The sequence below is a fragment of the Vipera ursinii genome (assembly GCF_947247035.1).
Source record: "Vipera ursinii genome assembly, chromosome: 4".
Lineage (NCBI taxonomy): Eukaryota > Metazoa > Chordata > Lepidosauria > Squamata > Viperidae > Vipera > Vipera ursinii.
Window position 1 is genome coordinate 44,931,226 of NC_139514.1, and position 72,089 is coordinate 45,003,314.

The 72,089-nt window shown below is 35.4% G+C and overlaps 1 long non-coding RNA gene across 1 annotated transcript; it reads left to right on the plus strand.

Annotated features, from left to right (window-relative positions):
- The first annotated feature begins 12,348 nt into the window (after positions 1-12,348).
- LOC310639999 lies at positions 12,349-35,423 on the plus strand. Its single transcript, XR_014492447.1, has 3 exons — positions 12,349-12,469; positions 33,070-33,147; positions 35,190-35,423. It is a non-coding gene; the product is annotated as an uncharacterized lncRNA (long non-coding RNA).
- Positions 35,424-72,089: the final 36,666 nt, after the last annotated feature.

The window sequence follows — 72,089 nt, forward strand, 5'->3', positions numbered from 1 at the left end:
GAGACAATACGAGCCTTGTGAAAGGAAACAGCAATATGGCTGAGGAAGCTAATTATCCCAAATGTACAATATCATCATCACAAACATGATGCCCGAGTTACTGCTAGTTAGCTTCAGGGAATTTTGCATAGAGTAGATTTTCTTGACCTGCTTTATTTAGACATAAAATATGAACTCTCTTGGTCACTCCATGACCTACATTGATTAGATAACAATATATAGCCTTTGAATTTACGAGGCTTTCCAATACTGCAATATATAACATTTCCTAAATATAGTGTTGATTTGTTCTTGGAAAGATTATGCTGTATATTTTGTCCACTTCTATCTTTGTCAGCTATTCCAAAATGAGAAGCAGAAGCACAATTATTTTCTATATAGTAACATCAATTTGTAGTTCATGTAACTACAAATTATGGCAACCAGTTTAATGCAATTGTTAAGGAATTGGGATAGAACTTGGGAGATGGTGATTTCTAATTCATAAAACTGACTGAGTGACCTTGGGCCAGTCTCTCTCTCTCCCTCTCCCCCCCCCTCTCAGGGTTATGAAGGAAGCAATGGCAAACCATTTCTTAAAAATTTGTGAAGATAACTGCAGGGACTTATCCAGGCAATCACCAGACTTAAAGGTGCACATACACAAACAAAATCCCTGCAATATGGAGATTCATTTAACTCCAATTTAACTTTTGTGCTTTGTTGACCAATTGTATTTATATTAATTGCTTCTCTGTAAGTTTAAGGTACATTTATGAGGTCATCCCCATTACACTACCATAACAAACCTGCTTCAGCAAGCTTAAATACTATGGAAGACTCCATAGACAGAAATTCCTATAGGACACAAAAGGAGCTGGTATTTTTTCAGAAATAGAACATAGAAATACAATATGGCATAGAATTTACACAGGGATATCTACAGGGACATCAAAGGTGTTAAATTGGATGGTGCAACTGCTACTGTTTAAAGTATATCCCACACATTCCACATAAGTAAAACAGATGGGACTTCAGTAAATGACTCTCATTTACCATTGCGACACCATTGACCCTTCCATGTAGATGCTCCTGTATTTTTAGTAAAAGGGGAAGGCAACCCAGGTTCCTATTTGTCTGAGCCTGAATGCTGGGAAGATCACTCATGTCACAGAAGCAGTTTGGTTATAGCTGAATTTATGGGGAGTGATTGTTAATTTTAAGTTCTCCTCTGGCATACACAAGCAAGATGCTAATAGTTTGAGACTAAAGTTAAGGGTTTTTTTTGTAAAAGTTTTATGGGTTTTTTACAATAACAACCTTAGTGCCTGGTGTACAGCGTGTAGTCTTGGTTCATAATTTTTTTTAGAAAAGAATATACAATTAATAATAGTTAATAAACAATCAATAACAATTAATTTTTATATTTCCATAATCAGTATATCAATTGATAATATATTTCCTTGATCTTCTCTTCACCCAGTAGTATTCTCCTTCTACAACATTAAACAAATATAATTTCTAATATCTGATATTTTCCATATTTAAGTGATTAAATAAAAACATTTTCTTCTATATTTATATTAACAATAGTAGCGTCCATATACAGTATAGCATTTTTTTCTTATCAGCTTATGTTATTTTTGTAAGAGTCATCTTATTGATTCACCATGAATCTTATTTTCATAAATCTTGTTTAACCTCAATTTCTCCATAATATTCAAACAATTCTTGTCAATCATATTTTTCCCAGTATTTAACATCTAAATATCCAAATTTTCCATTTAAATATATCATCCCAGTATTTCCATATTTCATATTATATATACTATACTCAGGGACGCGGTGGCTCAGTGGGTTAGGACGCTGAGCTTGTTGATTGGAAGGTCGGCAGTTTGGCGGGTCGAATCCCGAGTGCCACGTAGCAGAGTGAGCGCCTGTTACTCGTCCCAGCTTCTGCCCACCTAGCAGTTCGAAAGCACGTAAAAATGCAAGTAGAAAAATAGGGACCACTACGGTGGGAAGGTAACAGCGTTCCGTGCTAGTCATGCCGGCCACATGACCACGGAGATGTCCTCGGACAAGCGCTGGCTCTTCGGCTATGAAACGGAGATGAGCACCGGCCCCTAGAGTCGGAAACGACTAGCACGCATGTGCGGGGGAACCTTTACCTTTACCTTTATACTATACTACTTATCTATCATAACATCTATCTATAACATCTTTTTAGTCAATTTATATTTCACTTCTATTTGTAAAAATTAGTTAAATCACTATGTATCCTTTTTTTCAGAGTTCTTATTAACCCTAATTTCCCTTCAATATTTTAATCATTCCTTAATCCTAAATCTTTTCAAACTTAATTTTCCTTTAAAATTCAAACTTTTCCTTCACTTACAACATCCTAATATTTTTACATTTTGTATCCTATAAAAAATACTATATTACTTATATTTCTTATCCTACTTATTCTAAAGTTCCTTTATGGCCAAAATTATTTGTTTATTTAGCTATATTCAAACAGGTGTTTACTCATATAAAATTCCATCTGGTAGGGCAAATCCAATCTCTTCAGCCTGTCTCTAATCTTCTTCCTTTGCCAAATTGTTTTCTAAATTAATATTTTCAACTTGTCCAGTTCTTGTATTTTTGTTGTTATTGTAGAGGATACATAGTAGATAGGATGTATACTTTTTGTCTCCCAAACAATGATTCTCCTAGCAGTGTCCATTTTGTTAAGTCTTCTTTCTTCTCGGGTTTATTTTGACATTCTCATGCATAAAGTATCTTTTCCATATTTATTGTTGTATCCAAGTCTTGTAAGTTTTTTCTTGTTTGTATTAAGTTATAATTACGTCAATTGTAACTTCACCAGTTAAATCATCTTTTTCTAGTTCACATTCTGTTGTCTGGATTGTTTGTTCATTCTTTACCATCATTCTTTGAATGTTTTTTGTTTGTAGATTTAAGTTAGAAGAATATTCACCCTATAGTATCAAAGTGGTTTAAATCTACAGTATTGTAGTTTGTATCTGTCGTAGCATTGCATAAATTTCATCTTGGAAAGTATTTTTCTTATCTTGAACTATTTCTAAAGGTCTTTGATCTTTCAGGCTAAAATCTTTCAGGAGCAGATATTAAGTGTGGTTTTCTATCATTTTTTGATGAGTATGTCATATCCATGTTGTCTCCCCTTTTTGACTAGTCCATCGTAAATGCCATAGTCTCTGTAATTAGCCTTGTCAAGCTAACCAAAACTCAAAATCCATACAGTCCAATTCTGTATAGTTCTTGTTTTTAAATATAATTTTTGTAATCCACTGTAATTTTCAGTTGTCAAGGTTTCAGTAAAGTCAGTGTTTTATAACAATACTTTCTTTCAGGAGGCAATTGTCAATTCAATATAATTAGCCAGCTTAAATCCTTCCTGTAACTTCCCTTCTCAATACTTTATCATAGATCAAAGTTTTTAAACAGTTCATAAATTTAAACCACAATCAAAGTATTTCTTTTCCTTCAGACACTTTCCAATCTTATAGCTGGCCCAATATGCAATCTCTTCTCTGTTCCTTAGCAACTGTCTTCTTAAAGGTTATTAGAGTTCATGGGAACAGATTTTTTTTCTTTGTTTCTGGGCATTGTCTTCAATATGCTATATTCTCATTGTCTATTAGATGTCAGCAAATATTTATTTTCCAGCTCTTTCACACAAAAAAGTTCTTATTATTTTTCTTTTTTATGTAATTCAATCAAAATCCTTTAGAATATAATCTTAGCAGTTTGTTTTAGTTTCTCAGTTTGATCAGGTTGTAGTATTTTGAATTTAACTTCAATAAGTTTCTTTCCTCCTTAAAAGTTAATTCGCCACTTCCGTCTATGGGGGAATGAGAATGTTGTCTCCTCCCCTCACTTTCGGAGGTTGTTTGCTTTGGGGATCTTTCCCAGAGACTAGTTGTAAAATAAGGGAGAGAAGATCAAACAAGCTGTTCACCGTTTTTCTTGGTAGTGCTCTTGGACTTCGGCTGCAGTAGCTTGAGCTAGACGCTGGCATGCGACTAGCCTTTCTCCTGTCGAGCTCGCAGGGCTTTCCATGGGTCACATGAAGCGATTGCTGTCACTTCATGATCAATGGTCATCCCTCCTTTGCGGTCACCTCACTGGGGCGACTTCAGACCCATATAGGTTTAGGTTTAGGTTTTATTTAATTTATATACCGCCCTTCTCCCTGGGGACTCAGGGCGGTTCACAGGGCATATAGGGTCCCCCTGGTAGGGCAAAATTAGCCATGGGGAGTGGAGGTCTGCTCTTGCACAGCCATGTGCTATGAGTACAAATTGGAAGTCTCCGGGACTAAAGTTAAGTTATTCACCCTCTTGAGGCTGTTTCATTTATGAAGTAAGTGAACAGAATACTGCTTCTGCTAAGTTTCACTACAAAGCACAGCAAGGGAGCTTTTTTACTCATTCTTTTAGTGATGTTCACCACTGATAAACACAGCTCTATCTTTGTAAGACAAGAGGTCCCAGTTCCTTACACAAATATTCCTGACACACAGAAAAATTTATTTCTCCTTTCCAAACACAATGTAATTCCTGATTCAAGTACATGGTATTTGGAAGGGATAACTAAATCTTTTCACAACATACAGTATACTCAATAAACCTATACATCATCTATTGCCTCTCTGCAGCATACTTAGAAATTTCAAGGGTTTTTTTTTTTTAAAAAAAAATTCTTTAGCAAGAATGAAACCAGAATGCCACAGAAATGCCTCAATTAATATTAACTCATTAAAAATCTTTTGCAGTTACAAGAGAGCTATGAACATTTAATCTGTATTTCAAATTACATATTATAAACTAAATTAAATAAAATTTTGCAATATTTATTTATTTAGAGAATCAGTATGGCTATCCACTGCCTTCCACCCCAAATATTGTCATAAGGACTTTATCTTGAAAAATGTCCTTGTTTCTGACCTTCCAAAAGAAAGGAATATTTTCCCTTTTTAGTAAAGATGAACTTTATGTAAATCAGCAAACAAAATTTAAGGGACAAAGCCTTTTTTTAAAATGAAAGCCATTTTCCCTGTATATCACACATCACATAGGATGATCCAGAGTAAGCCTGACTAGAACACCTCAAGTTTATGCAGTGCTTTTTTTGTAAAAGAAAAAGGTGCCGGAACTCACACATGTCATACAACCTGCCTTGCCTACCCTACAAGGTTCCATCCAAAAAAGGTGCCGGAACTCCGTTCTGAGCGTTCTATGAGAAAAAAAGCCCTGAGTTTATGTATGAATTTCAAACAGTCAATTTAACAAAGGTTCTTATACATTAGTCAATACTGTCATTAATTATATTTATATAGCTCTCTTTGATTCCAATAGTACAGTGTTTTAACATTATAAATTGACCACGTGATCTGCACCTTGGAAGCTCCCTAAAGCGGTTTCGCCTCCCCCCACTCCATAAAGGACTTTTGACTGGAGTCGGAGCTGTGCGTGAGTTCCGACAGCTTTTTTTTTTTTTTTTTACAAAAAATCACTGCCAGAGAGTGATCACTTACCATTTAGTAAGGACTTATTGTGGAAATAACACAGCCAAAGAGAGTCACAGTATAGAGGGCAGTAGAATTAATAAGAAACAATTAAGGTGGACATCTCCCTTGGCCGAAACTGTAAAATTTATGCTAATGTACCTTGTTTAAAAATGTTATAGCACAGGCTCATTCAAAAAACTAGAAAATGAAAAGACCATATATAAGAATGTGGCCAGCAATATTAAACTCCTGGTGTTCTAAATCATGCCAGATGAAAAGGACTGCAACCAAAGTGTTTACGAGTTAACCATGAATGTAGACATGTAATAAAGGAACTTGTTAGAATAGTCAGTTAAATTATGAAGGATGATTGCTGAAGGCATCATACTGATAATAAGAAGGAAACAAGAACATTATAAAAGTCAGCAGCAGGAAGACTGCTATGCTTACAAAATAGATATATGACATTCTGGGAATTAGTTTCCCAACGCCAAAGAAAAATAAAGGTGCATGTTTCACCTAAATCTTGGATAGCTTTTTCAAGGATATTTTTTGAGGATATTAGAATATCAAACCAACAGCTAATGGTATGGATATATTAAAAACAGTACTAAAATGGTTTCCAGTTACTGTCACAGAAGTTAAAAAAATAGCCTCACAACAGATAGCTGGCAAAGCCCTGGGGGAGGACATATTACCACCAGAATTTTTTAAAGGCATTTCTGGATTGGTGGACAGTTTTGCTTGCCTTACTGTAAACTTATAAACTTATATTAATGCCTCTGGGTGAATCCCTCTAGGGTGGGAAAACAGTGTAATAATTCAAATTGTTGTGCCATAAATCTTAAGAGTGTAAATTATGTTCTATTCAATACTTTTAAGCAGAATGAATGACTAGGTATCTGCTGGGCAGATAATAGCAAAAAAACAGACTGGCTTCAGATGTTGAGAGCATTATAGACCAGGGCCCCCAGCCACTTTTGGGCACCAGTGACCAGTTCCATGGAGAAAGGTTTTTCTATGGACTGGAGGGAGCGTGGTTTCACATGCTGCCTGTATCCCATAGATGGCGTTTTGCTTGTTTGCATGGCCTGATTTTTGACATGCTGGGGCCCAGTGCTGGTCCACGGACTGGGAGTTGGGGACCCCTGCTGTAGACCATTGCTTCTTGTTATAATATCCAATCCACAGGTCAATGAATGGCCCCTCAAAACTATTATATTTGCTGAGGTAGATGCTATGAAACAAAATATAATAAAAATACATGAGTTTTTAGAAAAAAAATACTTTAAGTAGCAAATAATACAACTACAGGATTTAGTAACTGCCACCAAGTTGGATCACTTAAATAGAAATTAGATAAATTTGTGAGGATAAGAAAATTAGTGATTACAGTCATTAAACCATACAAATACAGTATACATGCCTTTCTAGAGTGCTTTCATCTGATTCATCATTCAAAGGTCAAAGGATTTTTTTTTTAGTTAAAATCTATGTACATGTACTCCTGTGCCAGAAATGTATCATTAGCAACTATCATGCGTGACACTTATTATTACCCATGGACAATAATGACTTTTAGTTTAATTAATATGCATGATTTCATTATGCTACAAAACAATGAAAGGGAGATCATACAAGTTCCTATGTTCATTAATTACTCAAGGTTATTTTTATACCCATTACATAAATGAATGTACAAGCCCCATTTCTAGGAATAATTTACATTACTAAGACTAAAATTCCCAACAGGATGTTGTCCAAATAAAATTCTACTCCTGAGAATACTAATGGAATAATGGAATAAATAATGGAATAAACGCACATTCTTATGCTGCACTTACAATATTAAAAGCTCAAAGACTGAACAGATAAATGAACATGATAGGACACTAGAAGCATAGTACACCACTACCAAATAGATCCATTTTGGGGAAACCTTTGAAAGCGTACAGTGGCAGCCTATAAAAGACCTTTAAGAAATCTGTTGGAGTTAATGAGTTACATAAGAAATACTATATGTGCCCATAGTTTTAACTAACATGTTTTGACAAGGTTAGTAACATAATGTAAGAATCTGGAGAAACATGAATGCAGAGAATGTATACAAGCAACCATCATCAGATTCTACTAGGCTAAAACTAAGATGATATTCAAGGTTCTAATTTTGATTAGAAAGTATAAGAAGGCTCAAGAAAGTATAAACAAAATGAAATTCAGACATATATCCCAGTCATAAAACAGCTCTGTTCTAACCATCATGCTCTCCAAATTAAAATGAGTCTAGTCTAAAATCACTGAAATGTATTCATTGTTTATATATTTACCTTCCTTAAGAGCAGAAATCATAAAACAATGTCTTGACAGGGTAAAATGTTTTCAGATAGAACTTAATTATGAAATTTCTTTTATGATGGCCCATTCTAAGAATAGAGATGGAAAGATTTATCACAGAGTACAAATTCAGGCAAATAGTACAATGGTAAAACTGAAGTGTTTACACTTTATGAACATTCCCTAATATATGATATTAAATCTGTATGAATAAGTATTGAACAGATTCAGCAACATGAATACAAAAAATATGTTTTCAAGCAAAAACAGAAAACAGAAAATATTTACTTTAGATTTTCAAGCTGCATACAAAATTTTAATAACATATTCCATGCTGACAATGTTTGTTGGATAAATAGCATGGTATGTATTAAGGTGTTTTTTTAAATTTAGAAAATTTGTAATTCATCTAACATTCAATACAGACGTTTGTTGAATTAAAACAAAGAGCTAGCTATGAATACAAAAAGGGATTGTTCTAAATTATTCATGTCATTGCATTTAAAACAGAGGTATGATTATGAAACCAAATTGTCATCTGTTTCTTGAGCTAGGTATGTGGAATATCTTGATTTTTTCATTCAAATTTTTTTCATGCCACAATGACCCTACATCTGCTTTGATTTTCTAAAGCAAACTAGCACTATGCCACATATTGAGAGGAAAATTTACTTAAAAAGATATAAAGAAACTATGACAAGGACTGGCTTGAACTACAAAAGACATTTGCTCAATGCTTTTGATTCCATTCAAACTCAAAGTAAATCTTGCATGTAGTTTCTTACTACCCATATACTGTAGGTCCCAAAACAGGCTATTTTAGCATAAATGTATAATAATACTGAAACAAAGAAAGTGGATTAGTGGCTAGAGTCAGCTTTAAAAAATTTCTTAGCTGTTCTTATTTGTACCCATCTTGAGAACCTTTTACATGAAAAATACACTCGCTTTATGAAATAATTTATTACTTTTATAAATACAATAAATAGAAAGAAAAACAAAGCAATAATATCTTTTATCTACAATAATATGAACCCAAGACTGGAAAACTAACACATAACATGCTTGGCGCACACATTAAATGACAAAATGAGAGAAAGATGACTCTTAATAAATGGGCAGTCATTGCCCATGATATAATCTTTCCATGCTTTATTAATATCCTGCTTCCTAGCTAATGAATCTTTTCAGCTTTATCAAGGTAAGGAAGAAGTTGCAGTAAATAACGTCATAGATAATATTAAGCTATAGTCGCCATTTGTTAGTAAAGCATCCAGTTTTTCTTTATTTGCCTTTTTGCATCCTTTTATGCTTACAATATTACTTCAGATCGATGTACACTAGTTCAGACAGAGTGTTATATCATGCTATAAATAAATGGCTGTTAAAGTCAAACTTTTATCTATAGTAATTAATGAAAGAATAAGGTCCTGAAGTTATACAAAAAAAATCTTCAATAAATAGATGTTAAAAAGATTTCAAAAATATATTTTACTCCTTAATGAACTCATAATTACGACATGAAAGATAGGCTAGATGAAAAGCATTTTTGTTTGTTTGTTTAACTTTCATAGATGATTTTAAACAATACACTGAATTATTCAGAGAGCAGTGTGCTCAAACTAGATCAGGGGTGTCAAACTCAATTTCATTGAGGGCCGCATCAGCATTGCAGTTGCCCTCAAGGGGCCGGGTGGGTATGGCCAGGGTGGGCGTGGCCTACTGGGTGGGCGTGACTAGAGTGCGTATGGCCTACTGGGTGGGCGTGGCCAGCTCTACATCGTTCGCATCAAGGGTGCCTATGGGGGCATGGGCAGGAGTGGGACAGATCTGGGGATCTCTGGCAGAAGGAGGGTCTCTGGGCCAGGGCCAAGGCAGTGGGGGCCATTCCCTCCCTGTTTCCAGGATGGCTTCGCGGGCCATATGAAACCACTTCGCGGGCCGGATCTGGCCCCCGGGCCTTGTGTTTGACATGTCTGAACTAGATAATCCTGTATTTTATAAATTAATATGGATTAACAATGTAGATGTTTTGCCAAAGGCCATAATTCTCCCAAAAGCCTGTTACCAAACCTGAAGATGACACTGACCTAGATAATAAACACAACTCAATTTTACAGTGCATTGGCCCTTTTATCTTCATATTTTGAGATTAAGTAAGGACAAACTATAAAGTAATATTGTGTCTGTGTATTTCTGTTTTCTCAGCTTGCCTATCTCCCATTTCTGCAAATAATATTGAATAGGAATAAATAATGCACATCATTATGTCACTTGATATTTTTATGCTACACATCAAAGAGAAGTCAGAGAGAAGTCAGCATACAATTCCCACTTTTGGAAGCAATCCATGATTATCATCAACAGTACTTTCTAGGATAAATGACTGGGATCTAATAAGCATTCGAAAATAATTCATCATGAACTACTTTTAATGCAAAATGGTATCATCTTTCAATAGAAATCTCCCATGACATGGATGGATACTTAATTCATGGGATCAACAAACCTCCATTTCAAAATCTTTCATGGCTCAAAATTTGCATATAAAATATATAGCATTTATTTAAAGGGGTTTTGAATGCACATGAAAAGGCTTTTGAATATATTTAGAAAAGCTACATAAAATGTGTATGTTTGAGATACAGGAATATATTTGATACACACACATACACAAAAAGAAAATTTAAGAATAAAAATTATACATTTACATTATTTTAAACTAACAATTTCTCAAATATTTGAGGGTATAAATTTGCATTTTCATGTGTGTCATACTGATAAAGAGTAGATTAAATCAGACATATATATTCTATCATATCATATGAGTCTCTTATCTAGCCATAGAACTAAACTGATCTGCATTGGTTCATTTGCTGGATAAAAATCTACCAGGAATGTCTGTGTACAATCATCTGAGTATCACACAGAAAGAAAAATATAATTAATACATATTCAATTTTTTAGAATGCCATTTGAGAGTACCTTGCTTCCCTACTGAATTCTGCAAATACAAACAAAGGTTTTCTATTTTTTTTATTTATTTGTGCTTCACTGGAGTGGGATAAATGCCCTCTTATACTTTTGTTTTATAAGTAATGTGATTGAATACTTATGCAATTGTTATTTCAAAAACAATCAGGCTGGCTGAAGTCTAGAATAATATATTTAAAGCAATATTGATGCAATGTCATTTAACATGTAACAAGTATAAGGAACCAAAGATCTAGAAAAGAGGAACAGCAATGTCTTTGTGCAATAATTAAATAAAATATAATTGCGGTTTGATAAAATTATAAACATCCTAAGGAGAATCAGATAATTCTATTAATCCAATAATAAATATTACAAGAGGCACCATGAGTTTATATGTGATTGGTCAGAAAGTATGATATACAGCAGGGATCTTCAAATTTGGCCCTTTTATGACTTGTGGACTTCAACTCCCAGAATTCTGGGAGTTGAAGTCCACAAGTCATAAAAGGGCCAAGTTTGAAGACCCCTGATATACTGTATAATGCAGGAGTTTCTACATTTTTTTACATTTAAAAGAAAGCTGAACAGGTTCTGAATTCTTGCTTACTTTACCATCCATCCATTCTTTTTTCTCTTTATCTCACTGCCAGAGAAGTTGACTAGTCAAACTCAAACAGGAAAGATGGCTAATTGGATGAATGAAAGAAGGTTTGTGATTTGGACTAATCCTAGAGTTCTAACTCTTTTTTAAGTGGCAGGTAGACTAATTTAACATTTAAATTATTGTTTCAGCTGGAATGGCCTTTGAAACTGCAGTTAGTACCATATTATATAGACCTGAAGAAGATTTCTGGCATCCTTCAGTTTAGTCCAGCTCTTTCCAGCCACTGGTAGGATTTCCCAATATCTGCCATGTCATTCTCTGTTTATGAGAATCAATGATCCCATGCAGGGTCTTGTCTTGCCATGTCACTTCCTCTGCTTGAACTTCCTCCCACGTCTGCTGCTTTCTCAGGCATTCTTTCAGCTGCCAATCTTTGGGTACCATCTTACTGATGTACTTCTGGATGCTCTGGGTTTTATCCAGGACAGTGACATTTACCAGATATTACCTGCCTCTTCACACCAGCAGCTTTCATGTCCTGCTTTGGCCAGCTCACTATACTGACAGGATATCTGATGATTGGGAGGGCCTATGTGTTGATGTTGTGGCTCTTGTTCTTCTCATTGAGTTGGCTCTTTAATACCTGTCTTATCCTTTGGTGGTACTTGGATGTTGCTGTCTTTCTTGCCTCCTCATTATGGTTGCCATATGACTACGGAATACCAAGGTACTTATAGCTGGCCACTGGTAATTCCACCCCATCAGTCTTAACTACCTTCCCTCTCTAACTATTATTTGATCACATCTCCCCATCCAGATGATATTCCAATATCCTCACTGTAGAGCTATGTCAGATGGATCACTGAGTCAATGTCTAGTTCACTCTTAATATACAGCTTGATCTCATTTATGTAGAGGAGACAGCCGATGGCTGTTGCACTTTTGAACTTGTATCAAATCCTTGTGCTTACCTGCTAAGAGGGAGTGAACCTATGCAGAACAGCAGCAGTACATCACCTTGGTATCATTATCAGGTATGCATCACCACACCTAACGGCCAATTGTGTGTATTTCTCTTTTATATAAATTGATATTGTGTGTGTGTTTATATTGCCTGTGTTTATTGAAATTAAATACATTTTAGTTTCATTTTGTGCCATTGACAATACAAGTATCTATAAACTGTTTTACATCAATACAAATGCATATAAGGAAATAGGCAAAAAGACAAAACTGTAATGAAGGGAATGTATCAAGGTAACATGTGACAAACATGACAAACAATTTGTGTTGTTTAAATATATTATAAATTCTAACTAATGAAAAATTCCATTGTTTCTGAGTGTCTGCTTGTGTGTGCATATTTGTGGGTTTGTGTGTGTGCATGTGTATATACGTCTGCTTGAGAGATTTTTAACTGCCTTTGTATTTTTCTCTTTTCAAGTCCTATCCAGCAAGATAAGAACAGAAGACCTAATTATTACACATAGAAGTATAACTCAATCTAAAACTAATGTACCTTGGAAAAAATTCCACTAAACTCAAGGAACTTATTTCTTGCTCTGACTTCATGTCCTTTGTGAATAACCCTTGATTATTATTTCTGTTTTCAGGTAGCAATAAAACAATATTACTTTTTCAACTGCCTAAGGAATAAGTGTCTAAGATGTAAAATGATTTCTGCAATAGATCTGTTTCAGGTTTAATACTGACATAGCATAACAATGACATAGAACTATTTTTATTGTATAATGCAATATATAGTGTACAGGTGGACATTACTATAATTATAAAAACAATTAATTGGTTTGAATGTTCTGATTTTGCATTATTTTGAAATATTTCAACAATATTCAAGGACTATGGCAATAAGTAATTAGTTTGTCTAACCACTTTTTGAAATGGATTCATAAATACAGGCAGAACGTTACTTACAACCATAACTGAGCCCCCAGTATCTGTTGTTAAGACTGTTGTTGACTGACCTTTGCCCCATTTTACAACTCCTTGTTGCAGTTGTGAGATCACTGCACTTGTTAAATTAGTAATGAAGTTGTTGAGTGAATCTGGCTTCCCCATTGACTTTGCTTGCCAGAAGATCGCAAAAGGGGATCACATGAGCCTGGGACATGGCAGCCATCATAAATACGAGTCATTTGCCAAGTGTCTAAATTTTGATCAAGTGATCATGGGGATGCTGCAATGGTTGCAAGTGTGAAAAATGGTCATAAGTCACTTTTTTAAGTGCCATTGCAACTTTGAACAGTCAACTAAATGAATTGCTGTAAATTGAAGACTACCTGTATTAGTCAGAAATTGAAAAAACGTAGTTGTCCTAAATGATTTGATTTCTGTGCCAAATAGTTTCTTTCCTCTATAATTTTCTTCATAATAGTATAGAGTCACCATGGAAAAACCCGTGAAGAGGCATGGTGGTATGCTCTTCTTTTTCTGGCCATGTAAGATCAATTCCCTTCATATTTGTGGTTAGAAAGAGTTAATTAACCAACATTTTAAAATGCATTATTGTACTTATTTGACAGGACATGTCATCAAACCATCTCCAAGTATAGCACACTGGACACAGCCTTTTACTTAAATATATGTCTGGCAGATGTCAACTGTCTAAGTTGTGACCAGGTCATTGAGAAGATATGCCACCAAGACAGCCACAGAATTGCATTGTTTGTGCTCTCTCAGTGTTAAGAAAATATATGGAACTGCATCTCTACTGCATTGCTATTCATTGTTAATTGCATTTAATATTATTTTAGCATTAATTTTTAACGGAAAAATGTGTTAGCTGCCAGTACATGCCATAGCTGAAGGAAGATTATAAATTCAATTAAATCTTGATTATACATCTAATGTTAATATCATTCCATTCAAGAATTTATCTATCATGAGACTTCCGGTGGCTGTGCGGCGCCGGAGACAGCCTTCCCAGGCTGCCCGCGGCTCAGCTGAGTGATTTTCGCCCAAAACAGCGCCGATCAGCTGTTCGGGCGAATTTGAAGCCCCCTCCTCGGGAGAAGAGGAGGGGGTGAGGCCCCAGGTAGGGGTCGAGTTCTCCGGGGCCGCCTGAGCTTGTAGCTTGGGCGGCTGAAGGATCGAACTCCCCCGTAGCCTGGGTCGCTCCCAGCTGGCCAGCGCCTCTGCTCCTGATTTCTTGGAGCAGAGCCAGGCGTCTGCGACCACCCCTGCCTGAAGGAAGGACTATGGAATAAAAAGAGCAGGCAGAGCGGTACAAGAGGAAAAGGTGAAGAGGATTATTTTATTTTACTCTCGAGCTTGATGGACTTTTTAAACTTAAAGTGAAAGTGCGTCACAATTGAAAGTAAAAGATGGCGGCTAAACCTCCCCCTAAAACTCTTCGGAGTGCTGGAACTTCTCCGGTGCAACAATCATCATTGCAGGCATTGCATCCTCCTGATGTATTGACATCGAAGGATTTACAAGATGCTCTTGAAAAACATACCCAGGTAATTTTGGAATCAATGGGTGATAAATTTGCACAGATGGAGGAGAAATTGGAGAAGTTGGAGGAGAGAATGGAGGAGAGGATGGAACAGAAGTTCAGTGTGATGAAGGTAGACATTTTGTCTTCAGTGTATAAAGTGGCTGAATGTGTGGAAGATTTGGAGGAAAAAGTGGAAGATTTGACTCAAAAGAATGCCATATTAGAAGCAAAAGTATTGGAGAATGAAGATTTAAGAGACAAAATGGATAGAGAATTGAGTCTTGCTCAATATTTCCAGATGCAGTTTGCCATTAGAATCAGAGGTTTAAAAGAGAATATTAAGGAAGATCTAAAGCAGCTGGTTTCTGAGGCTCTCGAAGTGGTATTGAATCAGCCAGCATCTGAAATAAAAGGAGGCATGGATAAAGTGTTTCGTGTGAACTCATGGATTGCTAGACAGAGAAAGTTGCCTAGAGATGTGGTGGTTTATTTTGCAAAAAGGGAAGTTAGAGATGAAGTTATACAAGCTGCCTATGATACTAAAGTTGTGATTGCTGATCAAGAAGTTCTGGTTCTAAAAGAAATTCCTCCAAAGATTTTAAGGAGAAGGAAGGATTTTACATTTCTTGTGCAAGAGCTCAAGCAACGAGATATAAGGTTCAGATGGGAGATCCCAGCTGGGTTGATGGTGATGCATGAAGGTAAAAGGTACCGTCTGGTTACTGTGATGCAAGCGCGTGATTTTTACAATAATGTTTTAAAAGCAACCCCATTAACACTTCTGGAAGCTGCAAAGGGATCTGGAGAAGGAGAACATCAAGAGGCTGAAGATGGACAGACAGAGGAGAATGGTGCTGGAGGAGATCAAGTTACAACTTCTTTGGATGATCCCAGAGAACAGAGGGTGACGCGTGCTGCTTTAAAACGATCAAAAAAGATAAAAGAACAAGATCAGCAGAAGTCTATGGAACTTTCACAACGTACTTACAGCCAAGCAGTGGGAGGTGGGAAAAGATTTGGGTGAGGAATGTAAAATTTACACAAGCTTGAAATCTAAGAGAGAATTTTTACAAAATGTTTTATAGATGGCATTTAGATCTTAAAAAGCTAAGTATGTATCTGAATTATTAGCCTAAATGTTGGAGGTGCGGTGATGAAGACGCAATATATTTTCATATATGGTGGACTTGTAAAAAGGTTAAGGCTTTTTGGATAAAAGTTTGGTGGAACATACAGAAGATTTTTAAACGGAGGTTAAAGTTTTGTCCGCAACTTTTTTTTTTGTTGGAAATAATTACAGATGCTACAGTTGTGGACACTAAGTTGATGTTGAATTTAATTACGGCAGCAAAACTTTTGATAGGTCAGTACTGGAAGAAAGAGGAACTGCCGACCATAGAAGAGTGGACTTTAGAGGTTTCTGACCTGGTTGAAATGGCGAAGAGTTCGGCCTATTTGAAAGATTACTTGCAAGAATGTTATATTATGGAAGGGAGAAAATGGATTGAGTTTATCCAGAATAAGTATAGGGTTAAGAAGTTTCATGTAGTATTTGAATAAGTCTTCTTTCTTTTTTTTTCTATCTTAGTTTTTTTATATATATTTAATATTACTAAGGTTTGTTTTATCCTATATAAGCTAGAGAGTGATAGATTTTAGAGTTTATGGTTGTTAGTATATGGTTGTTTATGATTGTTTTTTTATATATACCTTGTATTTAGCTCTGGGAAGTCGGGGGGGAGGGGGGGAGGGGGAGAGGAAGGGGGGAGGGAGAAGGGAGGGGGAGGGGGGATTTTTAAGGGAAAAATTGTATGTTAAAACTTTTCAATTAAAAAAAAGAAGAATTTATCTATCATGTTTCAGGACTACAGCATTTTCTTTAAGCATAGGGAAAGTACTTCAGGTAGTTTTCATTTAATGATGGTAATTGGGACTAAAATTTCTTTTCCTAAGTGATGAGGTCATAAATGTCACTTGGCAATGGCAATTCTGAATGGTTGATTAAAATTTAAATAATTTAGATGAACAGACAACTCCAGTCCTGGTGTTGCTACCTCTCTGAAGACAAGCTCTAGGTTCAAAAGGATATGTAGACTCAAATCTTTCTTTCTATCCAACAAAATGCTCAATGAAATGTAAGGTTCAGCACTTAAATAAGGGGGGGACTACATAGAATAGCAGTAGTGTTTATGAAAAAGATCTGGCTATTCTTGTATATGACAGACTACATAGGAACTAGTGGAGTGGTGCAGCTGCCAATACAACCAATGAGGTTTTGAGCTGCATCACCAGAGGTATAATATTTAGACTATGAGATCATGCGAAGTAATAATTCCGCTCTTAAACTGCAATGGATTTATCATATCAGGAATATTGTGTCAGTTTTGGTTGCTATAATACAAGAAAGATGCTATCGTGCTAGAAAGATTGCAGAGAAGAGCAATAGAAATAGTTAGGGGTTTAGAGGCTAATTCCTATGAAAAAGACTTGAATGAACTAGGCATTTTCAGTGTAAACAGAGGAAGAGTAAATGGAGACATGTAGAATTCTTCCAATACTTGTAGGGGTGTTATAGGGAAGAGGGTATAAATTTATTCTCCATGATGCTATAGAGTAGACATCGTTTCCCAAACATAGCAACTTTCATATTTGTAAAGTTTAACAGAATTCTACAAGCAGCCTGGTCACAGAGAATTTTGGCAGCTGAAGTCCACACATCTGGAAGTTGACAAGGTTGGGATTGTATCTAGGACTAATTCAAAGTACTGATTAGAATCCTGCTTAATTTGGAATCACATTAGTGAAAAATGATGGGCCTATATGCTGTGCTGGGAGCATATTTACTAGATGATGAAAGATAACCTTCTTTCTGGATATTCCTGAATTCTTAAAATCCTTACCCAATCACACCTCCTTCTCTGTATTCAATTTACAACAGTCTTATTTTTACTTCAGGTCAGTTTAACTTGTTGCTTAAGTATGTGTTAAACCTGTGGGTATACAGTAGTTACTTCTCTTTCACTGAGGTGCTTATGCTTGAAGAATTTATTTGCTTGAGTTCTCACGGTTCTCATTATTTCTTTACAACTTTTGGGGATTTTTATTTATTTTCCAAATATACTTTTAAGAGATTGAAAAGAATATATTTTACAGATAATAATAAAAAAGGCTGCATGGTTCAAAACCTAGACACATGAAGTATAATATTGTATTAAGACCTAATATAGCAAAGAGGATGCATCTGTTTCCATAACTGGCCGGAAACAAGTTATGCATTATTAATTTATCTGCTTTATATATAAACTGTATGGTCTGTGTTCATTAAAAGTAATCCCAGGGTGAGATTTCCTTCTAAAAGGTGCCTTTTAGAACACTTAAATCCCACAACTAACAATATCCTGGTATAATAAAGTGGATTGAAGATGTTTATGCCAAACATAAGTAAAGAAGCACGTATATATATGCAGACACTTACTTACACTTCCCTAAGGATTGTTTAAATGTTTATAAAAACAATATAAAATTATTATGCTAGGTGCACAAAAGAATACTGTCTTCCAAATTTAAACCTCTGATATTTTAGCACTCTTACACTCTTCATTATTCTTAGCAGTATAATGTTTTAGGAATTATCTATAAAGATAATAAGACCTAAAAGTTTAGTATTCCAAATCCAAAATCACAGGTAGATATAAATAGCAAGTTTTATCATAATCAAACAAAACAAAAACAAAAACAAAAAACCCTTACTTAACTTCTATGCAATAAATAGCTAAGTATAATTACGGTATGCATAATAAATACAGACAATACATATCTTGAGATGTCATAATTGCTTACATGCTTAAATAGATTTTTTTTACATTTATTTTTTCTGGATTAGAGTTTATTGAACCTAGGAGGTATTCAGTTTCCTATATTTGAAGAGTCATGGAATATAGAAAAATTATACAAATTTCTGTAATAAGAAATAATAATTTAATCTCAGTCTATATCATCTGGTTATAATAAAAATTTGTGTTTAGCTCCTGCCATCTTTATAGTCAAAAAATCATTGCCTAATCAAATGAGCTAATTTTATGTTTGTTTGTTTCGGACATTTACATGGCCACCCAACTTATATGCATAATTCTGGATAGCTAACAAGTAAACCAGCATAAAAGCAATAAAAATAATTTTAAAAACAACATAAATAGCAACCAAGAACATTTATAGCATCCCATATTCTGTATAACTATGACCATGAAATGAAATGAAATGTGAAAGGAGGTAAGGGATATTTGATGAGTTTCACAACCATCTTAATGAAGTGGTAGTTCAATTTGAAATAAAGACCAAAAGGAATAATCTTTATTTAATCAAAATATATTTAAAAATTAATCCGCTAAACCATTTTTGTGGCTATATTGAAAATTCTCACAGAAGGCTTTAAAAAAGCCACTGCTAGCTCAGTTTATCTCTCAACCTTATGTGAAATTTTCAAAGCTATTTAATAGAAAGTATAGCAAAATGCAGTTTTAATTAATGAATAGAAGGAGGAAGTAATAATTTACATGACAAGAACCTAGAAAGAAAAGAAATAGAACTTAGCAATTAGTTTATATACTTTGAAATATACTTTATATTTTAATGTATTTTATACATACATATTTATACATAAAATATATTTTAATGCACCTTATATATTTAAATAAACTAAGTTATTTAACTTAAGGAAAATTTTATGCCATTTTTATCAGCAGCAATCTGAGCATTCCATTCATCCCTTGCTGCTATACTGTAATTGTTCTGACAGGAGTACAAAACATCAAGATACGTTAATTCGTATTAGAAGCTTTCACAAATTATTTGATGAGGTCTCATTTTCTTTCATACGTGTAGGATTTTTAAAAACATGTTTCTTGGATCTCATTAGTATTTGTAAAACTGTTTCTAGGAACACAACTAATATTGTAAGGGTACAAGTAAAAAGAATGTAATTATGGGAAAATCAGAAATGGGTTTTTCTTTTTGGGGACAGAATTTCCCAGTGTCTGCAAAATTGAAAATAACAAATAGTATAGTGTAAACAAGAATAGCCACAACACATCTAATAACAGCATTTTAGCAGAAACCATTTAAGCAGTCATTTTGACTAAAAGCCCTATTTAGTACATAAATACCACCAATTTTCAATTGGCTCTGAAACAATGGCATAAATAGTTTAGGGAAACTGCAGTATATATTCTGGAAAAAAAGCACACAGAATGAACAAATTGCTTTCTGGAATTACTTTACTGTTGTACATCACACTGAAAGATTATAAATTAACCATTTCTTCAATTGTGCCTTACTCTAACTCAGAATTAGGCTTCATGTAAGAAAAGTAGGAGAATATACAAAGAAGAATTACACCCATTCCCAATATTTAGGCCAATGCAGTGAGATTTAAATGAATGCTTTGATTCCTGATATTCTCACATCTCATGTTTCACTTCATATCTTACAATAAAAAGGAGATGAGAAGCCAACTTTCTGCATGACCTATAAACATGGGATTAAAAGTTCATTCCTGATGCAGTAATCATAGAATCATAGGCTTGAAGGGAACTTGGAGATCTTCTAGTCCAACCCTCTGCGCATGTTAGAAGTCCTTACATCACCTGGACACATAGTTGTCCATTTTTTTCTTGAAAATTTCCAGCGATGGAATAACCACAACACTGGGAAGCAAGATTAATTATTAATTATTTTGTCAGAAAATTCCTTCTTAATTCCAGGTTGAATCTCCCTCTGACAAATTTCCACTCCTTGCTCTCTACAATGGCCTCAGGTGCTATGCATAATAAATTGATCCCCTCTTCCCTGTGACAGCCCTTCAAGTATTGGAAGAGGGCTATCACATCACCCCTAAGCCTTTTGTTCATTCAGTTAAACATACCGATTTCCCTTACCAATTTATCATACGATTTAGCCTCCAGATTGAAAATGAAATTGAGACTGAAACAGCCAAATGATGACTGATATGTTGGTTACCATATAGGCATCCATTCCCAAATGTTTTTAAGAAAAGGAGATACAGTGGCTCAGTGGTGAAGATGCTGAGTCTTAGACCATTATAAGTCTACAGCTCAGCAGTTTGATACTCAAGTGCCGTGAGACTGAGTGAGCTACCATCACTTGTTCAGCTCCTGCCAACCTACCAGTTTGAAAACATGCAAATGCTAGTAGATGAATAGGTATCACATATAAGCATGCAGGAAAGTAAGGCATTCCATGTTTCTCTGTATGCTTTATGCTGCAATATGATCTCATGCCAGCCACACAACTGCAGAAATATCACCAGAAAACACTGACTCTTTGACTTTAAAAATGGAGATGAACACCATCACCTAGTCAATCATTAGCAGGGTAAAACCTGGGGGACACCTTTATCTTATTTTATCTTATTCTCAAATGTGGTGATACAAAATGATAAAACTTTAGCTTTTGTACCAGAATTGGGACATTGCGCACAAATACACAAGAGATGGATTTTGTACTGTGGTGTTGCCATCTGTCACTTGTCCCACCTTGCACATACTGTGGGTATCTATGGATTAATATAGCTAACAAATGCTGTATTATAAGAGAAGATTTTCCTTCTCTTTAAATTGAATGATTATAAGAATAAAGGTAACCCTCCCTTCTCTAAATGGAAGTATAAAATATACCATTTAGGGAAGGGGTAGGCTACCTCGGCTCTTTTATGACTCATGGACTTCAACTCCCAGAATTCAATTCTGGGAGTTGAAGTCCATGAGTCATAAAAGAGCTGAGGTTGCCTACCCCTGATTTAGGGTGAAAGTGGTATCATTACAACTTCAGATACATCTAATCACATGAATCCATTTTATTCCAACATCCAGAAGAGACATGGAGCTGCTCTACCTGCCTATGTGAGAACTTGATTCTTCTTGATCACAGTATTTTGTCTAGATGATTGTAGGCTTTGTCTTGTTTCAAATTTCAATTACTGACTCACTCATACTTGCTATGGTATCTCTTCATTTCCTCAAGGTCAAGAAATAATAATAGTCCAGCATGTGAACCAAAACACACTCTCAGACACACTTATCTGAACGATCTGTTTTTTAATTGGAACATGAAAAAAAAATAGTCAAACTTGGTCCAAAATTCAGAGTCAAGACAGTTAGCCAGTCCAAAGGTTAGTCCCAAGGTTTCTTACACAGAGATGTCATACAAGAGCTGGAATTTCCAGCAAAAAGAACATGAGTCAGAGCTACTTCTTAAATAGACTGCTGCTATCCAAAGATCTACTCCCTTGCTTGGTCTCATAGATTGTCTCTGCCTTTTTCTGTTCTTTATTTGTTGGGTGTGGGGGGTGGTAGTGGCTGGGAGGCCTAATCATCTAACTTTTCCAGCTGCTCAAGTTGGTGCCAGTATTTGATTCACCTCATGTAATCCCTGCCTTTGTCTCTCCTGAGGCTGACATTCCACAAGATTCTGTCAGTATAGCTTTACAATAAAGTAGAATTAGCTCATCTGGTTGTGATCCTCGCTGGTTTACCCTGTGATGCCAATATCAGTCTTGAAAGCAGGAAAGTCTCCCCCATCTCCTTTACAGTTTTTACTATCTAGCTGTGGGCTATGCTCTGACTGTTCCCTTGGCAGTATCTCTTCGCCCAGTCCCCAAGATCTTTGCCGCATACCACGACAATAGCCTTACATTATTTTTTTTAATTTTCTGCATCTTTTGAAAGAAAGGTTTTTACACATCTCTAACATTTTATTTTCACAAACCAGGTGTCCTAATGTAAATAGAGGTATTTGAAAGCAAATGCGGATTATCCTCTAAACTGGTCTGTATAAAAAAATAAACTTTCTCTGCAGGTACTTTCAGCACTCTGCAAACCTAAGAAAAATGTTCAAATTACTACTCGGTAAAAGTTCAATGTATGTGTTATCCCTGCTATCTCCTTCTAAGATAATGGGTGTAATTTTGATATACAGTACATTACTTGACAAGGGGTGTTTGGAGATCAATTCACAATATGGTTTTTAATGCTTTTCTAATGCACACTTAAGATAACTATTCAAAATAGAAAATAGGACATTGTATCTGACCAGCAGAAGGCAGCATTTGAAGTTGAATTACATACAAATGATGAAGTTGATGAATATGCCAAAACGTATAACCTTTGATTGAAATTTGAAACAGAAGAATAAATGAAAGACTGTATGACAAATTGGGCTAAGGATCTTGTATACAATATACTGATGAAATAGTGAAATTTTTAAAAAAAACACTTTAAATTTAATAATTTAAAATTTTTATAAAATGATGTACCTTTGGTACAGGACTGAGGGAAAAATGTTAGAATAGTACTTCAAATAGGTTGGAAATGTGGACAACATCAAGGTTTATTTTTATCATCCCGATGACCTTATAACCAGAAAATTCGGATTCAGATACATATAGTGATACAAACCAGAACTTTTCCCGCTGGGATTGATGAAGAGAAAAGAGTCATGGAAGATTCTGCTTATATATGATTGGTGTGTGAGAAGACTATGTACTAAAAATGGAAAGATTCTGAAATGCCCATAGTGCAGAGATGTGAAATTAACTTGTTTGTTTAGAAAAAGATCACTAACTATGTTATATCGGGACTGGAAACCCCTCATGGATTTTTGATGAAAAAAGAGGGGGGGAAATGAACTTATCTGTGAGTTTAAAGATTAGTAAAGATAACTTATGAAAATAAAGAAATTATAATGTAATCTTAAAGAGAGGATAAAAGATAAATGCATTTATAGCTGCTGTCAAAAAGATTAGTAGCTATATTTTTTCTTTTGTTTTTCACTTCTATTATTTTGTGATTCTTTCTCACTTATTCGCTGTTCTTCTTTGTTTCTTTTCTAATATTTGCATTGTTTTTACCATGTCAAAAATTTCATTAACAAAAATGTTATATATTTAAAATGTGGTCCTCAGTAGTGTAACATAAAATATGTTCAGAACACATATTGTCTAGTAGAAGAGGACACAGAAAAAGAATTGTTGTTTTACAAGATTCATGGACTTTTAAACATAAAAAAATAGGTAGAAGGTCGTATGCAATTTCCCCAAGGTTATAGTAACTCAAATAAAAAGACCCACATCCCTGTGGGAAACTTGAAAAAAAGCAGCAGGGCAATGCATAAACTGTTATTAGGATAATATTCAGAATATTTCTTCATCTTTGCATGCTGTGCCCTTGCTCTGCCTAGCAAAAATGAATAGCTGTCATCTATACAATTTTCTAAGTATCAAATGGTGCAATTACACTTTGACAGACATCCATGACCCTTTTAATTGTTTTCACCCTATTAGATGAACCTAATAAAGTAATAATAATACATATTTGTTGGACAAGATATGAAAGGACAGAACAGCAGTATTCCAACTGAAGATGGGAATATAGGCATGCTTTTTAAAAAATCTTTAATGGGATTCAAATATGTGAACAACTGGTTCTCTGTTTGGATGCCGCTTCTTGAAGTCTGTTCTGGGCCTGGGCAACAAAAAATTAGTTACCGTTTCTGCCGAATTGGTGCAAACTGGCTGAATCCCACCACTGTTTAAAGGGCAGAATTTGAACCAAGCAAGCTAATACTGGTTATCTATGGTTTTTAAAAACAACTTATTAAGTTTTTGAATGAAAGTGTTGTACTTAGATTAAAGGATTCTAAACAGTAGAAAAGCTAAAATATATTTTAAAGCTGAGCACACCAATCTTTGTTCTGACTAATAATAGATGAATAGTATTGTAGACAAATATACTGATTTTATATTAAGATATATTCTTTTCCCTATAATTTATTCTCCTTCTAGGAATTAATTTCTTAAATATTTCTAAGTTAATACTTTCTAGTTAAAAACACAGACTCTTTACTTTGCACAACTTCTCCTAATATTCTAACTGTATATATGTTGCTGATAATAATGCTGATTACACTATTCAAACATGGTTTGTATTCATGTGACTGTACATGTAAGAAATTAAAACACTCATTCAGGCAGACAGGAATTGACTTTGAAAGCCAAATTACTCCCTTGGAGGCTGTTACAATCTGTTCTGTAAATACCTATTTATGGACTTTTTAATTGAAGGATTATATTCGCATATACACTGGAGTACATTTTGAATATAAGATTTATTTACTCTTAAAATAGTATGGTTGTTCAAGGTTAATATTATTTTACATGAAAAAAGTGTTTCACAGTTCAAATTGTTAACAGAATGCACGCCTTAGTCAAGTATTTTTATATGCTCAGAATTTAGAAATGCCCTTCAATTTTGAATAAAATAAAATAAATAAATAAAATAAAATAAAATATGGTGATTTATATATGTATTATTGAAATGATTATACTTTTATTACCTATGATATCATAGATGATGTAGTCAATTTAGAGCTAACAATGGCCAGAGTGACAGATATGCCTACTAAAATCAATCTAGTTGCCAAAATGTTTATTCCAGTGAACAGCTTGATAACTGTTAGAAGAAAGTTCTGGTTCAAGTCCAAAGCGAGTTTTCCTAAAAACACTCTGGATAAATTGCTTGGAGCAGAAACCAAGTTTATGCAACAGTCTTTAGCAAATGAAGGTAGTTACAAGATTACAGTTTTAAGAGTGGATACCTTTATAGAAAAGTCTCCCCCCACATTGTCCCCAGAAAGTGTGTAAACTCAAGTCTACCTTTTGGGAGTTATTCTCACAGGGTCCCATAGAGAGGAAGATATGAATTGACTCCCTGGGGTCAATATTTATCTATTAGAAGTTACTAGTGCAGGAGCAGGCAACCTTGGCTCTTTTATGACTCGTGGCCTTCAACTCCCAGAATTCCTGAGCCAGCCATGTTGGCTCAGGAATTCTGGGAGTTGAAGTCCACGAGTCATAAAAGAGCCAAGGTTGCCTACCCCTGTACTAGTGGCAACTTTGAGGAGGGGACATGGCTGGCTCAGGAATTCTGGGAGTTGAAGTCCATGAGTCATAAAAGAGCCAAGGTTGCCTACCCCTGTACTAGTGGCAACTTTGAGGAGGGGAGTGTTATGTCAGGAAAATGTGGGTAATTTTTGTGCAAAGAAATGAGGAACTTGTAATATCTAGAGGAGATTCTCTTGTTTAGATAATTTGCTGATATTTGCCAATTTCTCCTGGGTAAATAAGTGCTTTGTTAGCATTAGCTTGGGTGTTAAAAGGCTTAAGCAGTCTTTTGTTTTACTTACTGGAGTTCATTGAAAGTAAGGGGCATATTAAGATGGCATGTGTATGGTGGTGGGGAGATTGGTCATCCTGCAATATTCTCATATAATCAATCCTTATAATACATATTTACCGAAACATCTGGCTCCTTTAAAATCAAGAATTCTTAGGCCAGATCCTGATGTTTATATGCTTATATCATTTGTATAATTGAATCCATCAGTATAGAGTGACATATATGGATTAGTTTATTTCTACTCTATATCTGCTTTATTTTTATTATTTAGTAATCCCATTCTGATCCACTTCAAAATGAATCTACATTTAGAATATGATGAAAGTTTTAGTAAAATAATGCTAAGCATTATTATATTGATTGCAAGAAGAAACAATTTCTGAAACAGGAAATAAAAGCTAGAGTAAAACTTAATAATTATGAATCAGTGTAGTCAAAGTAGGGCAAATTTTACAAATAGCTAACCAAAACTTAGCTACATTCAGAGAAAAAAACTGCATCAAAGAGAAAGCTGCAAATAACTTTTTAAAAAGATTCTGAATGAAAAAGACCATGCAAAAATGATTAGAGAAATGTTTAGATGATATTTTGCCTGTCTGGTCAGAAAATAAATATCTGTGTAAGGCTTCAGTGCTTATTTACCTTTTGAATTTTTTGTTTTAAAATGGAGAGCTTAAAAAAACCCTTTCATTCCTTAACACTAACAGAATATTTAAATTGAACTTTCTTCAATGACAAATTTGCAATTCAACCAATGACCTAGTTATAAACATTAAATGATATATTTGCTTAACTTTGCTGTAATAATAACTTGCTTTCTCTGAAACCATGACACTGAAAAATATAAATATAAATATCTACATTGGCCATCAAGTTAATTACATATCAGATTAAATTAAAATATACATATGCTATTAGGTATGTCACCCAGTTAAGATGAATTCATATGACACTGAACTTCATGCTGCCATTTGCTTTGAGCAGCAATTATACTGTAATGGTATATGTTAAAATGTGTAAAGATAATATTTTAAAAAGCATTTGGCAAATAACAACAATTTTCAGTCTTCTTATTCACTACTCCATTAGTGCCTGTGTTACAGTTTAATCAGATCTACAATTCACGATCTTGAGTTATCTCCTTAGTTCTAGGTTGCTTCTCTCTTTCATTAGTTTCCATCCGTTGCTTCTTGTTCTGCCTTCAGGTGCTTTGGAGAATAGCTTGACTCCCTCTTCTTTGTGGCAATCCCTGAGATATTGGAACACTGCTATCATGTCTCCCCTTGTCCTTCTCTTCATTAAACTAGACATACCCAATTCCAGCAACCATTCCTTGTATGTTTTAGCCTCCAGTCCCCTAATCATCTTTGTTGCTCTTCTCTGTACTCTTTCTAGAGTCTCAACATCTTTTTTACATCGTAGTGACCAAAACTGGATGCAGTATTTCAAGTGTGGCCTTACCAAGGCATTGTAAAGTGGTATTAACACTTCACGTGATCTTGATTCTATCCCTCTGTTAATATGCAGCCTAACACTGTGTTGGCTTTTTTGACAGCTGCAGCACACTGCTGGCTCATGTTTAAGTGATTATCCACTAGGACTCTGAGATCCGTCTCACTACTATTGAGTTACTACTATTGAGCAAGGTACCTCCAGTACTATACCTGTGCATTTGGTTTTTCTTACCTAAATGTAGAAACTTACTTAAATGCATCTTACTTAAGCTGGTACCCACTATCAATTCAAGTTGGAGGTACAGTTCCTAAAGAGCTTTTTTTAAAATAGAGCTACTGTTTGGAGGTAGAATAGAATAGAATAGAATAGAATAGAATAGAATAGAATAGAATAGAATAGAATAGAATAGAATAGAATAGAATAGAATAGAATAGAATAGAATAGAATAGAATAGAATAGAATAGAATAGAATAGAATAGAATAGAATAGAATAGAATAGAATAGAGCTGGAAGGGATCATGGAGATTTTCTAGTCCAGCCCCCTGCTCAAGCAGGAGAACCTATACCATTTCAGACAACTGACTGTCTAGTCTCTTCTTAAAAATCTCCAGTGATGGAGTGCCCATGATTTGTGAAGGCAAGCTGTTCCATTGTTCAATTGTCCTCACTGTTAGGAAGTTTCTCCTTAATTCCATTTCTCTTTTGGATCAGTTTCCAACCATTGTTTCTTGTCCTGCACACTGGTGCTTTGGAGAATAATTTGACCCCCTCTTCTTTGTGGCAGCCCCTCAAATACTGGAATACTGCTACCATGTCACCCCTTTCTTCTTTTCTTTAGACTAGCCAAACCCAGGTCCTGCAGCCATTCTTCATATGTTTTAGTCTCCAGGCCTTTGATCATCTTAGTTGCTCTTCTCTGAATTTTTCCAAAATCTCAACATCTTTTTTATAGTATGATGACCAAAACTGGATGCAGTATTTTAGTCCAGTTTGCATTAGAAAAGGAATTTGGGAAGTCTTCTTGGATTTCTCACCAGCTTCTACTGCTTCTAGACAGGGAACTATTTGCACAGTATCTATCACCAATTGGGCGCTTGCGACATTACTGCCTCAGGATGTCTTGTGCTCAGCCTAGACTGGCTTCCAGTAGAAGCTCCTGCAATAATCTTGAATGATTAGACTGTATGGCATAGTAGGAAGAGGAGTTAAAACTTGCATGCAGCTCACTAAAGTGAAGAGGATGATATAGTCATGGCACATTGACTGTGATTTTGTTCCAGTTCTTTCCTCAGTGCCTCTTAATCTCTGCCCATTCCCTACAAGTCTTTCTCATTCTCAGTAACGGTATAGCGCAATACTGGAAGAACAAACTTTTGTTTTCCTAAAAGTCATGCATATAAAACACAATATATTGACAGACCAAAGTTAAGATCTAACTTTTTAAAAATTAGGATTTGGCTCAGTAGTCAAACTGTAATGAAGGAACAATATCATCAGCACATTAAATGTTACATCAACTTTTCCCCTCAGGGAATATAATTTAAGCAAAACCCTTATATTTACATGTCCTTGTTAAATGAACTAGCAATCCATTTAAATCTGAAATAAGATGAACTATTAGGATATCAATAGAGCTATACTTTAAATAGGGGAGCTTAGGGTTTGAGTTATATCATGCTCTTTTGTAGTATACCAATCTCCAGGAGAGCGATAGTCACATTCAAACAGAAAAAAAGTTTATCAAAACTACATGTCTGATCTCTCTTATGGGCCAAACAAAATAATAGAGTTACAGTTGTGAAATGGAAGTGTACTTGCAACAGGAAGCCAATAGGAGCTAGCAGATTGTGAGTCTGAAGACATCATTCCAGGTTGTTTAATGATCCATTATAGATTGCCTGAAAGGGAGACTTGTTTTGGACGAAGAAAAATACACAGCAAAGAAATTGCCAATGTTCCTTTTAAGAATCTTCCTCTTATTTGATAAAGGGAAAACTGTTTGAACAGGAAATTGTGGCAGAAAAAGAAAAAGAAAGAGTGGTAGCAATGGAAAATGAATAAACCTGCGTCATTGTCATATACCAAAATCATTGTGATTTCCAATTAAAGTAAGAAGAAAATGTAAGGAAGTTAGTTGTGAAAAATAATGTAATATAACAATCACACAAAAAGAACAGAATGTGAGAAAGAAGGAAAATGAAAATACATTCATAATTGTTTCAAGAAATTACCTTAGTAGTCTTATTTTTAAAATAAAGACTCTTTTGGCAAAAGAATATATTTAAGATTACTAACTAGTGTTTTAGTCAGAGAATGTCTTAAAATGCAGGAAAGGTGACTAACAAAAATGTATTTCATGGACAGTATCATACATAATTCTGAATCCTTTCCATATTTTATATTTTATTCCTTTAAAAATAAAGTATTATAACTCTTTTTATTTCTTCTGCAACATGTGTATTATCAGTGTTTTTTAACTTGTTTTGTTCAAAAATAAAGGTACATAACTCACTAGCAACAGCATGCACATAGAAAAACTAATTTATGTGCTTTGAAACAAACAAGGGCTGCCTTTGTTGTACTGGGTTCAAAAGTGGATAAAAGGAAGGGGTGTGCACTCTTCTCAGGTGCTATTTGTCATTGTCTAGCCTTCCAAAGGACAAAGTCAATACTGTTACTATAGATTTTTCTTCCTCACTAAATACTGTAAAATGTCCTATGGTAGAAAAGTTGTTGGTTAAAAGAAATATAGCTTGGTATATTGGTACCATAACTCTATTAACCTACTTGAAAAATGGTCAGATAGAAGCAAAGGAGAGCCATTTGCACAGTGCAATTGTGTGAAGGTTATGGAAAGAAAGATAGCAACCTGATACCCATAATTCATAGAAAGAATAACTGTTGCTGAGGCACAGCCAGTCCTTTAATGACAGTTGCTTAAAGTATAAATGAGTGGCCAAACAGAATAAAACTATTTTCCTTTGAAGCATCCTGAAAATCAACAGAAGCTTTTGTAACCAAAATGGCTATGTAGTGCACTCATGAATAGTAGCCATATAAAATGAGTCAAACTGAGATACTAACTAGGTTTCTATATAGTATTTGAGACAGCATGCTGTACCTTCTATGTTCAAAAGAGAACTGTTGAAAGCTGGAATAAAACTAAAATAATAGCTATATTTATTTTCATACTCTTTCAAGCTGGGAGTTGGATGGCATATAAATGAATAAAAGTATTATTAATAAATTTATATATTTAAGAGTGTAAATATAAACAAATAATTAAAATAATTTTATGAATACTTTGATTTCTTAAAGCCTTCTATTCTCTTCACAGTGTATGAAATTGTGATGCAGTTGCTCCCTAATTATGACATCAGATGCAGCTGTATTATATGCATGACAACGGGCACCATGTTACTAAGTGGCTGTGAGCCACTTGACTGTTAAAATACATCAAGGAACTTCCTACAATTTCACCAACAAATCAGATCTTTATGAGCCATAACTTGTGCTTTGTAACTTCTTTTTTGACAAAGGAATATGAAAATATTGAAATTGTATTTAATACTGGGTTATTATTGTATAATTTATTTTACATCTTTCCTGTTGACCTAGGAAACTACTCAGATCTTGAAACCTTTTGGAAAAAAACAACTATATCTGGCACAGAATATCTAAGTTAATACGGAAGAGGATGGGATGAGGAGGCAAGATAAACATTTGCAGATCTATAGAGAGGGAACTGTAGGTGAAAGACCAAAAAGAAAATTTCTGAGAAGAATAAAAGATTAAAGAAATTCTGATGTGTGTGTATAAGTCAAGCACAAAAACCAGAAATGACTATGAAAAAACCAAAAAAACGTCTTTATTGTGACTGAGATGGCATTCTCTCCAGTTCAATTTACAGAAAAATTGAATTCATACCTCATGATATGACAAGATTTTATGGGTACTTAAGGTATCGAATCTTGCAGAAATGTCTAAGATTTCTGCTTATTTGAAGGATCATTCGCAAGAAAGATATATTTCAGTTTGGAGGAGATGGAAAGATTATATTCAGAATAAATATGGGACTAAAAAGTTCCATTTAGCTTATGAGTAGATTTTAGATTTTTATTAACTTTAGTATTAGTATTGATTATATTTTTGTTTAAGTTATTATTATGTTTTTAATAATTTGAATGTATTAATGTTAAAGGGGAGTTAAAACACATTATGAATTTGGTTAATTTTATAATGGATAATTTTAGTTAGAATATGATTACTATATTTATGACCCTGTATTCAGCTCTGGGAAGTGGGGGGAGGGGGGTTGGGGTGGGTGGGTTTTGGGGATGTTTTGTAAAAAAAATTTTTTTGCAAAACTCTTTAATAATAAAAAAAAAGATTTTAAAATATTTTTAAACAAGATATAAATCATGGTTTATAATTCTAACAATTAGGATTCAATATGATATACTAAACCATGTTACAATTGGTATATGGGATATGGGGATTCTGAGCAGTAAGAAAAGAATTTGCATTAGAAAAAAAAATCCTTGGCATCTGATGAAGAAACTGTAGTCACAACAATTTTTTGATCCACTGGCACATTGTTGTTTATTTTTATTGTCCTTATTAGAACATGGCTTTTCCAGCCTAAAGTACCAAAGTCCAATCTCATTTTTATTCCCAACATTGGCCTTTGGGTAGAGAAAGTTCACAGGTTTTCTCAAAAAATCAAAATGGTTACTCTTAAAGTATCCCCCTCAGTCTAGAATAGGGATGTCAAACTGCCAGCCGGTGGGCCAGGTGCATCATAGTGAAACCACACCCACCACATTGCTGGCAATGGGATAAAAGTCACGATACATCACGACACGTCATGTGACGTTGCAAGTTTGACACCCCAGAAAAAGAAAGGAAATAATTGGTAATGAGAAAAATCCTGGAGGACCAATATATTGTTTAGGGGGAAAAAATCTGCTATTATATGTTTTGAGAAATTATTACTATACTTTCTTTTTTTTCTTTTTAAAATTTTTGTGATGCAGACCTAAAAACTTTTTTAGGAATGGAAAAATAGTTTACACTGGGTGAAGTTTCATACAGATTGACAGGAGATTACTTAGTGGTGAGATAATATATAAATCAAATGTGGGAAAGGAGCTTTGTATTTCAGGTTCTCAAAGTCTTACATCCTGGTTTGAAGGGCATATATCCAATTCCAATTGATTTACAAATAGTGTTGAAATCTTACTGAAAGAAAGCTCACATTTCTATATAGTTTAATTTAACACTTATCCTTCTTTGATCATGATCACTGTTAATGAGTATTAAGCTTTTGATTATCAAGTTCTATTATGGCTTTAACTGTGGCTCTGAGAAAGCTTACTTGATATTTATGAAAATGTTGGCCTGTATGTTTGGAAAGACAGTTGGCAATGATACAATTGTCATATTTTATCTACTTTTTCGTTCCCTGTAGATTCATGACTTAGTCCTACGACTGTGTATTTTGATCAAGAAAGGGAACAGAAAAGATTCACATATGTGATAAATTTAGGTGAGTCTTCAATGTCTCTCACATCTTTAAGCTATATTTTTATATAAAATATTTTAAATGGAAGAAATTATATTCCTTATTCCTCTAAAAGTCTAGTCTTCACATTTCTGCTTTTTAAAATGATTGTATGCATTATTAATGGGTACTAAATGTATTTATTATAATTAAAATAATGTTGATAACTTTAACATTTAAAATATATATTAGCTTGAGTATTAAACATTCTGAGGTACAAGTCTCTGATATCCCATTTGAAGTGATAGAACTGCTTCAAATGATGAATTAATCTGACAGCACCTATAAACAATCTTTGATTCATATACACTGAAACTTGTTATAAGTAAGGAATGATTAGACAGAACACATTTAGCACTGTCCAGCTACTAACATTTATTACAGAAATTCCACTGCAGATGAAACAGTGGCAGATAACATGTCATAAATCAGAACAGACCACCAAAACAAATTGTGCCTCATAAACTACTTTAATATGTCACAAAGCTTCCAAATATAGATAACAGTTCCATTTGTTAAGAAGCTTGAGGCACTTTTTCACTGACAAGTGCAAGACACTTGGTATTTCCATTTACATGTAATATCTCAATGATTCTAAGAACTTATTCAAGCAAAATTAGATTGCTGTGATTGCAAACTTTTGATGCATTTCAGAATGACCACGTTCAGTATGCATCATCCTACACATAGACTTTACTAAGACAGTAATATGAAATAAATATAAAATATTGGTTATGTTCTTTGTTTTTCTTAATGTTTTAGCACCTTCTGAAGTTTTAAGCATGCTTCAGAAGACTTTTAGAGAGCAAACAGTTCAATACTATCAGTAAAAACAAACAAACATGGGTTTGTTTGGGCAATTCTAGAATATAGAATTATATTATCCTATATATATCACAAGATAGCAGTGTACTGTAATACAAAGTTTAATTAATTGTTCAAAAATTGAACTACAATGTTATAATTATAAAACTATAATGTTCATATTGTAGAAAACTGAAAGATTAAGGGAGAAAATCTCAAATTTTCAAAATTTGAGATTTCAGGGTTATGATATATTTATTATACCAGGTTATTTTCTTTTCTTTTAGATTACTTTATCTTTATAGTATCTTTATGCTATTTTTTCTAGGTATTTTTCTCCTTTCTTTCCATTGTTCTTTCTTTTTTAAAGCTACTTTAAATTCTCAAAGGAAAACTTCTAGTCTGGATTTTTGTTTTAGAAAGTGTTCTCACCTGGCATTCTAACACTTCAGAAATATTTAAAAGGTGAGGACACTACTGTTTTGAGCTGACACTAGAGGTGATAGTTTGACAATTGTTGAATACAATTTTTCATATATATTTTTCATACATTTTGTCTTTTCATAGATTTTTGAAAATCAGCTGGCTAGCAAAATGTGGTAGTGGGAAATAGATTGTTAGTTTTAGAGGAAGTTGGCTGCTGATCCTATCTAGATTCAATCTAGAGAAGGTTACTGAAAGACCAAAAAATGATGAAGAGCACCTCTAATGCAGATGGCATGGCATGTTGGGGAGAGAGAGAGAGAGAGAGAGAGAGAGAGAGAGAGAGAGAGAGAGAGAGAGAGAGAGAGAGAGAGAGAGAGAGAGAGAGAGAGAGAGACAGAGAGAGAGAGAGAGAGAGAGAGAGAGACTATAGCTCAGGACTATACGATTTCATGGATTGTGTAATGTATTGGCCATTTTTCTGTGTGTAATCATTTGCTTAATGTCTAATCACTTGTTTAATGTCTGACCTACTTTTGTCTGTGTTATGTAATGGTTGCTGTACTGAACCAGACTTGCTACTATCTCCAGTAGGTTTGAGGTGGGAAACTGCTACTTTAAACCTAGTGGTTGCCGCCTAGAGGCCAACCGTATAAATAGCTGCGCAGCAGCTATTAGCTTGCTTCTGTTCTGAGTTAAATAAACTTGTTTGCTGTTTCAATATCTCGTCTTGCTTAATGCCTAAAGAACCGAAGATCTAACAGACTGTATTAAATTTTTCTAACATCATTACTTTGTAGATGCTGAAGATGCCGCCAAGCAAAATTAAGTGCTGAGCAGAGAGAGTCATCCAGGTGGGCCAGATTTCCACTTGTGACAAGCAATTCATTTGTCATAAACATGGCAGAAGTTGAGCAAAATAGTCATATGTATTGGCTTTTGCTAATTTTGCAAACATAAACATTTTAAAAAAACTATTTCTAAACCATAGAAAAGCAGTTTGAAAATGTACATTAAGGAAGAATAATGTGAAGTTTAACAAAGACTTGCTTGTCTGATACAACACATTGCTTCAGTAACAGAATGAAATATGTCATGACATAGTAAGGTTTGATTCCTCCCTTAGGTTTCATTTTGATGCAATAGAGTTGGAAGTCCTTTCCCTTACTGCTTGACTGTTGACATAGCAAATACAATAAAGATTAACCACACTGTGTTCAGCATGTTTCTGAAACCAGTTTTCTCATTTTAATTTTCTCCCTTTTGCTAAGAGAGTTGTTGGTTGCTTTGAAATAAAAAAATTAGACAAGACAGCTACATAGAATGTTTGGTGAGATCTGAGGCTAAAATCCCACATCAGTCTTGGCAGCTGTGATAATGATGTATAATTTAATTGAAGCTATACTGGTGATCTTTAGTAGTACTTCAAACCTTTTCCTTTGTTTATGCATTATTCAAACTAATGGCAAGCCTGAAATAGAAAAAGCTTTTTATCTCTTAAAACTTTTATTGCCCAGAGTTCAAAATCATATTTGAGCCCTAGTCTCTGAGTTTTAACAGAGAAAGAAGGATATTGCTTTAGAGTCATTTTAGCATCACTGACCTCGTAGAAAAACAGATACAGTGTACATATATATAATATCCAATTCTAAAAAAGTATTATTTTTGAAAGTAGGTTCTTATAATATCACACAGCAGATGCGGTTACATGTGACATTCAGTATGATATTCATGACATTCATACTTCATCTCTACCGGTTGGTTTCAAAAATAGAGCACCATTTAATTGTTAGCTGAAATACTATCATTAGTGCCACCTTCACACAGCTTTCATGTCACTCTGCATAATGACTTTCTGTGCATACTGCCAGAATTACTGCAATGCATGATAAGATGACTACCCTACTGCTATATGGCAGGCTTCTTGGCATAGTGTGGTAGGTAACCATGTACTATAGTATGATCTAATCAAATGGCAGAAGGTGATGTCATTCTCTGAAGCAATAAAGAGCAGACTGTAGTTCCAATTAAGTAAAAAAAAATAGGACTAGGCCTGAATGCTAATTCAGACACCTATTCTGACTACTTTTAAAGTGTACTTTAGCAGCAAATTCTGCATACAGTACTTAAAACAGTAAAAACAAGCTTTAAACAAACAAAACATACAGTTACACACTGCAATATTAGCACACACTACAATATCACTGTAGCTGCCAAATGTCACATTCCTTCCCACCGTAGTGGTCCCTATTTTTCTACTTGTATTTTTACGTGCTTTCGAACTGCTAGGTTCGAAATATTAGGATCATTTTTATTTGTTGTAACTAAATTATGGAGGATTCATGGGCAAGCTAGCAAATGCTTTAAATTAATGGATCTGAGGAAAAGTATGTCAGAGAAACAATCTTGTGGTACAGCATCAGCATCAGTCACTCTGATGTTTTCTTAAAAATACCTTTTAAGTATATTTCTGGAAAAAATATGATAAAGGAAAGATGTATTTTTCAATTTTCATTACTGTATGAATGAATAGACAGTGCACCATTATTACTGAATAAATGTACGTTTACATACCTCTGATTTGGAAAACCACACACACACACACACACACACACACACACACACACATGCATATTGTGTGTGTGTATGAATTATACTCTTGGTGTTTATATAGGTAGGCATTTTCAGTGGAAACAATTCAGAGCTAACTGTAAAAGTGAATTGATGCATTAAACCCATATTAAAGGATCATATAGAGAAAATATATCAGATTGATTAGTATTCTAAAGTCACAAGCTTTTTGATTCATAATATTAATTTTAGACTCTGGATCAATACTCCATTTCCTTTTGTGCATATAATTCTCACTGGGTTTGACATCTCTAAAGCAGGATACCCCACCTTCATTTGGTTCCATAATATTGTACAACTGCTGTCTTTCTATAGGTATAATCCTATCTTCATTTTGAGATTGTTTTGGGATGCATTTTGTGTATTTAAGGACCTATAAATATATTTAGATGGAACTAATAACCTATTACTGATAGCTGCACTTAAGCTTTGTAATTTGCTTACAAGACAGGTTCATCTCATCCCACTCTAATGGTTTTTTTTGTAACTTGATTAAACATTCCCCTTTCTGTTTCCTCCTCTACTACAATATAAACAAATTGCTTTCTGTGCTGTCTATATATTGCTTTTGAATGTAAATATAAATGAAGCAAGGGGTATCACTGAAATATTTCCCTTTATTTGAACAAGTCCATTCAGGGGTCAACCTGAAACATTTCAAAGACTTTAATCCTAATATATCAGAAGTTTACTGCCACTGTTATATCAGTATAGAAATTCCCTAACCCTTGAAAATATAAGGACCTGTCCTACATTAAACAGAATGGGATAATTATCTCAGTGATAGAGGATTAGTATTACAGCGATAGCAACAACTGAAGCCTTCTGGTATTTCCTTTTTTTCTCAGACTGCCATGCATTTAAGACTAAGTTACATCTCTCAGGTGAATTAAATAATGCTGTCTCATCACTGGTGCTGAAAATTTAAACTGAATGTTTACAAGGCAAAAACTCATGTCTACAATTTATTTATTAAACAAATTTATTAAACAATTTTAGATGGCTGCCCAACTCACACACGGTGACCCTCCCCCACCCTAACACAATAAAAACAATAAACAAAAACAATAAAAAACAACCAAGTCTGCTGACAGAACCACATCTTCAGGACCTTCTGGAAAAGTATCATTTCCTCTGGGGGAATGATTTTGCATAGGGAGAGAGCCACCACGGAGAAGGCCTTTTTTCTTGGTCCTTATGGGTGAACTTCCCTTATAAAGAGGACCCACAACATATTCTGTCTTCCCATTCTGGAATTATTATTAAGCAGCAAGACTTAGTCTCATAAACATGCTTTATAGATTTTCACAAAAATTATTCAAAATCTAATCGGGTAATCAGAACATCAGTGTCAACGCGCTTAAGTGCAAAGAGTGGGCACCAATTTGTCTCTTGTTGCAGGCAACACGGTGTTTTATACCTGATACATCAAAACAGTATCCTATTTTGCCATTGTTTTAAATGGAAAGAATATTATTTTTTCTGAGGCTAGTTCATTTAAAGAAATATTATTTGACTAGCTTTGAGACTGAGATTAAAACAAATATGGAGCTTCCTTTAAATGTGCTACCATAAAGCTTGCCATAAATCCAGACTGTAGAATTACATTAATTTCAAAATACGATGCATTGTGACCTATGTATGCATTTTTATCTTTTATACTTTTTTATTTTTCTGTTATTTTGAAAGCGATATTTTTTTTTAAAAAGGAACTTCATTCAATCATAAATTGCCAGAATCAGATGAGCTCTAAATCTTGAACTACTGTAGGTAAGATGTTTCAACTTCTCACTCAGCACTAGTTTTACCATAGTGTCTCTTGTTTTTTAAGGTTTTTAAGTTTAATGTGGCCCACGAAGCCATCCTGGAAACAGTGAGGGAATGGCCCCCACTGCCATGGCCCTGGCCCAGAGACCCTCCTTCTGCCAGAGACCCTCAGATCTGTCCCACTCCTGCCCAGGCCCCCATAGGCACCCTTGATGCGAACAATTTAGAGCTGGCCATGCCCACCCAGTAGGCCATACGCACTCTAGCCACGCCCACCCAGTAGGCCATGCCCACCCTGGCCATACCCACCCAGCCCCCTGAGGGCAACCGCAATGCTGATGCGGCCCTCAATGAAACTGAATTTGACACCCCTGATTTAGACAAATTTAATTAGGGATAGCCTACATTTCTTGCTTGTCCATAATAGGACAGGTAAGGCAATTGACAAGATATTGACAAACCCTCTATTTTGGGGCATTGGAGAGCTACAGTATATGCCATCATGCTCACTTAGCATAGCATCCAATGTACCTGCTGTGTTATCAGCATTGGATGAGTTGCTATAAAATAGCATTTCATAATGAACCTATGGTTAAAAGAATCTGAGTCCAACAATGAAAAAAACAAAGATTTTTGTTACTAACACTTGATGTCTTATCACTGCAGGCAAACTTTTACTGAGTTAAGTACCCATAATTAATGTTTTGAAATGTTGAGAGAGTAAAAACTCTGGTATTTATCATCCACACTAACTGCAATTTGAAAAATAAGTAAAAAGTACAAACTATGAGACTGAAGTACTTGCTTATTTTTCTTTTAACAGTTCAATATTTCATTAAATTTCATCATATTCACTAACAGTTCAGTATTTCATCATTTATAACTTTTGAATTCTTCAAACATTTAATGGCATACTTTCATTAAAAAATATTTGTTTTACATGTCATACTAATTAAGGAACATTGCTTTTGCCTGCTGATTATCTAGCATTGATAATACTTTATAACTGTTCCAAAGCTACATTCTCACATTCATTTTCCATCCTAATGAAGTTTTTCAGATTGTATTTTCTTTCTCCCCAAATTACATTTACTTCTTCTAAGCCTGTTTTAATAAACAATCAAGCAAGCAAATACAAAAGGGAAACCTACTGAAGTCATCTAGAAGATGTGATATTAGATAAAAGAGATTTGAAATTACAATGATGTTGAATGAAGGGACTTACAGCTTCCTCCCAAAATTTCAACCATTCCAACAGCCCTGTGGTTTTATGCAATGCTTTTTTTTTTTTTTAAAGGTGCCGGAACTCAGAGGTGCTGTCACTGGGAGCAATGCTGGTGTTTTGCTACGGCATCGCCGCCTGTCCTTTGCACCCCCGCCCCTGTGGCTTGGAGCCACAGGCCGCGGGGATTCCCCTCCCCACAGCCGCCATGGGGATTCCACTCCCCGCAGTTGCCATGCCGCAGCCCGTGCTGAGCCCCTACCCGGAGCTGTTCTGAACCCCGACCCAGAGTTGTGTTCCTTGTGGCAGTGGTCTCCAGCATCAAACAGCAGATGGCCTCCGGCACTGGCACTCGTTCACTTACTGCTCCATCGCTTCCAAATGCAGTAAGTGAGTGAGCGAGCAAGTGGCGTTTGGAAGCGTTTGGAAGCGATGGGGCAATAAGTGAGTGAGTGAATGAGCAAATGGCATTTGGAGGCATCGGGGCAGTAAGTGAGCAAGTGAGCAAGAGGCCTTTGAAAGAGATGGAGGAGTGAGTGACAGTGACTGGAGGCTTTTGTGAGCAAAGTGTGAGTGAGTGGGGGGCTTTTATGAGCAAAAAAGGGAAAAGTGAGGGGAAGAAGGGAAAAAGAAAAGGCACTGACTTCTGACTTCCTCTGTTACAGGAGTAGAAGGAAGCATTAACGTTGAACCTCAACATTTTGCTTTTCTATAATATTATAAACTATCCATTTCTATAACAATAAATGAATCTAACCAATGAAACACAAAATACCCCCCCTTTTTTTAGTCATCAAGTTTTTGACACCTTGTTAAGCACTGGTGGTGCTTGAATATTGTCATGTCCTAAAAGTGGTACAATTTCTGAAAATGTTGAAAAGCCCTGATGTAAATGCAGCCTAAATTGTTTATTGCCATCCTATTTGCAAATAATATCTTACCTACTTGTGACTAAATAAAATTTTAATGTACAGATAATACCACAGATAATACCACCAGAAATTATTTTAGCCTTTTTAATAAATGTTGTTATTGATGGTAAGCTCACCATGGAAAACATCACATATTGTTATGTATATACGAGGTTAATTATTTAAAGACTGAAGTGCAACATAACTAAATTCTAAATAATCTATTTTTCAAAACACACAACAGTCCAAACAGTAAAAGTAAAGTCCAAATTAAGAATATTTCATTCTTAAGAATTGTTTAATTTAAAGTGGTTTAGTTGTAATAGATGGTTATAGATTCAAAATAGTTTTCAAGAGCGTACAAAGGATATTATTTTTTTCTAGCATCAGCTAAATTAGACATATTACATTGAGAAAAATGTTTCTCATTTCTTTCCTGTTACCTTTTATTGATTTCATTGCAGAGATGTTAACATAGGAAATAGATTATTTTGTTATCTAATTTTACCTTCCAAAAGACAGAAGCAGATGAAAAATGTGAGGTTCTTTCCTGTTGGGCCCAGCTGGCCAAGGCCTCCCAGCCCATGGCAAGTTTCTGCATGCCAGTGGGTTCCAAGTCTCCCAGGGCCTCCTCCACTCCCTGAGTGTAATCATTTAATGATTGCAATGTAGGAGCTGAGAATGCAGTCATCAAGCAAGGCAGTCATGTGGGTGCCTTGTTTAATGACTGTAGCAACGTATGAGCCAAATTGTGGGCCCAGTTGTGGTTGTAAGTTGAGAACTACTTGTTACAATAAATATATTTATGATAGCCATTCTGTGTGGTAGTCATGAAAGTGTTTTCCCTTACTTTGTTTGCATCTATACACCCTGTTCTCTAGGCATTTTCATCTGGAGAATATTCTTTGTTGTAGCCTCTGTAATAGCATGAAGGGAGATTTCTGGCATATAATGCCACATTGCTTAAATTCTGAAGGTAGTGCTAAAAGAAAAAGGGAGAGAGACTATTTTAATACTTGAGGTCAGAACAGCATGTCATCTTCCTTCTCAGATGATCTTCCAGTGATTCATGAATTAAAATTAGCAACTTTCTGATCTCTTCTGTCCACTGTGAAACTTTTCAATAAGTTGAGAGAACTACTGTTATTGATGTCATCTATAATGGCAAGCCTCCAAGGTCAGTGAAGGTAAACAGCTCTGGTAGAACTGAGACTTACAATACACATTTTTTTAAAAAATAAAGCAATATATGTGGGTATGTGAATCTGTGAATGGGAGACAGGGGAAAGAAATAATAGAGAAAAAAGGTAGAGAAATCAATGTTCAACTGAGTATGCTGAAGTAGACTAACTTATTGATTGTAATGTAGCAGTATTGTGGGCTGAGACTTTCCTGTTATAGTGTGGGAAGATGGCTTGCCCTTTGTACTCCTTTTGGAGTGTATTTGTAAGTGTTTGAAAGATAATTGGAAATGATAGTGAACAAATGTACTGTATGTGATGCTGGCCATGAATATAGTAGCTTAGCATTATGTAGTTTTTAGGGTATACAGAGATTTTCTTTTGATTGAAACCATGATTATTTCCCACCTAACCAGATCTATATTATTTTATTTTATTAAATTTATATACCGCCCTATTCCTGGAGGACTCAGGGCGGTGTACAGGGAAGATTAAAACAAACATACAAAAATTAAAATCAGATTAAAACAATTAATTAAATAAAGTCCCCGAAATATACCGGTATGTGTCCTAGCAACATTTTACTTTAATACTACCTTGGCTTATTTGCTTATTTATTTTTCCTAAACTTTATGGCAGAACAACAATCTAAAATATCATAAAGTGAAAATGAACCATTTCAAAAATAAATAAACCTATCCATAGTATCCCATAGTATGTATTAAAATTTTCAAGAAAGAAAATATCCAAATCTTGTGTTTGATAAATTACAGTCTTCTCCATTGGGAACGAATTTCAGAGTATGAGAGCAGTAACTGAAAATATCAACTTCTAAGTCCTTCTCAGATGACCTGAAGGGAGCTAATCATTCTGAACCTGATTAGATTATCAAAAGATAACCCAGTCCAAATTCACATAAGGCCTTAGAGGTAACAGCATAGAACTTTAAAACATATCTGAATCAGATTGCCAAACAATCCATCTCTTGAAGCAATAGGTCACCCAAGTATTTCAGGATATACCCATCATTGCCTAGAGGCCTTCAAATTTAGCAGTTGCATTTTCTAAATCTGTTTAAAAGATATCCTTGTGTAGACTGCATTACAATAATCCAAACAAGATGTTATTAAGGCATTAGTGACTGTAAGTAGGTTTTTCTGATCAGGAAATGATCAAAGTGGTTGCATAAGGTGTAACTGTGCATAAGCTTTCCTGGCCACATCTGCCACCTGTTCATTAACCAGGAGTCCAGGAAGACTCCCAAATTGGAAGATACTTCCTTAATTGGGGTACAGCTCTGTCTAGAAACAATGTTGATTCTTATGCTGACCTGGAGAGAAACAGTCTGAGTCTGTTACTTCCCATGCAGTCCCTGATGATCCATAAGCATGGTGCTTGCACCTCTGCTGCATTGCTAGTTTGAGTCCTGTAGCTGATATTGATGATAGCTGATATTGTACAGTGGTTTCAGGCAGTTGTTAAAAAGAATGAAGAGATGAAGAGAACCCTAAGATGCTCCACAAGGTTGAAACCTCCAGGCAGATCTCCTTTTCTCCACCAACATCAATTGAGTGCCTGTTACTCATCCCAGCTTCTGCCAACCTAGCAGTTCGAAAGCATGTAAAAATGCAAGTAGAAAAATAGGGACCACTATGGTGGGAAGGTAACAGCGTTCCGTGCGCCTTTGGTGTCTGACCATGGAAACGTCCTCGGACAAGCGTTGGCTCTTAGGCTTTGAAACGGAGATGAGCACCAGCCCCTAGAGTCAGAAATGACTAGCACGCATGTGCGGGGGAACCTTACCTTTACCTTTTATTTAGGAAGGAGAAGAATTCCTGCACTGTTCGTTTAGGAAAGCATGTTTGAGCAAGCTGCTGAGAAATCAAGAAGAGGACCAAAAGGTTTATTCTTCTGTAATCTGTAAGCATAACCAATCTATTTTCACCAATGTGCTGTGCTTTGGCCTGAAACTTCAATATACATATAAAATCTTCATCCCATCCCTTTGAGTAAGACAGATTTTTGAGCTATGAGGAAACATGCATTTAACTTAAATTAATGTTACAATAGTATTTTCCTCCGTATTCTAAAGCCATCCAAGTTCACATAATCTGTTAGCGTTTGTCGGCCATCAATTAAGTAGGTTACTGGCAGTGGCTGAAAACAAAGGCACACAGACAGAATAGGGATTGGCAACAGAATATTAGCATATATCATGTGGATAGATATTGATCAATTCAAAAATTGGAGTTTTTCAATGTAACTCAATAAAAAGATCACATAATTATCCTATGTTACTTTAATGCAGGGGGATGTTTTATTTTCTTTTGACTGTGACAAAAACTTTATGGTTCCCCCCCCTTCCATTTAATCATGCCTGATTCTTACAGACTGACCGGACAAGTTCCCACAGTTATCTTTGCAAGGTTTTTAAGAAGTGGTTTGTCATTGCCTCCTTCCTAGGGCTAAGAGAAAGTGACAGGCCCAAGATCACCTAGTTGGCTTTGTGCCCAAGTTGGGCTACAACTCACACTTTCATACATTTCTAGCCTGATGTAGCAGCAGTAGTGATCAAATTCATATAGCCATCTACTGTATCTCACTGAAGGTAACCCTGGGTGGCAAACAACTGGATAGAAACAATAAAAAACCAACCCAAAAATGTGCAAGATAAAAAAAACCTTATTAATAATATCATAAAAATGAAAGATACGAACTACAGGAGAGGGAGGATAAAATTTGCCACCTTAACAATGGAACCATCTGAGCAAGTTTCCAGTTGCCTGGAAGCCCCAGGCCTGACAACATAGCCCAAAATAAGGGATTTTTGGAAGATGAAAAGGGATGGAATTAATCTAATTTCTGGGATAAAATGTTCCATCAGGTGGGCACTGCAGCAGAAAAGGGAAATCTTCTGGTAGCCACCAAATAAAGGTTCTTAGCTGATGGTGTGCACGTGCCACTCTGCCAGATCTAGTGGGGTAGGCTGATATAATCCGATAAAGGGGGTCCCTCAGATAAGCCGGTCTGCCTTGACTCTTCACATGATGTTACTTCAGTGTAAATACAGATTTATTTTCTTTTGACTTAGGTGCTTGACAAAGAAAATCAACCACTGGCTTTCAGTAATAACACTACATTATTTTCACATCTCTCCAGCAATGAAATTACTTCATATCTTATAGTTTACATTTACTATATTCTCAAAAGTATTATAATACTTACTGAATATGAAGCTTATCATAACTGATATATACAACAGTAGAATGCACACACAATTAAAAAAACACTTTTGCTTTACCTTGATGAGACTGAATATTATTAATACAGTAGAATGACTGGTAGAAATTTTTTTAAAAAATGAAAGGATGAGAATCATTGCTCTAGAAAACCCATGCCCTGCAATATTATTTCAGAATGAAGGTGTTCACTTTGTTTCCAAGTAAGATTCAGTCTGAATACCGAACACTGCACTGCAAATTGGCAATATTAATTCTTTCCCTTCCTTTCCCACTGCTCTATTTCCACTGCTATATTTCCTGGCTGCCTGAAGCTTATGAATACCCTTCATAATTAAGTATTATTTGAGAAATCCAGTTATTTTTTCCCTCCAAAGTAAAGAATTACTCAAAACATCTTACAAATATCGCAAGCAGGCAAGTTAATTATTAAAATGGAACAAGATAGAACAGCAGCAAAACCAAAAACTCAAAGAACCAGAATAAAAAATCACATCAAGGAACAGCACATGCTGGCAGTTTTCATACTTATTCGTAAGGTAATTCCCTGCTGTTCCTCTAGCAGCAAGAGATAAACTGATGTTGAGCTTGCATTTGGGAACTATTCCACAAATCTGCTTTGGCAATTAATGGCAAAAGCCGTCATCCACTAAACAAGAAGAGGAGTACAATTATTGCCCAATTAGTTCTGACTCTTACAGAAAAAAGTCACAAGATACAGGCACATTATCTGTATTCCTTATATATCCATACTTACAGTATATCCTCACACAGTTCCTCATATATCCTAATTACAGGCTCTAAATATTAGGACAATATTGAAAAATTCTTTGCCACAAGACTACATTCTCTATCACAGACCAATTTACTCACTTTTTACTCTCTAGTTTTCTTTTATGTTTTGCCTTTTGCAAAGAACTAGTAGGAATATATATATAAACTCTTGCACATACATACACATACACATGTATGCATGCATGCACACAAACACATAAACAGAGTACCTCTGTGTCCTGTTGAAATATGAATTGCTTACAAAATGAAGGCCTGCCTTTCCTTTTAAATGATTTCCAGGACTTCTGCCTCATCCTAAATCTTTTAAAAAGAGTCTGATTTGTCTCAACATTTCAGATTCATTCAAATTGGATGTATTTTATTGTATTAAAATATGCTGTCCTATTGGTATTACCATTTATACTTAACTGCCGCTATTACTTTTTAATTAAAAATAAATAATTTCTATTTTTTATGTGCATGCAGGGGTATAAAAGTCCCTAGAGACCATTATACAACATGGCCCAGACAGAAAAGTTTACCTAATTTATCTACAGCCACTGAAAAGCTAATTACCCTGTCCTCAAAATAATGACCATTAAGTAAAGGTAAAGCTAAAGGTTCCCCCGCACATGCGTGCTAGTCGTTTCCGACTCTAGGGGCCGGTGCTCGTCTCCATTTCAAAGCCGAAGAGCCAGCGCTTGTCCGAGGACGTCTCCGTGGTCATGTGGCCGGCATGACTAGACGCCAAAGGAGCACGGAATGCTGTTACCTTCCCACCGTAGTGGTCCCTATTTTTCTACATGCATTTTTACGTGCTTTCAAACTGCTAGGTGGGCAGAAGCTGGGACGAGTATCAGGCGCTCACTCTGTTACGCGGCACTCGGGATTCGACCCGCCAAACTGCCGACCTTCTGATCGACAAGCTCAGCGTCCTAACCCACTGAGCCACCGCGTCCCTCTGAATGACCATTAGACAATGCCATTAAGTTTTTTTTTCACATGTTTAACTTTAATTGTCATTAGATATCTTCAAATTTTATACTTCTAAAACCATATGAAGCAATAGTTACAGCATTTCAAAGATATAGAGAGTCTTCAACTGAAAACAAAAGCATAAATAATTTCAAACCATGTTGAGTTTTTACTAGTGCAATAATAGAGGATGATTTTTCATGGACTGCTGTGTTCTCCTCAGTTAATTTATAACTGCTGGTTTTTATTTCTAAAGCCCAAAATGGCATAGTGTCCAAGTACCTTCAGGATTGCCTCCTATAACTGAAATTCACATGCCCTGTGTTCTTCTTTGAAGGAGTTGTGTTTGATTCCCAGCCCATATGAGTTAAGAGGATTGTGCCTAGAGACTGTCCTTCTTGGTAATGTCCCCAACCATATGGAGTATCTTACTCCATAAGGTTTCTTTGACTCCAAACTTGCTGGCTTTTCACAAGGATATAAAAGCTACTTTGTTCTGAAGAATGTTTAGGCTTTAGTTTTTAATGTTTCTTAAGTTATTTATAATGGCTTTAGTTAAAGTTTTATATATTGGAGTGTCCACCATTTAGAGTCACGTTCTGTGAGGTAGGCAGCCATATGTATTTGATTAATAAATTAATAATTAAATTTATATAATGGTTGCATTGTTCTAATCCTATCAACTACTTATAACTAATGGTCTCATGGTCTCATTAAGTAGATTTATTTAAAGGAAATAAGACTTAAGTTACAGTCTCTTGGAAACTATATATGTGTTAGTCATCTTTTATGGAGTAGGTTAAGATGGGCCTCACTGATCCCATTAATTCTCTTCATACAGAAGATATGCTAGGAAGGAAGGAAGGAAGGAAGGAAGGAAGGAAGGAAGGAAGGAAGGAAGGAAGGAAGGAAGGAAGGAAGGAAGGAAGGAAGGAAGGAAAGAAGGAAGGAAATTTATTTCTTCTTCATGGGATTTATCTCAGATAAAATCTTTCATTATCATGACAGATATACATAATCTTTTCATTTGAAATAGTCAAATGCTGGGAAAAGACAGACCTTATAAATTATGGAACAGCACACAGAATACTTCATACCTAACTATAACCATCAAGCAATAATTTACTTGTCTCATCAATAACTAACATCTAAAATGCTGAGATGCCATGTTAGTATGGACATGGCAGAAGGCAGAACTACTATCTGTTGTGTAACATAATTTGGCATAAACAACTATTGTATGACTCAACAATTACCTGTATTGCATTTATGTGTGTGTGTGTATGTATACATACACCCACATGCATAGACATGCGCACACCCAAACATATACATACCTTTCTTCCTCTACTTCCTGCTGAGTAACAACAAATAGGAACTCAGTAGGTACCTGTGCCTATGCGTCAGATGTATATAAGGTTCTGGCAGTGGAGAATCTATCACAAACTGAACATAATTTTGCTAGCATAAAGAAGAAAGGACAGAGATCCATAATCTTTTGGTTACTTTATGCTTTTACACAGTTCAGGCTAATTTCCTGCTGAAACAATTCCCTTGAAGGTACTGCACGTGGATGGTTTGTAAAGTCTTTCATGTGATGAAAGGGAAGGGAGGAGAAAGCAGGGTGGGATGGGAGTCTCCTGCTGAGATATTGTGATGAATTATTAAAACTTCTTAATGTTGATGTTACTCTTTAACCTCAGATCACAATACTGACAGAAGAGGAAAATAGAAAGTGCTATTAAATCAACTTAGGAAAAACATAAGTCATGGGGTGCATCCAATCAACAATATAGGGAATAAATTACAGAGAGAACAGTTGTGAAGTAAAAAAAAATGCTGACAAACATTTACCACAAGCACACTTTCCAAAGTATTGATATCATAGAATTAACATTCACAGCCCTACTTCAGCATCACTTGTTTCTATTTCCAACATTTTTCTCCATAAATAGCTTGCTTTCAAAAAACAAAATAAAATTTAAGTAAAAGGTTATATTTGGTGAAATCTACAGAGCTTGGGTATCATAACTACTCTTCTAAGTATGTGAGCAGGGAAGAAAAACAGTTCTCAAATGCAGTAAGCATCTTTCCGTTAGCACAGCAAAAAGAAATTCAATGACGTTAATGCAATTTATCTTTATTAACACATCAACATTGATGCAGTCCATCAGCCTGTCAGTAATGCTGGTGCTGCATTTCTTTAAGAGTCATATTCTCAAAAATATCTGTCTAATAATCTCATAATATGTACTAACAATGTTATCTGCTGAGCAGGCTGAAGTGCTCTTTCTTTTCCTTGGAACAAAACAGTTCCACCTGAGGAGATGTGAGTGCCCTGAAAGGCAACACAACTACATCTGCATCCCTTTGCACAATCTTTTAGTTTCTCAGTTTCCATTCTGAAATGAGCAGTCAGTACTATCAAAACCTTTAGCACATGAGGATCAAATCACCTGTTCATACTGTGTGTGTGTATATATATATATAGAACCTTCCAATGACTCCCATGCATGCTTATTATTATTTAAATTCATAATCTCCATTTAAAAACAAAAGCTTTACACATTAAAACACGCAGGCAATTCAGTCCTACTTAATTACTGTGAAGTACAGAGGGAAATGGAAACCTTTTAAAAAAACATATTTATTACTATTGTGGCAGATAATGCCATTCAACATTCCCAACAGACAACCCTTATGAAACTTTTTAGCACTTACCCCCCTTCCAGTGCTTCCCCTTGGTCCTGCTTATCTTGGTAAGAGTTGATTCAGAGAAGAGCAGCATCAAAATAAAAAGAAGTTCAAGCACCGTAATTTCCCTCTGTCTTTCTGATGATAGCATTTCCACAAGTTATTTTCCACAATTTTGCCCCCTTACATTTTCCCTCTTATTTTCTCCATTTTCCATTTGGTTGGAAAAGAATCATTAATCAGGTGAAAAGCAGCAGAAGGAAAGGCTTTGCCATTCTGAGGTAACATCTAGTGATGTAGCCCTGAGGAATGCCACGTTTTCCTCTGATCCAGCATCTCCCATCCACAACATGCAGGCAGCTTTGCTGCTTCTAGAAGAGCTGTAAAAGAATTTCTTGCTTCCCACTTTGGCTTCGGTGAAAATAGATTCCTCAGCTTTCACTGTCAGTGTGATTGAAAATGATAAAAACATTAATGCCAATGTCCAGTAGAAAAGAGAAAAGATGTCATGATTGTGGAGGGTGAAAGACACAGAGAGAGAAGGGATAAAGAACAGATGAGAAGCAGTTGCACTGACAGCTTTAAGCCTCTCTGTCTGATCCTAATAGCCGTGCAACCAACCAAATTGCTCTTTTAAGGGTAATAAGGCTTCGATGAAAGCTGGTGTCACTGCCACTTGGGTAAGTAAAAGCAGGCATGAAAATCATCAAGAAAAAACTGCTCAAGGTAAAAACTAACAGAGCTCCTATTCAGAATGGTGAGGACCGAGCAAAAGAATACAGTATGCACACAGTGTATTTAATCTCTATTGTGTGGAGGAAATTTCTTCCTTCAGACTGTAGTCTTAACTGCACGTAAGCAGTGCTTTACTTAATTTAGCGGGAGCCTTTGAAAGATTTAATATTTGCTGCACTAATTATTTTTACATTTATCTGAAATATTGATGAGAAAATACAAGCTGCTAGTTTTTTAAAAAGAGAAAATAAAGAGTGAGCATGAACAAACACAATACATATATATACAGATATGCCCCGATAAACAAACAGGCAAAATCTGACTTCTTTTGCAGTAATATCAGTTTTGAGTTGAAATATTCAGCAATAAAATTACTAACTTGTGCTTATAATTACATTTAAGCTATTTAAGTGCTGACCTTGATAATGAAAGACAATAACAAGTTTTATTTCTATGTTTGCATAGCAACATAAATAATAAATTCACTTGAATGCCACTACTCATTAAACAAATATATGATGGAAGCATGTGCCTACATGGTCCCGATATCTGCCATTGGAATTTATACTCTGTATTTTCCCTTTACATTTCCATTGCATTATTAACTAGTGGAGACTATGGTTGATGGATGTACTAGTGAAAATAATAAGAGTTACTTTTCACTTTCAATGAAAACGTACTGGACTAAATGTTAACAGAAATAGCATCATTTGTCCTTTCAAAGAAAAAAAAAGTCTAAAAATGTATGGGTGCACAAAGGTTTCCTTGAGGCTATTTATCTTTTGTACAACTTTATAAAAAGACAATGTGACTATACAGCATTGCATGATTATATTGGCCATTCATACTTGCAATGTGGAAGGAATTACACTTTGTGTCACCCTTTCTAACTTTTATGCTATCACAAAATGACGAAGGTCAAAGTTAAGAACAGCTATAGGATACCAATTTGCACAATTGCACCCGAGATTTTCCCACTTGTCTATACATTTTGTGTTCAAGGCTTATATTTTTGCAGTGCTGCGTTTTTATATATAAAAAATTTCTTTTCTACCTGCCTAGAGTAGAATCTAAAAACACAAATGTGGCTGTGATGCTGTGAAGCCTTTTAAATCTTTTGAATCTTCAATATTTCTGTCTAAATATAATCTAAAACATAATCTGTTCTCCACACAAGTTCTAAAAAAAAGATGAAGAACTGAATCGAATTAAACAAATGAGTCAAAAACATTATACTTGTTCTTATTATCCTTATCCTTTAGTTTGGGGGGGAATCAGGAAAAAACTCTAGCTGTAAAAAAAAGTCTTCCATCTGTATTTTTCACATTAACCTTCTACTGCATTAAGGGTAGGCATCCAGTTTTGGTCACCACGATGTAAAAAAGATGTCGAGACTCTAGAAAGAGTACAGAGAAGAGCAACCAAGATGATTAGGGGGCTGGAGGCTAAAACATATAGGGAACGGTTGCTGGAATTGGGTATGTGTAGTTTAATGAAGAGAAGGGTGAGGGGTGACATGATAGCAGTGTTCCAATATCTCAGGGGCTGCCACAAAGAAGAGGGAGTCAAGCTATTCTCCAAAGCACCTGAAAGCAGGAAAGAAGCAACGGATGGAAACTAGTCAAGGAGAGAAGCAACCTAGAACTAAGGAGAAACTTCCTGACAGTTAGAACAATTAACCAGTGGAACAACCTGCCTCCAGAGGTGGTGAATGCTCCAACACTGGAGGTTTTTAAGAAGAGACTGGACAGCCATTTGTCTGAAATGGTATAGGGTTTCCTGCCGGAGCAGGGGGTTGGACTAGATGACCTCCAAGGTCCCTTCCAACTTTATATTATTATTATTATTATTATTATTATTATTATTATTATTATTATTATTATTATTATTATTATTATTATTATTATTATATAGCAATCAGTATAATTTCAAAATTTCTTTGCAATCAGTTTAGATTTTCAGTCTGAATATTTTGTTTTACTTCCGAGAGGCTTGCTTTTCTTGTTCTTTGATTTTGATTTGATGTGGTGGTGTTCCTACTATGGCACATTTTAGTAGAATGATGAGTTTATTTTTAAGATTAGAATGTATTTAGTTTGCCTGTACATTTAAAAAATTATATCAAAAACTATTGTTATAACAGGATATCTTACCAAAAAAATCTTGCTTTTGTGTCATGCATGCAAAATATGTAAACATTAGTTTTCTTAATAGTGATTCTAGTATCCAGTAGAACTTTACTTCATCTAATATTGAAATATTTATTTTGCTTATGATTCAAGTTACTATCAAAAAGTTTAATCTGCAGCACAATTCAAATATTTTTTTTTTCATTCAGCCTGTCTAATGGTTTAGCCCAGGGATGTCAAACTGCTGAAGTCTAGATAGAAAAATCTTGAATATTGTCTTAAAATAGGTGATATAATGAAATTGATTATTATGTACAGAGATACAAAGTTTTTTCATCAAAAGGCAATCAGATCATACTGTGCTCCCATACCACATCTAATTTTATTCTGTTCTATATTTATAATATGGATTTGTCATTTTTATTTTCTAAAAATGTCTATGGCATTGTTTCTCAAGTGTGGCAATATCCAGAGGAATAGCTTTCAGTTCTCAGAGTTGCCCATCCCCCAGGCCATTTGCTCAGAATCCTGAAAATTTATAAATCTAAAAGCTACCAAAGGTTGAGAAAACTTGTGTATTGGGATATGTATATTGGGATATGTGGGACCCAGAAGCATTCTTGGAAATTATAAAGATGTTGACATCTTATGCTTCACTTTGTAACATGCTGATTGTCTACTTAATGTTTTAATTGGGAGAATAATGGGTTTTTATTTTGTTTTTATAAAAAGTCAGGTGTTTCAAAAACAGCCCATGGACACTGGTTACACCCCCCCACAACATTTGCATTAAATCATCTGGCAAGTTATTGGAAGGAATCTGGAAAGATTTTTTTCTGAAAAGGTGCTACCAGACTCCTGATTTCTTTTGTGATAGGTTAATATGGCTTTCTGCTTACAATTTGGCCAGTTATTATCTGTAGGCAAAACTTGATTTGCAAGAGTGTTTTGAGAAGAAAAAAAACTAGGACTGACATCATATACACTGCCATGAGCTCCTTAATGGACAGATAAAATATACATGTAGGAGAAAAAAAATCAATGAAATAATATATTCAGCATTTATCATCTAACTCTCCTTCATTTTTCAAAATAGAATCTGCCTACTTCTTATGTTCTTAACATCCAAATATATAATCTTATCTAAATTAAAGTCTGGTGCAAGAACTGAATTCAAGGTAAGGTAAGACCAATTCAGAATAAAGCAAAATTTTTGTTTTCCCCCAATTTAAAAACCATTTTTATTTGTGCTATCTAAAATTGCATTTGCCTTTTCTGCTATCTTACCATAATGTTCATATTCAGTTCAAGACTCCAATATATTGTTCTTGTAAATAATTTGAAAATCAAATATTTTTCAGTCTGTATTTATGTATTTCATTTCTTTTGCATTATCTGTATTAAATTTGTTATTTTCAGAACTATTCTCAAACTTATCAAGTTCACTTAAGATTTTATTTCTCTTTTTTAGAAACTCATATATCTTGTTCAATTTTGTGTCATTTACAGATATAAGCACTATCACCACACATTCACCCAAGTTTTTAAAGAACATGTTTTGTAGATGTTTTCTTTTTTCATGCAATATGAATAAGAAAACACTCAAAGGATCAATGGCTTTTTCATTCAAATTTCAAGAGTCCATTATAACCACTAGTACTACCCTTGGAAAGCCTGAACGTGTCTTTTTTTTCAGATCATCCCTTCAGATCCTCCATGATATTTTCAAGTGTTTACAAAATATGTAAGAAAATATAGACATTATTTTTGAAAATCTCTCCCAAATGCAATTTCTGTTACAATGGTATACAAATATATCATCTTCCCTTAAGCTCTCAAAAGGAGATATAGAAGTTATATATTGCTTTGCTGAATGTAGCAAGTTTTACATAACTCCCCCATTGAGTGTGTGATATAATGGAACATCTGTATATCTTTCTGCAAGCTTAATAGAAGGTAGATTGTATATACTATATGCTATTGTATTCTATACAATACAGATTCTATATATCCCTTTCTGCATTGACTATGAGAACCTAGACATCACCTAAAGCTAATGTACCATATATAGTCATATGCAGTTAAATAATCCATGATTTCATATCCCAGTAAGTGACTTGGGCCTATTAAGTAAAATCTGTCTATATATATCTGACAATTCCCAATACAGTAAAGGTAAAATGGTTACATATTAACACCCGTCAATATCAACAACATGAAAATGTTTCTTGTGCACATAAACTATTTTGCAGTATGAATCTATTATTCTGTCAATTTAAGTCTACAAAGGCACAAATTGTTCTCAAACTTTAATCCAGTTTCATAAATAGATGCATTACCTGTTCATTAAAATGTAAGCAGCCACAAATATCTATTCAATTGAACTATGGCAGCATTTCCCTCCTAATGAGGAGCTAATGTACTTGTGAATTAGGTTTTACAAAATTATTAAAACTGAAATATTCAGGTGGAAAATCATTAAAGAGAGATTGTAGAACTAAGGAGAAATTTCCTGACAGTGACAACAATTAATCAGTAGGACAGCTTACCACTAGAAGTTGTGGGTGCACAATCACTGAAGGTTTTCAAGAAGAGACTAGACAGCTATTTATCCAGAGTGGTATAGAATCTCCTGTTTGAGCATGGAGGTTGGACAGGGGTGTCAAACTCAATTTCATTGAGGGCCGCATCAGCATTGCGGTTGCCCTCAAGAGGCCGGGTGGGTATGGGCTGGGTGGGCATGGCCTAGTGGGTGGGTGTGGCTAGAGTGCGTATGGCCTACTGGGTGGGCATGGCCAGCTCTACGTTGTTCGCATCAAGGGTGCCTATGGGGGCCTGGGCAGGAGTGGGACAGATCTGAGGGTCTCTGGCAGAAGGAGGGTCTCTGGGCCAGGGCCAAGGCAGTGGGGGCCGTTCCCTCACTGTTTCCAGGATGGCTTTGCGGGTCACATGAAACCACTTCAAGGACCAGATCCAGCCCCCAGGCCTTGTGTTTGACATGTCTGGACTAGAAGACCTCAGAAGTCTCTTTCAATCCTATTATTTTATGTTCTATGAGGAATTTTGACTTTAGGATGCATCTAACTATTTCTTACAGTTTGTATGTTCTTGTTAAAACATATTTTAGTGAGTATGTGTATGAGTGTGGATTTTAAAATTGATTTTTTTGCTGTGGATGTTTTGTGTCAATTACTGATTATAATTTCACAAGAAACAATGGATTGCAATGGACAAAATAAAAAAAGTAACCTGAGCAGATTCAGAGGGAATGATCAAGTTTTATCAACCATCAAGTCTAATAATACAATCTACCTTAATGTGCTTTCAATGCAGATCTTTTGCTTTCCCTTCTCAACTTTTGCTTCAATGACTGTCCAAACTCCCTGGCAAGAAACTGTCTTGTGTTACATCATTTTGAAAATTGCCATATACCACAATGGTGCTAAATAAATTATTGTTACCACCTATCAATTATAAGAATAATCATAATTTATTTATGTATTATCATTGATGTACAAGGTGGATAAATATTTAACTATTGCTGGGAAAGCTCTGTTACAATCAATAGCAATGAAATTGAAAATGGTAGGACTTGTATCTAATTCTGGCTTGTATTGTGGTAATATGGATTAAGCAATGAATTCTCATTTTACGACACTGAAAACTTTTGCTTCCAATATCCAATATTATGACTATTAAGAACCTAAGACATTTGCAATAGTTTTGACTTGTCTATTTAACATACGTAGGAATTATAGCCTTTATATTACTGTAGCCACGAACTATCTTTGTGAACAAAGCAATGGGTAATTGCAGATACTTCTTGCAGTGGTCTGATTCTGTTAGGTTCTTTTTACAAACATATGTTTTAAGATATTTGGTTCTTGACATGGCCAATCAAAACTAAACTGGTAGACCCACATGCATAAAAAAACTCCTTATAATAATGTTTTGGTTTGCAGTTTGTTAACCTCCTATTTTTTTAATAGGAAGAAAGGAAAGTCTGGAAGTGTATGGTTTCCACAGGAAAAATCTACAGGGTCACTGACATTCATGAGTACAGGACAAATAAGTAATATTCTGATATGTTGATGCTACAGTGGTTGGCCATTAGGAAGAGGAAAAATAGTAACTAGACAGTAAATATATCCTAATATTTTAGGATATAGGATGCAAGAGTTACAGTGGGAGAGGCATGATGATAAGTAAACAAATTAATGTGATGTAGATGCAAGCCGTAAGGGATGCGAGTGGGTTAGGACGCTGAGCTTGTCGATCTGAAGGTCGGCAGTTTGGCAGGTTGAACCCGAGTGCCACGTTACAGAGTGAGCACCTGTTACTCGTCCCAGCTTCTGCCAACCTAGCAATTCGAAAGCACGTAAAAGTGCAAGTAGAAAAATAGGGACCACTACGGTGGGAAGGTAACAGCATTCCGTGCACCTTTGGCATCTAGTCATGACGACCACATGACCACAGAGACATCCTCGGACAAGCGCTGGCTCTTCGGCTTTGAAACGGAGATGAGCACCGCCCCCTAGAGTCAGAAACGACTAGCACGCATGTGTGGGGGAACCTTTACCTTTACCTCTTTAAATGCAAGCCAATGACATAAATTCTCTCTGTTTTTGTTGAAAAGCCTGAAGATTTCTTTGATTTTAAACTCTGTTTAGCGTAAATTAGGCTTTAAAATACAGTTTTATGTTTGTCCTATAACAAAAGAACAGGAATAGGTGTAGCATATTTGTGGCCTTTTAGCTGCATGGAAGCTCTGGATGCTGCTGAAACAAAATACTGGGACCTCATTGGGTCCTGGAGTCACAGAGCATGCCAATACTAGTTTTTTTTAGTGTGAAAGATTTGGGCTCTCAGTAATTCAGGTTCAAAATCCCAAACAGAAATTGGGGTGTGTGGCGGTTATCTAAGCCATGATATTTCTAGATGGAATGTGGGAGTTGTGTACTATGTTGGAGTTGTCTACAGATGTGAAAGTATCATATATCAATGTTGTTCTACTAATAACCATCTTAAACTTACAAATAAAGAAATAACTCTTGTTGTGACAATATTCCAGCTAAAAGGAGCCTGAGGAATTCATTTACATATTTATGTTATTGCATTATATATCATCATTTTAAGGAATCCTGGAATTCCTGGAATTTCATATAATAAAAACAGAAAATATATACTGATAATAAATAAAATAAAATAAAAATATTAAACTTAAAATACGGCAAATGTAACTACACGTAACAATAACCAGCCTCAATCTCAACTGTGCTCTGTGCTCTGAAGCAGCTTAGTTTTTCATGAATGCTGGCCTAACGTGGAGAAGACGTTCCTCCCAAAGATTGAAAGTTGCAACTAAAAAACATTGAATGTAGGCTCTCATACCCCTCAGTTCACGGGTTCTTTGGATCACAAAGAGATTTGAATACCGTAAGGCTACTGCATAGATTCGTTTTGTCACCTCTGCTTGAAAAATGAAACCATTACCTAACCGTTAAACCACATATGACTTATAGATTGAAACCAGCACTTGCATTCTGAAACCTACTGTTCACCAATTCAATGACAACAACACAGATACTGTAGGGCTCAGGTGAGTCATCAGTATATATGCCAATGCAGTCTGAACCTATTGAACATTAACTGGCTTTCCAAGACAAGTGAATCTTGGCAAAATCCCTCTTAGCCACAGTCTCCATTTGCTTAATAAGGAGGGAGCCTAGAAAGATTCTTCAGTCATAGGTCTGTTCTTTCAGTCAATCCTATTATCGGTAGTCCTTGATTTATGAGTATAATGCAGCCTGAAATTTCCATCAGAAGTCATGACAGTTTTAAGTCGAGTTGCCCATGTGACCAGACCCAAATTTATTACTTTTTTGATGATGGTTGTTAAGCAAACATGTGGCTTATTAAACCTACTACATTAAGCAAATCCATTTATTCCTTTAAGTATTTTCTTGCTGGAAACTGGCTGAAAAGGCCAGAAACCAGCAAAAAAGTCATAGGCTGTGGTGACATGAACACAGAATGCTGCAAATGGCCATATAGTTGGGATGGTTGTCAAGCGCCTGAAATGAAATCATGTGACTGAGGGAGAATGTGCATAAGTAGATTTTTTTCGGGGGGGCTCCATAGTAACTTGTAATGGTTTCTAAGTGATTGATCATTAAACATGGACTACCTATATAGTCTTTTTTCTACAAAGAGAGAAGGGAAAGATTGTTAACCAAGTTAATATGAATTATTTTATTTTAAAATGGGAATAAAAGCTTTACAGGAAACTTTTTCTTAGTTATCTGATAATTCAAATGGCAGAAGTAATTATCAAATATGAAGACTCCATCTATCCCATAAGGTCATGAAATGACAAATGCAACCTCTAGATGATTTTTGGTTGATCTATGGCACATTTTGCATTGCAGAAATCCTCAAGAGCCAAGCACATTCTATCACCCTGACTGACAGTGAAATGACTACAGTTTTGACAGTCATAATTACATTTATATCTGCAAGGACAGCCATTAATTTGAGTCTCTCATTTATGGTAACTTTTGAAAAAAATGTGTTCTACAACAATTAATAGTTTATTTGCAATATCAGGAATGATAAATTAATTCAGCACATCTATTTATTCTCAAGATGGAGTATGTAAAGGCCTGCAAGATTCAAGGTTCAGACTTTAGGTATGTGATACAGACATAGTCAATGCATAGTTTAGAATAATATATTCTATATTAGCCAAATTTATTTATCCACTTAATAATATTTATAGCCTGTTCCAATTCAAATGAACTATATTAAAAATAAAGATGGGATACCAAAAAATATATGAAATAAAAATTCACAATTTCCTTTTATTTTACACATCACAGATCCAAGCAATACAAAAAACAGTGCAACACATTCTATACAAAGGCTTGTGATTATACTTTGCCTGCTTTGCTATTAGTAAAGAACACAGTCTACCAACTACAGTAACACAAGGTAAAAGCAACAATAGTTATTTTCGTATCTTTAGCAAGTAAAAGAATTCTTGCATAAAATTGTTCTGTCCTTCCAAGAAATGGACCCATTACAGCAGGGGTGTCAAACTCAATTTTATTGAGGGCCGCATCAGCATTGCGGTTGCCCTCAGGGGGCCGGGTGGGTATCGCCAGGGTGGGCATGGCCTACTGGGTGGGCGTGGCTAGAGTGTGTATGGCCTACTGGATGGGCATGGCCAGCTCTACATCAGTCACATCAAAGGTGCCTATGGGGGGCCTGGGCAGGAGTGGGACAGATCTGAGGGTTTCTGGCAGGAGGAGGGTCTCTGGGCCAGGGCCAAGGCAGTGGGGGCCGTTCCCTCACTGTTTCCAGGATGGCTTCGTGGGCTGCATGAAACCACTTCCGGCCCCCGGGCCTTGTGTTTCACATGTCTGCATTACAGGTTCCTATTAACATAGCATCTAGATCTAACATTCTATTACCATTGCACTCCCATTTTGTAATTCTAATATCATTTTCTTCTTATATGCTAGTCATTTCTCAGTTGATTTGTTGATTCAAAGTACTTTTGTTTTGCATAATTCATTTTTTATTCCATTTCTTTAACGATTAACATAGAAAGTTGGCATTGTAAAAGTTTAATCTGCTGTGAGATATTCTTCCTTCTTTATTTCTTCCACTTTCTGTTTAATCTCCTTTTGAATCCTCTCTTCTCTTTTTCTTTAATTTGTTGTATAAATTGTCCTCTCATAAAAGTTTTATTAGCATCCCACACTGTACTTATATCTGTGCTTTTATTTAAATTAATTTCAAGAATGCTCTCAATTTATATTTACACTTCTCAATTATATTTGTAACAAAGTTTCATATATAAGTTTTAATTTTCTCTTTCATGTTAAGAGTTACCAGGTGATGATCTAAATAAGTATTTGGCAATATCTCCATTTTGTTAATGCCTGTAGCAAGTTGTCTATAGAAATTCTCAGTCATTCAGATAAGGTTGTCTCAAAAGCACTTTTTCAAAAAAGCAACTGGACTTTCCTTGTTTTTCCTTTGAAGTGAAACATCTTCAAGGAAAAACAAAAAAGTCTAGTTGCCTTTTGGAAAAGCACTTTTGAGATGTAGTAAGCTTCAATACATATTTATCCTTGAGAAAGATTTGTGTCTTGCAAAGAAATATGTATGTTCCTTAATTCACTATTTTTATGTTATCAAACTTCTGTAAGATCAAAACATATTTTTGGTAATTTACCTCGTGTTAATTTAATTCTTTTCAGAGAGAGATTCACAGAGGTTCTGTTTGTTAGAGGGCAAGCCACTCCATTTCAATATCTCCCAGAATGCCAGTTTTCATAACACAAGTCTATTAATTTTCTGTAAATTCCTTAAAATATAGATTTATTTTCATGTGGGGCATCAATTCCTATCATAATCTTACTTTCATTCAAATTAATTTCAGCCCCTACATATTATTAATGATTATCAATCATTATCAGCTTAGGATTTTTTGTTTGTAAATTAATTAATAATTAATTAATAAATTAAATAATAATTTATTAACAATAAATTATTGTTCTAAATTTTCATAAATCAAATATTTTAATCGTTTTTTTCTCATTTGTGTTTCATATTGGCAAATTGCATTTGTTTTAATTTTTTGTAATAACTTTATTAGAAACAAGAAAAATAAAAATTAACAGAAATTAATATTTAAAGTAAAAGAAAAGAAATCAAAAGAGGCCAAAACTAAAAGAGGCTAAAATTGGAAAAAAGAATAAAGAAGTAGTTTCCAAATTTCTTTTACTGTGGGTATAAGTATACAAGTAAAGTAACCTCTTGTTCTAATCACTATATAACTTTCATTTTTAAAATGATGTAATTTTTTTCTAGCCATCAAAACCATATATCATAAATTCATTTTTCTATTTTACAAGAAAAGTCCCAAAGGGGTTTTAAATCAGCATTAATGACTTTTTTCTGATCAAAGCTATTTAGCCATCTTGGCAAGTTCCATCATCTTCACCATCTATTTGTCCACTTCGGATAGTATCAGGACTTGTATTCTTGTGCATATAAAAGACACATAATCTATGACTTTTTTACAACTTTTTGTCAATCAGTGCCCCCAAAACCTCTTGTTGGACAAAATTTTGTGCATCAGTCCCAAAAGAAACTTCTCTGCTTCTATTGCATATTTATCTTTAAACTCTTCTGAATTAACACACCCAACTGATCCAATTTTTTAGCTTTTTTACATGCCCCCCAATAATACGCAAAATGTCCCCTTTTGTTGTTCACTTTTCCACCATAAATGAGAGTAACTTCTAAACAATTTTTCTGGTGGCAAATACATCCTACATGTTATACAACTTTTTATAAAAAATGTTTTAAAGTTTATAATGTCATGGTTCTGACAGATGAAACTCGTGAAGGCATTGTTTACCCTAAAGCCAAAATCTGAATTCTCCTCCCCTAAACACATAATATCAAAGCACAATTCCCTCCTCCAATTAACAGTTATACATCATATTCTCCAATTAGTTTGAAATGCCAACCTTCCCTCCAGATCTCTGACCCACCATTCCTTATCATCTCTTTATTTCAAACAGCCTTGAAAAAACACTCTACTATGAGGTTGTTATGTCTAACTAATTCCCATACACATTCTTCCTTCTCCCCCCCCCACCCCAGCATCATCTAATTCTAACTCTAAAAGTAACACACAAGTTAAGGGGGAAATGGCTGCATTTTCATATATTGTCAAAGCAAGAACATCCGTTGTTAGCAGTGTTGACATCTAACATGCAAATTTCAGTCCTATATTATTTCATTTGTATGTTGTAAATTTTAATATATCTATCAAAGTTTCCTTCATATCATATATTAATTCTGTATACCTTATCCATTCCTACATTTCTACATTTATATCTTCTTCACCCAATTCCAAAAACTTTATTAAAAGATTCAATAACCTCAACCACAAAGATTCATCTTAACAAGGTTCCACTGGAATTGTTCACAATATTAAACAAAATTCTTTTCCTCCTAATTTAAGTAGTGCCATATTGTCTAAATCTTTTCCCATCTGATTATTTATTGTCTTGTTTCCAAAATTTCTATTTTTCTTTGATTTCTTTAACCTCCCAACTCATCTGTAAAACAGATTCTTCCATTTTTTTAACCATGTCTCTTCTATATTTGCAAATATTTTCTTCATTCTCCCTTCAAATGTAGCCAAATCTTTTTTAACTTATGCAGTCAGTGATGCAATTAGTTCAGGCAATGATGTAATGTAACATTCTCCCCAATTTTTCAAACATCCTTTGTAAACGTTTCTGGTATAATTCTTTTCTCTGTTATTTGCTGTGCCTCTGAAAAGGATTCTTTCTTCTGTAATTTTTGCTGCTTTTCTAGTAGAAGCTATTTTGCTTGTTTGGATTTGTAATCCAGAAAGGAGAAATAAACAATTAATTCTAAAGTACTTTAAATAAAGCAATATTTCACATTTAGCTGTCCCTTAGTCTGTTTTTAACTTTTGCAATTTGAACTCTTGGCAAGCTTTTTGTTTTTAGTTCTTTTAAAACACATGTAATAGTTTCCTAATTTTTTATGTTAATCTTTCAGTACATTTCTCACAAAATGATAATCTTCTGTGCATGCAAATAAACCTTCCTTTCAATATCAATTCAACAATACACAAGATTGTTGCTGTCAGTATTCTTTAGGAATCCTACTTGATTTGCTGCTGATAGGCACAGGCAGAGTAAAAGAAGAACTGATTGGTTATATAATAGGAAGAATTTCACACACTAGTATAAAAAGTTAATCACCCTGATTATTAGGCTATTAGAATCCTCAAGCATGCTGTTTTGAAGTGATAGACCAGTGTTGGTGAACCTATGGCATGGGTGCCAGAGGCAGCACTCAGAGCCCTCTCTGTGGGCACCCATGCCATGCCCTGAAGGTGACAACTGTCCCTCTTCAACTAGCCGCCTGCTAATTTGCCAAGGTCCCACGTAGCTGAATGCATCCCAGTACAGCTGGTTTCCCTCCTCCCCATCCCACCCCTCTTGGCCTTGCATGCTCTCCTTTTCCCAGGCACGACCCACTGCATCACCTCCTCAGCTGTTGGCCAACCTTCCATCTCAGAGGCAGCTTCTTTGAACTGCTGGCGATGGGCTGCAGAGCCCCAGAGTGCGCCTGTCAAGGGGCCGGCAGGCTGTGGCTACTGTCAGACACCGTTGGCCCCCATGCACTTGCTGGCTTCTGTGTGCGGGGGCTGAAGGTGTCAGGCAGCAGCCACCCCAGCCCTTTCCTTGCCCCATGACAATGGCACCCCCACCATGCCTCGCCTCACCCCACAGGATGAGTCTCCTACCTACCGCTCCACCTGCCAGAGACTTCCTGGAGCTCCCCCAACCCTGTCCACCCCTCACAGTTGTCCCTCCCCACGAGCAACATTGAAGTGACCACACCCACCTTGGACACACCCACCCAATCTTCCATGACCACCACAGCCACACCCACCCAGTGGGCCATGCCCACCTGTCACCCAGCAATAAATAAGTGGGTTTTGGGTTGCAGTTTGGGAACTCGGTCTCTGAAAGATTCGCCACCACTGTGATAGACAAAAGCAACTGTGTGGTAAAAATAATGGGCATACATATGCTTGGCAAAGCTTTCTTTAAAATCTCAATAATATTTTGTAACAATAGATTGTTTATCTGATTGAGAAAATTTATATGACCATTCATCTTGAATAATTAATTAGGGATAGCTAACAATCAGTATACAAAACAAAAGCATATTATATACACCCTATCAACAAAACAAAATATAATTAAAGTAATCCTAATATAATAACACAGGCATTGGCTCTACTAACAGTCTAGCCCTAAAACCTGGGGAAAGCAAGGTCTTCTGCAATGGTCTGAGTTATCATATTGTTAGTATATGCAGAATTGGATTGTTTAACATACAGTATATCTATTATACTCAGGTTTCTTTATTATTCTATGCCCATAGATAAAATCTTGCCAAACTGAAACAGCCTATTATCTACCTCAAACATCTATTCTGTTAGGGTGGGGCTGTCATCACTCTCTTTCTCTCATACAAACCATCTGAACTAAGTTGCCCCTTACTCCTCTGGAATGTACTCACTCCCACTTGGCAATCTGGCCCACTATATTCCATGACATCATCTCCTTTATGTAACAAGGCACATTTTCAAACAAGAGTAATTGTCAGGACCCACCCCAATCCACATCTTAGGAAAATAAAGAACTCTTGGAGTCAGGTCTTGTCCAAAAGGAGTTTTTACTAGGACATGATCGGTTGTGGAAATACAAGACAGGATCTGGCATTGTGTTACACTTTGATACTTTATAAAGAGTTCCCGGTTCAACCCCCTCCCCTCAAACCCATTTGGTCAGACCCACATCAATTAAACTTAGGTGTCAAACCCTTTCGTGAGAAAGAGGGATCTTCCCGTGCCTTTATGACTATTGCCTCCTTCCTTTTCAGATTCAAATCGAGATACAAACCAGATCTCCTTCTCCCTTCCCTCCCTTTGTTGTCCTCAGTTCAAAAGGTTTTCCCTGGTCTTTGAAGACAGCCTACAGGCAGGCTGAATAAACATCTTCTCTTCTCCCCTCGGAAAAATGGCAGAATCCAGGGAGGGGTATAATATTTAGACATACATTTATGAATGGGATATAAATGGATTCTGACAGTAATATTCTTTGTAGTGATATTCTACAAGTCTGTACTAAGCACTTATGAAATATATGTTTATATTTTCAGGATAGTTTAAAGTTATTGTATAATGTTTAGCATCCAGTTAATGTTTCATTATTTTCCTTTTTTTCCACTTCACCTGTCTCCAAGTTGCTACATGTAAGTTTTTACATTTAACTATTAGTTACTGAAGAAAGTATGGATTTGATACAATTTTCTCTAGACAGGCATCCAAAACTAGCAGCATAACTGATATCTTCAATGTATTTTGATCTGCCTGTTAATTTATGATTTATTTATTTACTTACTGCTACTTACATGCCATTTCAATCTAGTGGGACTCTGATCAGCTTATATTTCTTTCTTACAGTAAGAAGATTAAAACAGAAGAAGAATATGACAAAAGAACATCTGTCACTAACCAAAAATAATTATAGAGAAGCTATGGCCACCAGGAACAACAAACATCCAACTCATCCCAACTCCCGTCATGGGCTCTCTCAAGTCAATATTTAAATTCAACAAGTTGGGACTAGTCAGATCTTGTGAGGTAAACTATCCCAAGGAAGATGAAGGGTGATTAGAGGTTCTGTATTGAACCATTTCAGGTATTATTAAGAGTGAATAGTGAGAACAATAGAAGAACAATTTCTTTAAAAGGGAAAGAAATGGAGGAAAGAAACTAAAATTAGAATGATGGCAAGAAAAGCAGACATAAAAGTCTGTATGAAAAAGTATTAGAAGATAGATTAATCTCACAAAAGAATAGAAACTAAACTAACTATAATTATATGCACACTTCCTAAAACAGAATGAAAAGAAATATTTTAGTGTAATAAAAGTGTGTAGAGTTATACTAATGGAAATATGGAATGTTGGAATAAAAAGGGTGTAGATGAGAAAAATACATGAATTTAACTTCTTCTTTTGTAGGTTCTGCAACATTATCCTAGGACATGTGTTCTTGCCTTCATTCATAACAATCATTTATCTATCTATCTATCTATCTATCTATCTATCTATCTATCTATCTATCTATCATCTATCTATCTATTTATTTATTTGAATTGGCTCATCTGCTCATGTTTCCAGTGTGGTCTACCTGGGAAGACTGATTTCAACAAAACCATGTGATTCTAAAACTACAAATTTCTCACTTAGGGAACGAGGTGTGTCCCTTCTGAGCCCCTGTTTCTGCCCATACTACAACTGTGGGCTATGCCTTTTCTTATCTGGCCATTTCAGATAAGTTAAAAAGCATTAATACTCTCTCTATCCTGCCTTGTTATTCATGCTACCTTTTATTTCCATGAAGTATCACAGGACATACCATTGTGTTCACTGTTATATTCTGGAGCTTCATGGCATCTGAATGTCCAATTTGTTCATTCTTTATTCTAAACTAAAATATTTCTTTCCTGGGACCTATCCAGAATCCTAAAGAAACTTTTTCCAATATTTCCTATTGCAAGATTCTCCTATTTGTAATATTTTCTTTAGCATTGGTTGCTTAAACACATTAAAATAGTCTGTTTTGCAAGTAATGCTGTAACTATATTGGGTGTGTATCCCAAGCAAATCAAGCCACATTGAACTTTTAGTCTTCTGGTTTTGCTACAAGCATTGGATTAGTACAAAATTTGTCTCAGTCATGGAATTCACTCTGATCATGTCAGTCACGTCCTTCATACTGTAGAATGAATGCAGGAATTTCCAAGCAGGAATGTGTAACAAACAAAAGGCTTTATTTAGTTCAAAAGCAAAGACAGCGCTGGGAATGACTTGCTCCCAGCACTTGCATAACCATCCAGAGACAGGACCCCACTCCTAGGCCACAAACTAGCATCCACCCACAACCCTTTATAATCCCTCCTCCCCCCTTGCAACTTCCTTTGCAAAACAGCCCACGCTACTCTATGCTGCCACCACCCTCTGCGTGTCCTACAGGCCTTCCCCAACGTCCAACAGTCTGCGCGAAACAGGTAAGTAGTTCAGGCAAGCCCCACCATCAAGTCCAGAGGGCCGGCCTCGCTGCTGGTGCCTCCATGAGGGGAGGTGCGGCTGCAACCATCCCCAAGCCTTGCCAGTGCAGTTTGAGCTCTGGAAGGTTCGTGACGACGGCGGCATCCCTCCCGGACATTGGGCTGCCAGCTAGGAGGTGGTGGGGCCGGCAGAGAGCCTGCAGTGACCGGCGGCATGAGCAGCACTGGGCAGGGAGGTGGCAATGTGCATGGAAGCCCAGCAACGCCCTCTGATGTTCCAGGGCCCCTTGCAGTGGCCAGCTGAGAAGCAGTGGGACTGGCGGAGAGCTTGTGGTGGCCTGCGGCAGTGGCGTTTCTTCAGGAGGCAGAGATGGGAGCCAACGTGGGACTCTTCCTCCCCCCTCGCTCTATGTCGGGCCCACAGGGCTCGACAGATCAGTTCCATGATGTTCAGACAACAGATGGAGTAAACCCTGGTTCTTGCTTCCATGGTGGTCAATACTTATTGAAATTTATATTTATAATTGCAGGCTGGTGCAGGATGGACAGCACTATAATTCTGTAGGCAAAATATTCAGCACAAATATTTAGCTATCAAAATAAGACCAATTTTACTCCTCCTACTTTCCCCACTATTTTCTTTTCATTTCATCCTGGTTTCATTCTTTCTTGTTAGCACAGATATGTATAACTAGCTTAAGACAATACATTTAGGAATTCAGCAAACTTAAATCAGCTAGAAGTAAGGTAATATACTGCTAAAGAAATAATTGATGATAAATGAGATGGTATTTCTGTGGAAGCCCCTAAGAAGCCAGCTTGTGGGTTAAGGATCCACCAGGGTGAAAACTAACACTCATTTATTATTTATAGATGGAAAAGCAGCATCATTGTATATAAAGGTAGCATTTCATTGGCAGGATGTTTATTACCACATTTAACCAAACAGTTATGCATAGAGTTATGCCTTTATCACTATACAATTTGGCATAAAGTAGAAGACGGCTGTGAGCACTGCAAATATTTGTGATTATTGCTCAGCAGATATTGCACATAGCAATTTACATTCTGATCAGCAATTTGCCTGCAAATCCAGACTTCTTGTCACCTAGCAGTAGCTCCTCTGGTTCATAGCCATTAACCGAATTATGACATTACTATATTCTTGGCTACTTAGGAGTGCACATTTTACTGTGTGCACAGTCTGCAACTGTTTGAATAACTTTATATCAAACAGCTTAGAGATTTTGGGTTGTTAGGTTTATATAGAGTCACATACACACAAACCATTTTGGAGATTTAAAAAAAAAACCCTCTGAAACATGCTGAGCAACTGTAGCATGCTGGTTACATGCTGTCATGCTACAGGCAAGTATATCATCACTAATATTTAAGATAAATTATTAGAATAAGATGAAGATATTTTTTTCTGTTTGACATGAAGAATTAGATTGTCCTATTGGATTAAATGCATAGTTTGGGAATTTTTCTGAATTTATCATGGTAGGTAACTTGCTCTCAGTATAGCTGCATATGTTAATTATGACCATATTGAAAAATGGCCTTGGCTGATAACATTTTGCTTGCTCTGCAAACATCCAAAATGGACTACTGTATTTATTTATATAGCTGCCCATCTCATTGAAAATGACACTGGATGTATATAACAACTATTAACAGCTTTCTAAAAAATAAATTAAAAAAACAAGATAAATAAAATATTTTTATTTATTTAGCACATTTGGCATATATTTAACATATATTATATATATTTACTACATTAAATATGTATACATTGCCCTGTCTACACATACATATCCTGTTGGGCCTGACTTCGAAAATTATCTAAGTCAATGTAGCATATGACTTCCTGATTTCTAATGTTGTTGTTAGTTGTGAAGTCGTGTCCGACCCATTGCAACCCCATGGACAATGTTCTTCCAGGCCTTCCTGTCCTCAACCATCTTCTGGAGTCCATTTAAGCTCACGCCTACTGCTTCAGTGACTCCATCCAGCCACCTCATTCTCTGTCATCCCCTTCTTCTCTTGCCCTCAACCTTTCCCAGCATTAGGCTCTTCTCCAGTGAGTCCTTCCTTCTCATTAGGTGGCCAAAGTATTTGAGTTTCAACTTCAGGATCTGGCCTTCTAAAGAGCAGTCAGGGTTGATCTTCTCTAGGACTGATCGGTTTGATCGCCTTGCAGTCCAAGCGACTCACAGGAGTCTTCTCCAGCACCATAGTTCAAAGGCCTCAATTCTTTGACACTCAGCCTTTCTTATGGTCCAACTTTCACATCCATACATTGGAACTGGGAAGACCATAGCCTTGACTATATGCATTTTTGTTGGCAGGGTGATGCCTCTGCTTTTTAGTGTGCTGTCTAGATTTGCCATGGCTTTCCTCCCCAGGAGCAAACGTCTTTTAATTTCTTGGCTGCAGTTCCCATCTGTGGTGATCTTGGAGCCCAGGAAAATAAAATCTGTTACTACCTCCATTTCTTCCCCATCTATTTGCCAGGAATTGAGAGGGCCGGATGCCATGATCTTGGTTTTTTTAATGTTAAGTTTCAAGCCAACTTTTGCACTCTCCTTCTTCACCCGCAACAAGAGGCTGTTTAGTTCCTCTTCACTTTCTGCCACTAGAGTGGTAACATCTGCATACTTTAGGTTGTTGATATTTCTCTTGGCAATTTTAATTCCAACTTTTGATTCATCTAGCCCTGCCTAATAGAAGCAGTTAGTGATGGCACAGTTTTAATCAAGCAGGGAAAAAAGCTAAATGTATAACTTAAAGGTAAACAGATCATTTCAAAATATTAATTTAGCTAATTCTTAATATTTTACACACACATTAAACTGAATTCATTTGTTTTTTTCTTAAGATATTCTCTATCTTTTAATTTTTTAACAATTTTCCTACCTCTATTCTTAACCCATACAAATATTTGAGTACTATAAATAGATATGGGTTTTTAAAATATGTTATCTTTAAATGTAATTTTAAATATTTAAAAAATGAAACAAAAAACTGGTGCTTGAATAACAGCAATGCTAACTATAAAAAAGTACAAAGCTGACAAACAAAATTTAATCTACAATCAGAGGAAAAGATTGTTATTGTTTCTAATAGAAAACAAAGAGTAGGACTATGTTGTTTTAAATAAATGAACAAAATGCAAAGCTTTTAATTATAAACATATTTAAAAGAACTTGCTACACAAATGACTGATGTTGAAGAAATGCATAATTGCACATACTTCTCTGTTCAATTTGTTACCCTAAAAATAAAAAGATATATTTGTTTACCAGTTTCAATTATATATTCTATTCTTTCATAGTGTTTATTTGCTCATGTTTATTTCCTAAATAAATAAGAAAAAGAAAAACCTTATTTTAGAGTAGGAAGAGATTTAATGCCCAGTTCTAGCTTTTATATATCTACATTTTTTTAAAAAAATATTCATGAGAGAAATCAAGTTTCTTTAAGGCAAAATATAAATAAGAAATGAGTGCTCTTGTTGGCAATTTCATATTGCATATGAATTTTAAGAATGCATTAAGTGTGTAGAGCTATTTGCTTGGCTTTCTAATAATGAAAAATCATTGATGGGATCAAAAGTAGGCCTGAGGAAAGTAGATACCACTCATCCTATCTCTTGACTAAAATATTGAGGTTGATATAATCAACAGCCAATCTTTATCTTTTTTAAAATAATTTATCAGGCTCATCCTAGTATGCCAGAATTAGACTGGATCTTAATGAAGAAATTCATTTCATATTTTATGTCTCTCTTACTACTGTATTGTGAATCAGCTGACATTGCTGAATATCTGATATTCAGAACTTATAAGAAACTGCAATATTTAAACCTGTTGTTATCAAATCATAGACCATCTCTTTCCAAGAAGGGTAATAATTAGGCATCTTTGGATAACATGAATCTAGAAGACGTTTTATAGAATTTATCTTTTAGGGAAATTTTATCTACTCTATTACATAATACTACTAAATTTCAGGTTATTCTTAAGACACTACCTTTTACTAACTAATATTTCATGAACAGAAGGAAGTTGACTTACAGTAGATTATTGTTTCCACAATTGTACCAAGAAAATACATATCCCCCAAAACAACACACTAAATTAGAACATACATAGTTCTGTTCTCCAAAAGCACTAATGGCTGACATTGGAAGAAAAATTGGTTTGTAAAGAGCGCTCAAGTGATAACCTGATAACCTTAAAATTACTCTGTGCTGGAGCCCTGAGCATGTGCACTGACCTGTTTCTTGTTTAATTTAGCAATGGATGATTTAGTTTTTGGCTGCTATACATTTTAATTTGTATTATTGTTTTTTTTTCCTTTTTTCAATTTTGCATACCACCCAGACACACTTGTGAGATGGGCAGCCATACAATTTGAATAAATAAGTAAAATGTGTTTACTTTGCATACACATGTTCCACCCATAATAAAATTAGAAAACAAATATGTGGAAATTCTGTCAATCATTGAGTAATATTCAGCATGGTGTACACCTGATGAAAGATAACCTCTCACTAAGGCAAGCAGAAGGTGATTCCTAAAAGGAGCAAAACTATTCATATTTAAAGGAAATACCTGCTAAATATTGGGGAGGGAATTTAGTTAAATTTAAAAGGTTGCATCATCTATATACAATCTTAAGATGACAATAAAAACTTACAACTAAAATGAATACATAAGAATTAAA